This window comes from Pinus tabuliformis, chromosome 1_1 (assembly GCF_031772625.1).
Source record: "Pinus tabuliformis cultivar Carrire ecotype Pingquan chromosome 1_1, CPIR1, whole genome shotgun sequence".
NCBI classification, from domain to species: Eukaryota; Viridiplantae; Streptophyta; class Pinopsida; order Pinales; family Pinaceae; genus Pinus; species Pinus tabuliformis.
The window spans coordinates 134,181,115-134,253,203 of record NC_142297.1 but is presented as its reverse complement, the minus strand read 5'-3'; the positions used below and the strand labels follow the sequence as shown (position 1 = coordinate 134,253,203).

At 36.7% G+C, this 72,089-nt stretch overlaps 1 protein-coding gene and 2 pseudogenes across 1 annotated transcript; 1 reads left to right on the top strand and 2 right to left on the bottom strand.

Annotated features, from left to right (window-relative positions):
- Window positions 1-31,622: 31,622 nt before the first annotated feature.
- On the bottom strand, window positions 31,623-33,335 carry LOC149212005 (bidirectional sugar transporter SWEET1b-like). Its single transcript, XM_089390526.1, has 3 exons — window positions 32,934-33,335; window positions 32,656-32,775; window positions 31,623-32,170 (listed from the first exon to the last, which is right to left on the bottom strand). The coding sequence occupies exons 1-3, from the start codon at window positions 32,934-32,936 to the stop codon at window positions 31,952-31,954; spliced, it is 342 nt and encodes a 113-aa protein (XP_089246652.1). The 5' UTR covers window positions 32,937-33,335; the 3' UTR covers window positions 31,623-31,951.
- Window positions 33,336-36,312: 2,977 nt separating this feature from the next.
- LOC149212004 (UDP-glucuronic acid decarboxylase 4 pseudogene) lies at window positions 36,313-38,188 on the top strand (annotated as a pseudogene).
- Window positions 38,189-38,236: 48 nt separating this feature from the next.
- Window positions 38,237-50,167, bottom strand: LOC149212003 (UDP-glucuronic acid decarboxylase 2 pseudogene; annotated as a pseudogene).
- Between the last annotated feature and the right edge of the window lie 21,922 nt (window positions 50,168-72,089).

The window sequence follows — 72,089 nt, the reverse complement described above, 5'->3', positions numbered from 1 at the left end:
GTAGTCCATAACTAGAATAGGTTAGGAAATTAGGCTTATATATAGCTCATTCTCCTGATTGCAAGTGATTTTGTGTGTGTGTAAACTCTTCCAATATTACTATGTAACTTCTTTTCTCGATTGTGTGTTTGAGGACATTTCTGCCATTAAAACCTCCCAATAGAAGACTGATAGAAAGGGTTGAAAGAACCAAGAATAGGATGTTTCCATTAACTCTTAGAAGTCGAAAACTCTCACAGTGTTTTGCCTATAATGTGCCAAGAATAGATGAGTCTCAACTATGGCATTCTAGGTATTTCCACATTCAATTCAAGAGTCTAAGTCTGCTTCAGAAAAATTCAATGGTCATTGGTATCCTTGTTACGAATGAAAAAAATTGTAATTGTGAAATTTGTGTTCTAGCTAAGCATAGAAGAGCTAGCTTTTGCACATCTTCCTCTAGAGAAAAAGAGCCTTTAGAGCTAATGCATACAGATATATGTGGCCCAATGCAGACACAGTCCATTGGTGGTAGTCTTTATTTTTGGACCTCCATTGGTGATTATAGCAACAAGATATGGGTGTATTTTCTCAAAAATAAATCATATGCATTCTCAGGTTAGATGGAGGAGGACAATACAACTCCAATGACTTTATTTTTGAACCTCCATTGGTGATTATAGAAGCAATATATGGGTGTATTTTCTCAAAAATAGATTAGATGTATTCTTAGGTCAAATGGAGGAGGAGAGTACAACTCCAATGACGTCAAAGATTTTTGTCAACATCAAGGAAACATAATGCATAACACAACAAGATATACTCCACAACATGATGGAGTAGCTGAAAGGAAAAATCAGTCAACCATGAACATGGCCAAATACATGCTTCGTGAAAAAAACGTGTCAAATGCATATTGGCTTGAAGCAGTTTCAACTACATTCTATATTCCCAATAGATCTACAACAATCAATATCCTCGATGCAGTACCTCAAAAATCATGGGATGGTAAAAAGGTAAATGTATCTCACTTTAGAAGTTTTTGATCAGTAACATTTGCACATGTTCCTAAGAAAATAATAAAGAAGCTTGATGATAGGAGTGAAAGATGTATTTTCGTAAGCTATAGTGAGAATTCAAAGGGCTATAGATTTTACAATAGTGTTACCAGAAAGTTTCTTTTAAGCAGAGATGTTAAATTTTTGAAAATAAATCTTCATCTAATCATGTTGATGAAGCTTCAAATTAGCCTTTTTATCCACCACAACTACCAAGATTCTAGGTTCAAGAAGAGCCATACCATTCTGAAAATCGTACATCTTCAAGCAGTGAATTTACGAGTGATTCAATATCTTCATAAGACAATCAGAAAAAAATAAGCATCAAAGAAATATATGAGCATGAAAATGAGTTTGACCAACAGAGTATGTTTGCATTTATTTCATCTCAACCAACCCATTTTCAAGAAGAAGTTAAATAAAAACATTGGGTTGATGCAATGTACCAAGAAATTGATGCCATAGAAAAGAACTAGACTTGGGAATCAACTCATCTCCCAAGAGACAAAACAAAAATTGGTATAAATTGGGTATATAAGACCAAGCTAAATGAAAAAGGAGAATTTGATAAACGAAAGGCAAGCCTTGTTGCTATAGGATTCTCACAATAGTTTGGTGTCGAATATGGTGAAACCTTTGTTCTAGTAGCATGGTTAGACACTGTCAGAACTATTTTGTCCATAACATCTCAAAACAAATGGAAAGTTTAACAACTTGATGTAAATTTATTTTCTTAAATGGTATATTGCAAGAAGAAGTTTATGTAGAGAAACATCATGGTTTTGAAGTTTGAGGACAAGAACATAAGGTATATAGGTTGAAGAACCCATTGTATGTCTTGAAACAAGCTCCAAGATCTCGGTACAATCACATCGACACATATCTCATCAAAAGTGGTTTTTCCAAAAGCAACAATGAGCTAATTTTTTATGCCAAAACTCATGAAGGTAAAATTCTTATTTCATGCATTTACGTAGATGATATTATTTATACAGGAAAAATGATGTTAGATGACTTCAAAGGACAAATGCAAACATAGTTTGATATGACTAATCTAGGAGTCATGAAATACTTTCTAGGCATTCAAATTCAACAATATGCTAAAGGAATTTTTACTGGTCAATAAAAATATGCCACTGAAATCATATAAGAAGTTATAAATGATCAATTGAAAACTAGATGATACATTGTTTTCTTAAGGCACCAAGATGAGAAAAGAAGATGTGGAACACCACCAATTTATCCCACGTTGTATAAAAGTCTAGTTGGTAGTTTATTGTATCTCACTCCAACTAGACCTGCTATCATGTTTGGTTCTAGTTTTCTCTCCAGGTTTATGTGTTGACGTAATATTACTCATTGGAAGGTTGCAAAAAGGATCTTAAGATATATTGCAGGGACCATAGACTATGGTTAGTTCTACACACATTTTGAAAATTATTCACTTTCAGGTTATACAGAAAACGATTATGCAGGCATTCTAGATGATCACGAAAGCACCTAAGGGTATTCTTTTCACCTTGAAACCAATATAATCTCATGGACATCCAAGGAACATTCAATCATTTCAATATCTTCTGCAGAGGAAGGGTATGTAGTTGTAGATTCAACAACTTGTCAATCATTGTGGCTAGGAATATTATTGAAAGATATTTCAAATGTTCAGAAGGAGCCAAATCCTATTTACTATGATAACAATTTTGCAATTTATTTATCAAAAAATCATGTTTTCCATAAAAATAACAAGCACATTGACACGAATTTTCATTTCATTTGTTATCTTGTCAATGACGGGAACATAGTACTTTATTTTTGTGGTTCCAAAGATCAACTTGCAGATATTTTCACAATGCCACTAGGAAAATGTGTATTTGAAATTCAAGGAGATAAATTAGGCATTGTAACTGTTTCTACTATCAATACTTTAGAATAGAAGGGGATGTTGAAATATTAATCTCATTGTCTTCCATGTTTCATCACATTTGATGCCATTTTTTGCTAGGTGTCATAGTCAGTTCAGATTTAGTGCAGTGTCATCAATTTTCACTGCAGTGATTTATTGTTGATGCTTTCTATGTAATATATTTAATTATTTTGAATATTGAGAAGAACAATATTTGCGCCACAATTTCTCTTCATTCTTTGATCATGGTATTAGAGTGTAGTCTGTGTAAGACACCTTGAGAGCAGTAAAGTTCAAGAAACCGATGAAGGCCAAGAAGTTAGGAAAAGATAGATCATATCCCTTAGCTCAAGAGAAGGCTATATCATTTTTTTTTCTAAATTTGCGGTGGCCCAGCACACCCACATTAAAGGACCACATGCGCTGATCTTCATAAACATATGAAATTCACAATTTCTATGTCACAAGACTGCCATAAAGAATCGGGAAGTGAGCTAACGATTGTTTTACAAGGGGGTCGATTTTTAAAGGTGTCGATGTAGAGTCTAAAAAAGGGAGAAATTTTCAAAGGTACCGTGTGATGAGGCTAAGTATTGCAACGAGAATGCTGCAACTCCCAAGTCTACCAACTTAAATTATCAACTCCGGTTTCATACAAACTTAAAATGTTTTGACACTATATGTGTAACAAGTAATATATCATTTTGGTGATATGATGCAATGAAGTGAATGACATTAAATCCAAGCCTAAACTAATTGCAGAAATGGAAATGCTACTATATTTACACAAAGGAAACCTAATTACTTTTGCAGAGAGGAAATCCTAGTTACTTTTGCAAAAAGGAAAGGCGATGCTACTTTGCATGAATTTAAATGTTAATCCTATCTGTAGAAATGTAAACATTAACCTATTTGCAGAGTGTAAATGGTACATCAAAAAGAAACCTAGTGTATGCAATAGAAATAACAATGTTGGAAATGGAAACCATAACTTAAGATGTAGGAAATAAAATGAAGGCATTCTTCAGTAACTATATTCAAGATATATTTTTTTAATATAGCTCACAAGGTGCTTCATGAAAACAATCATTATGCTCTTCAAGTTATGATTTTGTCCACTAATCCCAACTACGGATGTGAACTGCAATGCAGAATTGGTAAGGCTTAATAGGTCTTTTGGTCTGACTCAATCATGATTTTAGAGCTTAGGGGTCATGATTCAGGCATAAGAGACAAAAAAAAAGCTTTTGGAACAAATCTAGTTAGGTTTACATGTGCTACAGGAGGTGCTACAAGAGGCCTTGTTTTTCTGTAGGAGCGAGATAACTTGTCGAATGCCCAATTAAATCAAATGAAAATGGGATGGGAATTGTTTTCGTAGACAGGATTTTGTAGGACTCAGTTCCAAGTGGAATCGCTCCAAAATACCCTTGTTAATATATTCTAAAAAATAACAAAAAATTACTACTCTAAAAACTGGAAATTCAAGAATTAGTGAGCTAATTAATCTACCAAATGCCTAACCTAATCAAGTGATACTGCTATGGGGTAAATTTTTTTATGACCCAATACAAGTGGAATCAACTCAAATTAATCCCACTAACTCATTCTTAAAAATAACATAAAATTACTACTATTTTGCTACGAAGGATTTCCAAAAATTCTAGATTTGTGAACTAGTAGACCAATCCAAGTAGCTTAATGATGAATATGACTTTTCAAAGTTTGCCTCAGGATGCATCATGCTTATGAATCTGTAAATAACCTGCAAAACAACTCACTTCAATCATTTAACCTATGTAATCTACAACAAAAGAAGCACAAATAGTAAATGTAGAAATAAGAGATGCAAGTGAAAAAGACATTCAAAGGACATAAAGAAATTGTACAAGAGGGCTAGGAAGCTCATGGGATGGCCAAGCCCAAGGATACTCAGTTTCCTATGAAGGAAACCAAGATTTAGAAGATAAAAATGGCACCAAACTTCCTTATTTGAATCAATCCAAGTACATCCCTGCTAGAAATCAAAGTGGAGTAGCTATATAACAGGTTTTTTTCACAATAAGACCAAGAATTTGATCCAAAATGGATTCAATTTTGCCTTAGGATTGAAGTCTTCAAATGCAGATCGACAGCCCTCACTCAGCGTACAGGATTGACAGCCCTACAGCTCTGATACCATGATAAAAACTGAATCTATAAATAAATATTAAATGGATCTCCAGGCATCTCATCTGGAGAACCATTTAATATATATTTATAGATTCAATTTTTATCCTTAAAGCCTATATTTCCACTGGAGGAGGCTCTACAGCGTGTGGTTTTAGTAACCCAGAGTCAAATTCTTGTTATTGAAACAAAGTATTGGTCGAAATAAGTGTCTTGTTGCAGATCGAAACTGCAGTTTGTGGTAAGATCGATGAAGGATCATAGAAGTCCCGAAAACCAGAGACGTGTTGGAGAAATTAGTGAATTGTAAGCAAAGATCCGACACAACTATTCTTGGTCAAAGTGTTCTTGCTTGCTTGATGCAAGGGAGAAAATAGAAGGAGAATTGGGTCAACAAAGGAGATTGAAAGAGTCTCGAAGGAAAATAAGGAGAAAGCATCAAGGGATAGCTGCAATATATTCTTTTGCTAAATTTGGTGAAGAGCTTCAAGTTGACGCTGATGGACTTAAAGCTTATCAAGTCATGGATCATGATGTAGATCTAGAATTTGATGAAATCATTAAGATGTTAATGCCTGATCTACCCTTTTTTTCAAGTGTGAATTATGAAATATGGGCAAATGAAATGAAAACAGTGTTATGGAAGGTAAATTTACTGGATTATGTTGAAGATTTTATTAATGATAGTGGATATGCATCAGCATTAAGTATTATAACATCTGCATTAGATGAGAAGATCATACTCAGCATAATATATGAATATGGAGAGATTCTTAACACAAAATTCTTATGGGATGTTTTAGAAATGAAACATTGTTTGAATGAGGGAAATGAAGCTAAAGATATTACTCTTGAAAATGATCCCATATTTGATTGTGAAGCTAAAGATGCAATGATGGGTGATGAATGTGTGTTTGTAACTGAAACTTGTGATGATGAAGACACATCCATTATTGTAGAACCTGAATTTTTTCCAAATGCAGAAATCAAGTTTGATGAGACTTATATACCTCATGATGACTGGATCAATTTGATGATTGAAAAACATCTTATTGATGAATTGTTGTTTGGTGAGAAGGAAGGCCTATCTTCACATACAGATCAAATGCAGAACATGCTTGCAGCAACGGAACTGAGTGAAGACATTGAAGGCATATCTATGTCAGCAGAAAAGGATGGAGTAGGGAGAGATGGAAAAATGAAAGCTCTCCTGAAGGAGCAGGAAGACACAAGAAAATGTGGTCCTCTTTATAAATCTAGCATTGTTTTTTGTGCATATATTTGGAGACAAGAAGAAGAAATTGAAAAATCCCAAGAACCTGCAACATCAAATGCAAAGAATGTTAGTATATACTCGAAGAGGAGGATAAGAGTTCATGCATTCCTCCAGAGGGGAGAAAACGTAAAAAAGAGGTGAAGCTCCATCATTTCCTTATGGCAAAGAAAGTGAGGATGAAGCTTCATCCACAAATGAACAAGTATGGGCTCTGTTGCAAGAAGACTAAAATGAAAACTCTGTTACCAAGTTTTTATGTATTATTGTAAGCCTAGCTAAGACTAGACCAGCAGGCATATGTTATTTTTTTCGTGTCTTTTTGTTTTGTTAAAAAAATCTCTCCAGGTGAGATCCCTGGAGAGTGTACAAACACTCATACATACTGCTGCAATCAGGAGAACAACCTAGTACATATAGGCTTTCACACTAACATGGCGGTTTCAATCACTCCCTATATAATAGGATATGAGGTCTAATCTTAGAGTCTCAATCCTATCCTTTAAACAATTTTCTCCATTAATTATAACAACTTTTAGTTCACTTCTCATAATGAAACATATGAATGTGTACGTTGGATCGACGTAGTGTTTTAAAAACTCAGTAAAAATTAAAACACCATCGCTCTACTCCTTGTAAGTTATGGAGCTCTTGTCATTGGTAACGAGGACACTAGCTCCTACTATATCAGAACTTCCTCCATTCACTGCACACCCATTGGTCCCTTGGGCTCTGCATTTTTGTGGCTACGTTCTCCCTCTATCACATGAATTATATTTAAAATCACATGAATTATTTCTAAAGACTCTTCACTTGGAACTCACAACTTTTATATGCATGGAAGCTCCCCGTGCCTCAGCTTTTCCTATTGCTTCTCATCTTCCACCACCGATCTCTTCACACATCTTTAACAATATATTTCTGAAGCATCACTGATTGCAATAAGAAATGAATCTTTAGCCTCTTCCTTTTAGCTTCACCCTTTCCATGTCCTTCAAATATCGGTGTGTACAGTGACACTACTCTGAATGATTAAAGTCACAGCAACCCTACTTCACTTGAGTTCATTCTCCAGCGCTAATTATTGGAGATATCATCAAGTGATGGAAAAATCATAATCTCACAAAATACTACTATAATAATCAAACTAACAATCTACTCTTCTCAATAGTGTTACCCATACAATCTCATTTCTTTGGGGGCATTTGTAAGGGATTCAATCTCATTTGGTTGTGATACCAAAATTGATGCATCCACACAAATCTAAACTGTAAACTCATTACAATATGTCATGAAATAGCTAAGCAATCTCATTTGGCTGTAATACTTAAATTGATGCAACCACGCAACTCTAAACCATAAACTCATTATGTACGATAAGAAATAGCAAAGCAAGGATACCAATATCTACACATAAACCCATAATCTCATGAGTATAAATAGTCCTTTTGATAATAGTAATCCATCATAATAATTAATATAAAATTAGAAATTTGGTTCAACCATTTCCATAATTATATCTAATAATATATTCTTAAATAATCCATAAATCTTTTAATCAAATATTTATTTGTAACCTCCTTCCTCTCTCTTAATTTCCATTCATTCATAGGCTTTCTAAAATTAGTCTATATAATTACAAATCACTTACTCGGTTTACTCATCAAATATCACAAGTAAAATTATTCCTTCAAATTTCCTTTCATCATGTACTAGTTATGTCAATATGTATTATGGTCCCATCCTCATTCTTCTTTGTTTTCATCCACATTCACTTTCTTCAACTATAAAACATAAAAAAAATAAACATGGTTGAAGTCCTTACATACAACTTTTGTTTGAGGATCCCATTGATGAAACCACTTAAGCTGTTTTCAGATCTTATCATTTCACTAGATTTTTCTTCATCACTAGTCTTTTTTGCAAGGATGGCTTTCTCAACAGTCTAGTTGGAAACCGCCAGGGTATTTATTTTCTGATCATAATTATGTTTTTATGGGAATTAATTAGCCACAATAAGTCATTTTCAACTTGACTCAATGATGAAAATGCTAGCTAGTACGCATTGTCCGGAAGGAGAATTTAGAATCCAATGAAGTGCTTCACTGAAATAATCATACATTGTTTTTAATTATTACCTACTATAATCATGGTTTAAATAGTTGAATATGGGGAATCTCTTACCATATAATATTATAATAATAATAAAAAGTGAGTACAATTTTTTTTTTTTTCTTAATTATTTTATATGGTTAAATAATAAAAATAATGTTAATATTTATTATTATATGTTAGTATAATTTGAATGAGTCTAATATTTAAAAACATATTTTGTTGAGAGATCATAATTTCAAATCTAGAGGAGGGTAGAGTATGTACACCTTTCATGTCTCGTTTGGTCACGATCTTAAAATCAAATTATCATTTATTATTATTAATATGGAATATAGAATAATGTAGAAATGGAAGTGTCTAGTAATGTATAGGTTTGTTGTGTTGTCTCCTTGGATATATATGAATTACGAGGTCTTGTTTTAGAATTAATTGTTTTCCAATGTAAGTGAGTTGTAGTTGAGTCAGAGTGTGTATCTTCCATGTTGTTATGTCCATTTTAGTAATCACACAGTTATATAATGGGATACATTGTGATGTATTTTCATTTAGTAATTGTAAGGAGGCTTTGGGTTGAATTAATGACAGAGTTCCGCTGTGTTAAAATCCGTGTTTTCTAATATTTCATTACCTTTGTCTTAATGATTTTAATTGTATTCATGATATCATATTATCGATTAAATCATCTCTTGTATATTGAAAGAAACTCTAAAATTGGTCTCTCCAAAGTAGTTTTAGCTTCCTGAAAGATATGAAATTCAAGATAAAGTTGATGCAAGTTGATGCTTCCTATGAGTCTCTGCACCTTATAATTAATTAATAAATAAATAATCAAAAGGAATGATTTCTAAATGATTTCTAAAACTGACCTCTCCATGGCATTTGATTGAATTAGTTGGTTGTTTCTAAATATCATCCTCATTCACTTGGGCTTCAACTTACACTTTACAACTAGGTTTATGGCTTACACCAATTTAGTAACTTTCACAATCTCAATTATTGGGTTAGCTTCTACACTCTTCAAATCTGAAAGATACCTATGTTAGGGACCTCATCTTGCGTTGCTCTCTTCCTTGTTGTAGAAGGAATTTATTTAGGGAAATTTGAGATCTAAAATATTCATTGTAAAGAAAATAATAAAATAATAATTAAGTCAATAAAATACAAAGGTAAAAACATGAAGCCATTATAATAATTAAGTGGGCTTAATGTTTATTTTAACCTACTTGCAAGAAATGGTTTCAACTACTGAATCAATGGTTGGTCCAAACACTTTATGGATTCTAAGTCTAATATCATTGGCTAGACATAGACATGGAAATTAGGAAATAAGAGGGTCCCTCAAATTCTTCTTTTCCGAAGTCTCATCTTTAATATTTTGTTTGTATAAGATATTAGCCATCAAAATTTAGAAAATTTATATGAGTATAATCTTAATGAATTTCACAATTGCCTAGCTTTTTCATGACAAATTTCTTACTCTTTTTACTTTGGACTTGGTAGCTTAAAATAGTATTCATAATATTCAATAAATATAATTGTGTAACATTTAATAAAATTACTAAAATTTTTAAACATAAAAAAATTATGTTAAAAATAATTAATATTATAATTGATATATTTATAATTGTATTAATAAAATTTTAATAAATTAAATGTTTATTTTTCTATATTAAAAACAATCTTAATTTTTCTCCATTTGCCAAAATCATTAAAATCGAGATGTCCTTTTTATATGTCAAATATCTAATCCTAAATATCATTTGTCCTCCCGTACCTTTAACATATCTCCTTTAAATTCAAAATTTGAGAATATATATTCCCTTATATTTAAAATTTGAGAATATATATTTCCACAAGATAAAACGCATATCTCTATATATTCAAAATTTGGGAAGATATATTTCCACGAGATAAAACACTATGAATAAGAAAATATACCAATTGTATTGAAATTAAAATTATTTTTAACATATAAAAAATAAAAACTAAAACAAATTCCACATAAAACTGTGTTTTTTTAATTTTTTAGGTTTTGGTTTTATTTTAATATATATTTTTGATATCTTGATTGGGATGCGGGCTGACAGTTGGGATGGCTGGTCATAATAATGATCGTACCTCTATAACTAGTACCACTGTCTCCCACATGCTCAAGGCAATGGGTGCCGCGACCCTTGGCATGAATGCATGTTGTGGAGGTGGGAAAGGTGGAGGGACAAGAGGTGAGGTGAAGTATTTAGGAAGAAGAGGGAGGTAAGCATCCATTGTTGGAGTGTTTTCTTGTGGCAGAAGGTGGTATCGTAGTGGCGCGGGAGGAAGACAAAACCAAAAATTGCAAGCTCGACAATGAACGCCAGTCGAACCCAGGTATGTTATTTGGCCTCACTCCTCCAATATAATTATACTATGGTTGGGGTTTTTTTGGGGTGAGAGAAGGGTAAATAGGAAGAAGGTCTGGGGGGTAGAGAAATATTGGTGGCAATGGGGAAGGAAATTACTGGCAATTGCCTGCTTTTGTATCCATACCCTCTGCCAGTCGGTACTGCCTATGACCGCTAGGGGGATAATTGCATGTTGTTGGGTTTTGATAAACCAGGTTCCTTAAACCATGCTTGGGGCAAGGCTGACTGTAGCAAGCAAAAGAGTGAGGGGCATGAGATGGATGAAGGGGGTAGGGGGAATAAGTTGGTAGGATGCATGGGAAGTAACCATTATAGCTGCATGAAAAGAAAGTGCTGGGTTAACCAGAATTCCTCTTGGGCTGTTGGCAAGGCCAGAGACTCCGATTGGAAATCCAATTGGGTGGAACTGAGGGGCAGCACCATTAATCGTTGGGCTGAGGGGGAAAGGGACCTGAGTTATCCCTGGAAAACCGCAAGGAGAAAGAGGGGACTGCGCGAATGACTTAGGCAAGGGAAGGTTGACCCACATGTGATCAAAAGTAATGGGGAGTGGAAAGGGGAGCGACAGTGGGCTTGGTCTATGGACCTCTCCATTGCTGGGCGCGGTCTAAGGATCACCTCAGATATGAGGCCGAGAGAGCAAGAGGAAAGGAGAAGCAGAGTGTGGTGCATAACGATGGAAAAACAATTCAGAAAAGAGTCAACACTGCAATGTTGTCTTTTGGTTTAACAAACTGTTGCTCTCACCAGGATTCAAGTAAGCTGGTCATGGCTCGTGATGCGAGGGGACGTGGTCCTGGAGGGAGAGGTTTGATGCTTATGAAAGATAAGGAGCCCATCATGTCGAAACCGTGCAGGGGCAAGAAGGAAGTAGAACACCTTATCACTGAAATGACGGAGGCTTACCGTGAGGGGACAGATGCAGGAATTCGGAAATTGTTAGAAGAGTGGGAGGAGTTAATAAAACAAGGCAATGAGACAGAAGAGGAAATGGACAATTGGAGGACCTTAGCCCTGGATCTGGGCAACACCCGAGGAAGAGTTACACAGTTTAAGAAAACTCTTTACCTTTATTGGTTAATGAAGAGTTTATTAGGCAAAGCAATGGAACATATTTATGTGGGAATGGCAGTGACACTCCAAGGCATGCCGAGTTACAAGCATGATTTGTAGTAAATCATTTTCCAGCTTCAAAAACAAGACATCAAACTGGGTATAATTGACCGCCACATCCCTTGCATACTAGAATTGAATGACATGCCTGGGACATCTGCCAAAGATCCGGCATCTGTTGAATTTGCCCTGAGACCCTTACTCATGCATATTTTTGTTTTATGCGAATAACTTTTAGTTTATGTGATGCAAATATCAATTTAGATAGTTATGTAGTGCATGGACATGAAATAGAGACATATCTAGCTTGGCTAGAGAGATTAAGACTTTACTGTTTTTGGATGGCTTACAATGCTGAGAGGTGGCTAAGAGACTTGGGTTCCCTTCGGGACAAGTTGAGGCCATCTAGTCAATCTTTGTGATGTAAACTTGACTTTGGTTAATAAAAAATGGAATAAACTTGCCAAACTTAACAAATATATATATATATATATATATATATATATTAAATTAGAAATTTAAATTATTTAATGCATATAATTTTAATCCCTAATAATTTAATTTTTCAAAATACTAAATCTATTTATATACTCAAAAATACATCTAAACCATTAAAAATCACAATTTTATTTAAAATTACATCTCTCACTACTCAATTAAAAACAACAAAAACACCCACGAGTGTGCCCACACCAATTTCATCCTGAATATTAAATTATATATCCAAATTTAAAATGGATGGTAAATAAAATCGATCCCATCTAATATTCAGTGACATTTTTTTATCCAATACCTCAGGGCATACTCCTGTTGTCAAAATTGTCGGTCGTCATTTTAATTTCATTTTACTTCATTTGGGTGCCGTCATTCTGATTTCGTTTTACTGATTTCGGTGCCGTCATTCTCATTTGGTTTTACTGTTTTTGGTAGTCATACTGTGTGGTCTGAATCCTGTGCAAAATATCGATTTGTCAAACATGTCGGCGTTGTAACGCATGTGATACTGTTGTCGGTACTTCGAATCTTATCGATCGGCTGAGAGTCCGCGTCCCGGTGCTAAGGCAGATAACATTTGCACCGCGGTTTTGGCCGGTATGACTAATGAGTGCCCTTATCCCACGCTCATGAGTGCGCCCCCTTGATCAGAGATATAAAGGCCATGATAAAGGTCACGGGTCACGAGTTCCGAGTTCGGTCAGTAAAGAATGACTCATGTCCACTTGTTTCTCAGTTTTATATAAAATATTAGCGAATCAAAAAATATTATATTGATTTGTTATCGACAGCAGCGGAGAATCTTAAATAATTGCGCACGACTTTTAAGAATTCCGTGTGCAAGAGTCAATCCACCGGCGCCGCGGCACTGTTTTTGTTTTAATCTTCTCAGTGCTGGATTCGATGAACACAACACACTTTTGAACCTCTCGAGGAGCAGTTCTTCTACCTGTGGATTGGGCTGTTATTAGGCGGTTCCTATTTCCACCTCCATAGCAAAGTTAATGCTATGGAGGTACCCCTCTGACAGCGGCAGACGGGGTGGTTGACGTTATGGCGCCCTTTCATCCTCGATCATGCATCATGGCATCCATCCGGCGCATCCATCCCTCTCCGGCTGCCGTGCTCCTGCCCCTCGACGGCGACCCTGCCGGCAGCGACTTTGGCCTCCCTCTGGCGTATTGATGAGCACATTTACCAACCTCCGTCACATTTACCTCAGTCTCAACATGATAGTATGTCGACATTAATACTCATATACCCATTTGATTTGAATTCAAATTTGAATTTTGAAGCGCCCTATTTCCAAAGAGAAGCGAGGAGGACAGTCGGTGTCATATACCCATTTGATTTGAATTCAAATTTGAATTTCGAAGCGCGCTATTTTCAAAGGGAAGCGAGGAGGCCAGTCCAGTGTCAGAGCAGACCATCAGCTGTTTTGAGTTAGCGTTAACGGGTTACGGAAGAATATTGAAGATGGTTAGATCCCCTAGCTGTTCAAAGGGTCTTCGGTCCGCCATGGAGGATATGAATCTCTCTGAATACATTCGAATTCATAGCAGCAATGGATAGAAAAATATCCTTAAAAAAGCAGGTGAGTTTCAGTAAAATTCTAATTGCAATTTTTATTGCAAACAAAATGCGCATTGAGAGGCTAAATGAGCGGGTAGGTTTTGTTTTGCAGGCCATAACTTACATCCCACGAAAGCAGTACCCTATCATCTCAGCATCGTCATTCCACTGAACTGCTTGCAGTCACGTACCTTTGGTTTGCTTCACAGCCAATGCTCCCCGTACAGCCATATATATGTAACGAGCGTTTCAATATTTCTATACAGAAAATATCTATGAGGGTAGAAGCATCATCCACATTGTAGCCTTAAAATGATTAATGTTTCTAATAAAATTTTGTAAATCCATGAATTGCAATGTGAACATTTTATGGTTTGGAATATTTTATATGAGAGTAGCCGGGGATTGTATGGAACTGTTCACTTACAGATAGTAGACACAAAATAAAATTAATTTAATCCGTTTTTCTTAAGCTGGTATTCCTAATAAATGGATCATCTACTCACGTTGGCTCAGGCTCACGAAGGCTGTAAAACATTATCATGCTCAATAACAGTGACCACAACAGCTTGAGTGTTGTATAACTTCCCATTAAATAATATAGCACTTGTAACATGCAGTCAGTAAGCACTCAAGGCATACTTTTCAAGATTGTATTGGAAGATAGAAAGAGGCCACATCATCTATACATGGAAAGTTCAGATCGCTGATAGTTTCAATATTGATTACCTATGACAATGTACCATTTAAAAAAAATGCAGCGGAGATCTTATTCTCATTAATTTTTCTACACATTTTCCTACCTTTGGATCTCTTGCAACCAGGGTATAAATTTGACTGAGCATTCTACCCATCATTTAAAACTTTGTACGATGGTAGCTATGAGTCGATGCTTGTATGTTTTAGTTACGGATTTGAGTAGCCTTGATTTGTGGGTTATCATATTGACTTGGATTTTTTTTGGTTAGACAGTAATGCTATTTGCGCATGGGTAACAAGGATGGTTGTATATTTTAGTTAACAAAACTGAAAAATTCATTTTAAATATTATGGATGCAATATGGATATTCTAAATATTCTGTATTTATATTTAAATATTTAAAAATTGGTAAATAAATCAACCAAAAAAAATGTCAAAAGTATTATAGAATAAAGTGATCACACATCTAAATAAATAAACTACTAATTTTACCATAGAAATTACTAAGAGTCTAATTATGTGAAATACATTTTTATTATTTCTTTAACTCATTTCATAAAATAAAAATGGTCCTCAAAATTTAGCATGAACCTTAAACTTTTACCCTTTCACAAATTGGTTTCTTCGAAAATAAAGTAATTTAATTTGAATATATATATCTATATATATCTATATATATTCAAATTTAGTGAAAGTTTCTCAAATTTAAGCAATTTGGAGATTTAACTCCTACATGTCTTTTACATATTGATTGGTGTTCATTGTCATTAAATGGATTTTTTAATTAGTTGGATTTGAGATATTTAGTCCAACTAAAATAGTTCCTAGATTAGTGTTTGGTTGAGAGATTTGCTCAACTAAATAATTATGTGGTTAGGATAGAATTTCTATGTTCAACCAATGATTTATGTATTTATAATTGTGATTGATCGAATATAAATATGAATTTTGGTGTGCAATCTGTTCTACAACTTGGTATTAGAGCCAATGTCTATGTGGGTAGCTCCTTTAAGGGAGCACCCAGGATATAATCTGTAGATGAAGTGTGTGAAGATGTTTGTTTAGTTATTTGGTAGGAAAAGAGTATCCACTACATAAAGAGGATATGACCCACTGTATCCCTTTGTAAAACAAGGATCAACTTGAAAAGAGAACCCATATACAAAAGCTCTCGCGTTTGACCCAAGCACAATGAAGACAAGGTAGCCAATTTTTTGATTTCCACATCTACTCATTATGAAGGTGTGTCTTCATTTTAGTGGAATATTACAAACACAAGATTTTGTGCTTGAGGCATTCTTGCTCAAGACTTTTTCGTAGTAGAGTTGTTGATGATATCCTCAGTTTCATCATTGATGGTGCTCATGATCGTGGTAGTAGAGGGTGTGAAAAACCATGAAGGACATGTCAATTCATCACATGTCGTTGCGAGGGAGAACACTTTTCATGGGCATTCTATGTGAAAGAGATCCCAAGCGGTTGTTCCTAAACATGTTGTTCGCTGATTTTGATGTGTTATGAATTGAGTTTGAAGGAAAACCACGATTAAAGTTCTCATAGTTTATATCTTCATGATTCATTTTCAATCATATCAATTACCTGGGAAAGGATGGGAACATAGCTTTCATCCCAGTCTTTTTCATAAGTCCAACTACAACAGAAGGTCTAGATGTGGGACATGGGCACAACTTGCTATATTGGCACTTGTTGCAAATTTAGAGAGGTCAAACACTATTGTTCTTTTATTGGGTTGCACCTTCTTCCACTAAAAAACTATTGTAGGAGATATCTCTCTCTCTCAGTATTACAAATGAGCGCAAGGTTTCCGTCATTTCCAATGAATGAGATGTGATTACTAGCAACATGAACTCAACCTTCAGAAAATAATTCAAATTCTTGATCCGCAACATAAACGATGATGGATGAAATTGATATCATGTTAGTACGAGAATAAAGCTACTTGAGTGATGTGTCCGAGAACTTTATGATAATTTTGGGACATGTGTGTTTTTGATTGCTTATAATAGAAGCTTAGATCATGTGTCCTATTGGTATGGTAGTGTTGGTATGGTAGCGTGTAGTACATAAATTATTAGTGATATAATTTGTTTGTAAACTAAGTGATGATGAATTTTCAAAATCAGATCAAGAAATCATGATGTAAGAACTGACTCTAGATGCATTATGTATCTAGATGACTCTTCTATGTAACTAGGGAGTACAATGGTTGAAACCCATGTATCTCGGTAGATGGGTACTCGGCCATAGAATGACTACTAGTTCAATTTTTATTGTAAAGAGGTAATTGATTGTGTCTCAAACTACTATTTAAGAAATCAAGTGGTGTAAAATTGAATATGGATTGTTGTCGAGATAGTTTGGTAGTTGTGGATCTAGGGAAGGATGCCTCACTTTTTGAACATGTGGGGGTGGTATTCTTGTGAGGTTATTCAATAGCTTGTGACATTGTTTAATAATTGAATTCGAGAGGATTTTAATTTGCGAGTTCGAGTGGAACTTGAGAATCCAGTTTACCAACTACACCTTTACGAGGGTTATGAGACAAGTTGATGGAGTTCATTCTATAGGATTTTGAAGATGTTTAAAGAAACTAATGAAGACTTTGCAGACAAGAAGATCAAATACAAGTACTCATTAAGGGAGGGACTTGGAGATTTAACTTCTACTTTTCTTGTGCATATTGATTGATGTTTATCATCATTAAATGTATTTGTTAATTAGTTCGATGTGAGATATTTAGTCCAACTAAAATAGTTCCTAGATTAGTGTTTGGTTGAGATATTTATTCAACTAAGTGATTGTGTGTTTAAGATAAAATTTATATCTTCAACCAATGATTGATGTATTTATAAATGTGATTAGTTTAATGTAAATGTGAGTTTTGGTGTGCAATCCTTTTACAACTAACCGTTGGTTACAATTATCTTACATGTCCACTTCTCTTACATGCTAAGAGTGTGGAATATTATGCCATAATATAGCCGAATCATTCCATTATTCTTGCTAATAATATTGTAGTATAAAGCAAAACCGCGATTAAAGCTCCTAGCATGAAGAAAAACTGCAATTTTAGTTCTATGATTTTGATTTTGTTTAAATATTCAAGCTTGTAGTTTGAGCAAATCCAAAGTAAAATTTCAGCTTGATTAAGACAATTCCAAATAATATCGGGGATTGAATTCCACCATCTCAATCACACATCTTCACTTCGTAATTGATATTTGTACTATTAAAAATTTATATCTATGAACCACCAAATGAAACCCATTTGATCTTTTGAGAATCAATAAAATTATCAATTGTTTCCTATAATAGTTGGGAATAGTCTATGCGTAGTAAGTGAAGCTCTATTAAATCTATCAAGAGCATATATATGAAAACATGTAAAAAAAATGAACAAAAACTATTAAATTCTAGTTCTCAATGCATGAGCTCAACTCTCATTCGAATCTCATATCTTCATGGAAGAAATGCATACATTATTATATATCTAAGATATTTCTAATTTGATTATCAATTATCTGACTAACCTTTTATTCTAATCTACTGCCCCTAATAATTTGCTGAATAATAACTTTGAATATTGATTACATCTATTAATTTGCTGCCCTAATTCTCGTAACTTGCAAACATAAAATATGCTGACTAATTTGTTAGCAATTACATAACGTAATTAAGCATTATCCTCAACACTCCCCCTTAATGCTTAATGAGGTGATTCCAAGAATATCCCTTATGTATTGAAACTTTCCTTTTGGTAGTGTTTTAATGAATATATGTGCAAGTTGATAATTTGTTGTACAAAACTTTATTTGAATTTCTATTTTTGCCACATAGTCTCACTAGGGGAAATTTTAGCCTAAAAATGCCCATGAAATTTGCACATACATAATATGTAAAACAATGACGCAACAGATTCTATTGGTGGCTAGCCTTACATGGAGGTCCCCACTTATTATTTTAAAACTATGGTCCCACGTTAACTTCGCTTTACAAACAACGCTTTGATCCACAACATAGATCTCTTACTATCAGATCCAACGGTCAATATTCACTCCGAAAAATCAAAACAGTTCGTTTATAGAACAAGCACTTTGCTTTTCCACAAAAGCTTTAAATTTTTGAAATATGAAAAATGAATACAGTTTTTTCTTTATGATATATACCCATGTTCTTCTACTAAAATCGTCCACAAAAATAATGAAATACATATTTTTATTGATAGACAATGTTTTCATAGGACCACATATATTTTCATGCCATAGCTCCAATGGTTTACTTTCTCTTCATGATTTTCCTATTGGAAATGAATCTCTATGTTGCTTGCAAAGAATACACCCTTTAGGGACTTTATCAATAGAACTAATAAGGGGTAGCCCTTTGACCATTTCCTTGTTATATAACAATTTCAAGTCTTTCATATTCAAATTTCAATACCTCATGTGTCATATCCGAGAACTATAATCATAAGAAACATTTAATGTTGTAATTGCTTCACAAGGGAGATTGAAAGAAAAAATTCTATTTTGCAGGATATTAGTCTTGGCAATAATTTTACTATAATCATCTTTATCATAGATTATGCATTTATTGTTCTTAAAAACCATTAAATATCCATTTTCAAGGAGTTTCCCCACACTCAAAAAATTATGTGCTAGACTAGGAATGTATAAAATATCATTAATATGCTTTGGTTTTCCTTGTTTTGTCTTCACAATAAATGTTCCCTTACCTTCAGCGTCAACTGTCTTGTCATCTCCCAAGAGTACATCATATTTTGTAGACGTTGGCTTGATAGGCCCTCACCCAGGTTCAACGTTAAGAATCCAAGCAAATACCTACACTACTGGCCCTTTTGGCATCAATCTGTGGAGCGCGGACTGAAGTCTCACCCGAAGTAGTATGGGGGGATGCAGGAACCAGGTTTTCGCACCTTGAGATGGTTGTGATGTCGGTTATTTTCCCCAGACTTGCTCTTTTACCTCTAGCATAGTTGAGGGCTGGTCCCTAAATGCAAGTTCTGTGATATTAAGGTTTAGTTCCAACTGAACATTGGCCAGCTCTGATCTCACTTTGCGCACTCTGATAGCGAGCTTCTGAATTGGTTTGTCCACTAGCGCATCTTCAGGAATATCCATCTCGGTGACAGACCTGCATTCCTCTGCCACTACCTTGGTAGTGTGCTTATTCTTCGTGATCATAGGCTTAAAGAGCTCGATGGCAGAAGTCTTCTTGGTAAACATTTTGGCATTGTTCACCTTTTGCTCACTGATGACGTTTAATGCTTGTTGTTCCCAAGCTCGAAGTTCTGCCATCACACCATCATGTAGGGTGTGAAGGGCTTCTCTTGGAAATGTGGCCAATTTTAGCCTGACCTTTTAGAGGTTGTAGACAGTGGCTCGATCATCTTTTGATTCCGTGGTCAGCGCTCCATCTGGCCGCATGATAAATGGGGGTCCAAGGCATTAATCATTTATGCTAGTTCAATTGTCCCAGGCACCAAGCTGGTTGATGCTGCACTACTACGACCTACACCGGTATGCACTTATGATGCCTGGATCTGCACCTCATGTAGACCCGTTTGAATGGCACCTAAGACCTGCTTCTGCTGCTGCTTGAACTGTTGTGGCAGTTTCAAAGTGGCATCCCTCACCATATCACCAATGTCATTTAGATCACCTTCTATCAAGGTAATCGGGTCGAGGGAAGTCTTGCTGGTCTTGGAATTCTTCCGCGGCCCTACTTTGTCAAGTTCCCTGTTGCACTTAATCCAAAACGGAGTAGTCTTTGGGTCCACTCGTCCCTGCCCTATTTGTTGGTCCTCCTCATCTTTTGTTTCCGAGGGGACTAAACTAATGCATCAAGAATAAGAATAGAAGGGGCCTTGAGCACCTTGGTTGGGCCCTACGGAAGATGTGTGCATATACGGAAGATGTGTGCATATACGGAAATTGGGCATATACGGAAGATGTGTGCATATACGGAAGATGTGTGCATATACGGAAACTGGGCATATACGGAAGATGTGCGCATATACGGAAACTGGGCATATACGGAAGATGTGCGCATATACGGAAACTGGGCATATACGGAAGATGTGGGCATATACGGAAACTGGGCATATACGGAAGATGTGCGCATATACGGAAACTGGGCATATACGGAAACTGGGCATATACGGAAGATGTGTGCATATACGGAAACTGGGCATATACGGAAGATGTGCGCATATACGGAAACTGTGCATATATGGAAGATGTGCGCATATACAGAAACTGGGCATATACGAAAGATGTGTGCATATACGGAAGATGTGTGCATATACAGAAACTGGGCATATACGGAAGATGTGCGCATATACGGAAACTGGGCATATACGGAAGATGTGCGCATATACGGAAACTGGGCATATACGGAAGATGTGCGCATATACAGAAACTAGGCATATACGGAAGATGTGTGCATATACAGAAGATGTGTGCATATACGGAAACTGGGCATATACGGAAGATGTGTGCATATACGGAAGATGTGTGCATATACAGAAGATGTGTGCATATACGGAAACTGGGCATATACGGAAGATGTGTGCATATACGGAAACTGGGCATATACGGAAGATGTTCGCATATACGGAAATTGGGCATATACGGAAGATGTGTGCATATACGGAAACTGGGCATATACGGAAGATGTTCGCATATACGGAAACTGGGCATATACGGAAGATGTGTGCATATACGGAAACTGGGCATATACGGAAGATGTGCGCATATACGGAAGATGTGTGCATATACGGAAACTGGGCATATACGGAAGATGTGCGCATATACGGAAACTGGGCATATACGGAAGATGTGCGCATATACGGAAACTGGGCATATACGGAAGATGTACGCATATACGGAAACTGGGCATATACGGAAGATGTGCGCATATAAGGAAGATGTGTGCATATACGGAAACTGGGCATATACGGAAGATGTGGGCGTATACGGAAACTGGGCATATACGGAAGATGTGCGCATATACGGAAACTGGGCATATACGGAAGATGTGCGCATATACGGAAGATGTGGGAATATACGGAAACTGGGCATATATGGAAGATGTGCGCATATACGGAAACTGGGCATATACGGAAGATGTGTGCATATACGGAAGATGTGTGCATATACGGAAACTGGGCATATACGGAAGATGTGCGCATATACGGAAACTGGGCATATACGAAAGATGTGGGCATATACGGAAACTGGGCATATACGGAAGATGTGCGCATATACGGAAACTGGGCATATATGGAAGATGTGTGCATATACGGAAAATGTGCGCATATACAAAAACTGGGCATATACGGAAGATGTGCGCATATACAGAAACTGGGCATATACGGAAGATGTGCGCATATACGGAAACTGGGCATATACGGAAGATGTGCGCATATACAGAAACTGGGCATATACGGAAGATGTGTGCATATACGGAAACTAGGCATATACGGAAGATGTGCGCATATACGGAAACTGGGCATATACGGAAGATGTGCGCATATACGGAAACTGGGCATATACGGAAGATGTGCGCATATACGGAAGATGTGTGCATATACGGAAACTGGGCATATACGGAAGATGTGTGCATATACGGAAGATGTGCGCATATACGGAAACTGGGCATATACGGAAGATGTGTGCATATACGGAAGATGTGTGCATATACGGAAACTGGGCATATACAGAAGATGTGTGCATATACGAAAACTGGGCATATACGGAAGATGTGTGCATACACGGAAACTGGGCATATACGGGAGATGTGCGCATAACTTGCATTGGACCTAAGGTAGGCCTAAAAACTTATTTGCCTTTGTTTATAAATGCATATTTAGAGAAAGATAGTTTTTGATTGGCTTGCTTGTCAGTAGATATCGTTAGATTCTAGGAAGGTCTATCTTGTCCGCAAGATCGACTCATTCCGTGTGACAAGCAGTGTCGAGACCATAGTTTTGGAAGAAAGGAATCCTCACGCAGTAGCTCCCACAGTTGGGACAGTACATGAGGACCAGGATGAAGGAATTATACAACCGCGCGAGGACGAACATATGCAGATTCAGAAAGCCATTCGACGAGGGAAACTTAAGCTTTGCTAACTCGAAGAAGATCGAGTACGACTAAGGTAGAAAAGAATGTTAATGGACATAGAAATCAACAAATTTGAAATCCAAATCATGTAAGCATGCCGCGTCAATAAACTAAGAATGACAGGACAAGGTATGGCCAGCCATACTACTGCATTAGAAGATTTTTGTTGATAATTTGTGTCTCTGCTACCATGGCTATGACTGCACCTTACCAGACAAAGTAACGAGGGGAGAAGACCGCATAAGGAAGAATGCAAGACACTGACTGTCATGAGGGTAATTGAGGAGTCCCCACGGACTAGGCTGGAAGGTGAATTGAAGCCTCGCATACGTGGTGTGACCACCTGACTATCCATAGGGAGCATAGTCTCAATAATCCAAGCAGTTGAAAGAAAGTACAGGACTATAAAAGAGTTTGTATGGGAGTTGCACGATAAGGAGGTTGTGCGCAGAATCAATATGTCACAGGGGCCGTGCCTGCGCATAGGGGGCTGTGCTGCCGCTCGGGTAGGCTGGGAGGTGACCATTGGTGTCACTGTTCATGAAATATATCCAATTTAAGGCAAAAAGGAGCAGGCGGCGGGAAATTAAGATACGAATTAAGAGCTAGATTTTGGGTGATCTGCCGCCAAGAAGGCATTAATGACTCAAAAGTGGGGGGAATGGTCAAATTAAAATTCAAAAGATGCTATAAAATCCCCAGGGCTAGCCTTGAGGCAACACTTGGTTGTGTGAGAATTGACCAGTTACAAAGAATAAGCATCGCGTACTCTTACCACCTTTGACTATAGACACGATGTCCACTGCTAGAACAAGAGTGCGATTCGTCGAAGATATCGTGGAGCCCCATATGGCCCATGAGGAGCCTAAAGAGGCAGCAGTTTCACTAGAAGTTCCAAAATCACCACGAACGCCACGACCATAGAAAGATAAGAAGATTATGGGTCGAGTCCTTGTATCCCCAAGAAAACCACAGTTTGGCAAATTCTCAATGGTAGAAAAGGGAAAATCCATCACTATTGAATCAGATGAGGAGGAGAAAGACTTGCAAGCTCTAATTGCTCAAATTTAGGTGCAAGACAATGAGGCAAATCATGTCTCACCAATGCCTTTCGAAACAAAGTTACCTACATATGTCCCCCCATGGAAAGGGAAAGCCAAGATAATGAAAGGCCTGGAGGCCACAAGGAGTGCGCTCTAGACCCTACTCCTCCCTAAAAGTATAACGTTTGAAGGTCTACCTTTGGGACGAATACCTACCATGAATTTCGAGGACTAGGACCTCATGGGTAGCGAGAAGTTCCCACACCTGGCCACAGAGAGGTTAATGAAGCAGAAATGGTTGCACGATGTGCAGAAGGTTGGTTTACTCCATCTACGATGGATACCCCACTACCACCACACGCCAATCAACATTTTCGTCATCAGGCAGTTGTCGTTCCTAATGCATGACGGGTATATTTGGCTGGAGGAGCCTATTCCCATCATGGCCAACCTAATTCACATAATTTATTAACTTCCCTTCAAAGGACACACACCGCGACCATAGCGGGAAAAAGTAGTGACTTGGCCCTCGCAGAAGCCATGAAGGTGAAGTATAAACTAGAGAAGAAAAAGAGGGGGTACGCAATAGCAAGAATTAAGGGCAAAGGGGTGTGCATAGCCACCCAACCGCTAGCCAACAAGTTGATGAGGAAATGTCGCACCGACGAAGTACTAATGTATGTGATTGCGTTGGAAGAGCAGTGCACAGAGGGGGTACAGTTCAACTGGGTGCAGTTCCTCTACGAGGAGTTTCTAACAAACTGCAAGGAGGCCTAGGAGTAGGGTAAGACCTTCCACTATGCATGGTTTCTCTTATCCATCTTGTTGGTTGTAGGGGAACTACCCAAGGATAGCCAATTTCCCAATATTGAGGATGATTTTCCTGAAGCCGTGAGGTACACCTTGCTCTGGGCTACGAAGATGCGAAGAGAATTCGCAAGACGAAGGTGTTCTGGGTGTTCATGGAGACGAGCATCCGAATGTGGATCAATCGAAGGCCGTGCCTGTTCCATACAATTTATAACAGCTTGCAGAGCTCGACAGAGTTCAAAGTAGATATGCATAACATGTATATTTGGGCATGCAAGGATCTAGCACAAAAATGGGTGAAGCTTCCGTTCATAACAACAGATGATGCGATCTTCGCAGTAATGGAGTCATGACCTCTGGAGTGGCATACCTTGGAGAAGGCCACATCCCAGAAAAGAAAGAAGGACACCAAGCTATGCATCACACAACTAGCTGAAAAGAGGCACTACGAACAAGAAGTAGCGGCACAGTGGAAGACAACCGATGTAGCAGCAGCAGCGCAGATGGCAGAAATCACAACAACGCCCACAGAAGACCCCAAGGAGGGCTAGGAGATGTCCACAGGGAAATAAACCAGGGAAGTGGACAAGACATAAGAGTGCACAGACCCCGGTTCAGCATCAACCCAACTCAAGCGGCCACGTGGCCCTAAGAAAACAACTCCTAGGAAGAAGGTAAAGGTGCCAAAGACGTCTTTTGACCTAATCATGCTCACAGAAGGTGATCTGTTTAACATCGGCGAAACGACTCGTGAGTTCACAAAGGATGCACTCAAGGAACTGAGGATGGATCAGAACATTGTGTTGGGGGCGCTCAGCGCGCAGCTATAAGGCTTACATGTATAGCCCTCCCAAATAGGTACAATGGCTTTGTACGTCATAGCAGGAATCATAGAAGCCGAACAGACGTTGCGCGCCTATATGGACAACCCTTTCGTTTCGCCTGATGGTGCCCTAGCAGCAGCAAGCGAGGTTGACCGGGCTGCGATGAGTAGCATGAAAGGCGTCGGCTTAAACTTGGTAGCCCTGCCGTATGAAACCTTGTACTAGTTATAGGATGGGGTCATCACAAAGCTCTGCGCTAGGGAAGGCCGCGCGATCCAGGTCTTGAATGAGCAGAAACTAAACATCGATTAGCTCAGCCTCCAGTGTGATGAGTTGATTGCACAGGCTCCTAGACGGGAGCACATTGTAGAGGATGCGTGTAGGAGCGTCCCAAAGTTGGTCGTGCCTACAAAGCTACTAGCAGCAGAGCGGGACCATAGATTGGTGACCAGAGTCCACAAGGCCAGGGAGGAAATGACGAAGGTTTAGTTGGCGCTGAACCTACAGATCGCCGAGCTGCGATTGAAGGCACAGCCCTCCACGCCCCCAAAAGTCAGAGAGCAACATGCCTATGCTATCTAGACGGGGTTGGATCAAATTGGCCAGGCGACACAGGATTGCACTGGTATGTTGGATCAAGCACTAACCATGCTTACATAACTGTAGGAAGATCCAAAACTACAACGCCTAGAGACAGAGGTGAGTGAGTTGCAACAAGAGTACGACAGTATCCGCCAGACCATGCAGAAGGTTGTCCTTACTCAACGACTCGCCAAACTACTGTAGGCAAGGGCACTGAAGGACCAATTAGACGTCGGGCAACAAAAAGAAGCCCTGCTTAAAGCATGCATCCAACCATGGATTGATGAAGCTTTTACAATTACAACTACCATTGAAGACATGCTAGAACAAATGCAGGAACTCTATGCGGTTAGATAGGAATGTGACCCTACTCACAAAGGTTTAGAGATACATGTGAAACAAGTACAACATATAGCAGAATAGTCTACCATGGACACACATGTTGTGCGAGACCTGCTGGATGGACTTCACGGAAAGATTGATGCACCAACAGAGTGACTAGGGATGAGTCACGATGATTGTGTTGGGGCCCTGTTGGGCATGGGATTCCCCACAGTAGGTTTTGGGGCTTAAAGCCTGAGTTTTGGTCAATTATAATATAAGACTCCGTAAAGTGTGGGCGCGAAGTGCAAAAGTCTAGGATGAGTCATAGGGTTGTCCGTCCTAAGAATTGTAAAATAATGTAAAGCTGTGTCGACCTACCCATGGTCCGCGGACCATGGGACCATGGGATTTTATAAATAGAGAGAAGCTCTAAGTGTAAAGATAGTTTTTTGGCAAGCAACTAATAGATAGATGCGAAGGCATGGTTATAGAATGAAGGGAAGTTGAAGCGTATTGGGTCGCAGCAGTAGGAAGAGGCTCTGCAGCTCAGTGCACAGAGGCCTAGTAGAGTCTGCAACTCAGTGCGCAGAGCCCTATAGCTAAGTGCGTAGGGCGTAGTTGGGTCTGTAATTGAATTGAACATGAAAAATATTATTAATAAAGATAAGCTTGATTCAAAGTACATTCCATCTGTTCATGGATCTATATTTTGATGTTATGCATTATTGTTATCTAGTTATTTATATGTCTACACTTGATAAACATTGGTATGAATGCTTATGTATGACAAAATTCTAATTAATTAGAAATTAGAACTTAATTAAGGAAGACTTGCGTAACTAACACGGGTCGTGCTGCGGCTAGAGCTGCATGAAGGTAATAACACAGGAAGCAACATGCTCGTGTCCAATAAGCATGGAGGTTTGATTGCATCCCTATCGCCACCTACCAGACATCCCCACGGTGCCGAAACTTTGTTCTAGCACCCTCCCATACTGCTTCGAGTGAGACCTCAGTCCGCGTTCCATAGACTGTTGCAGAAAGGGCTAGTGGTACAGGGATTTGCTTGGCTAAAATCACATCTGAACCTAGGTCAAGCCCCACATAGCCAACACTATCTTATTTCCATTATGTTTATAAGCATAGTTGAGTATTCTTCTATTAATGAAATGAAGGTTTTTTCTATTGCATCTCTCTGTTTATGATTATATGTGTAAGTTTTTGTGTTCATGTTTAAGTTTAGATCAATTATTCTTAAATTATTCACAGTGTGGAACCACACCATATGGATACCTTAAGAGATTCCTTTTTGACCATGGAAACATTTCTGGTCCTCCCATACTTATGGGAGATAATACCCTTATCAAAGTACGTGGAAAAAGAAGAGTAGATAGGGATAATGGTTTCTTTGATGACCTATTTAATCCATACTCATACTATGAGTCTACCAGACAATGAATTTTTGTAGAGGAAAGCCAGTAGAATTTAAACCTGAGACTGTTAGCATTTGTAAGATGACAAATGGCTCTATAATTATTCTAGGTAAAGTAGACCTTTCCGCAAGGTTTTATTCCTTTTCATTTTGCTTCCGAATCTTCTTAGATTATGTTAGTAACACATGCAAACAAAGAGATTCCATTGGGACACGCAATTTTTCGACACTTGAACTACAAGTACCTACAACAAATTAATAGAGAAGGAATGGTTACAAGGATTCCCAACATTCAATCTTTTGAAGGATTTTTCCATGGCTATATTATGGGAAAACATCTAGAGGATATTTGAAGAAAGGAAATGCAAGAAGGCCATCATCAACCCTTAATCTCATGCAAAATGATATCACTAGATATTTTCCTAAACCATCTATGATAAAAGGTGAGGTAGTCTCTTACGTTCATAGACAACTAGTAACGTTAAATTTGGGTCTATTTTATTAAATCCAAGTTAGAGGTCTTTGAACTTTTCCAGGACATTAAACCACATGTAGAAAAAATAGGAAAGGCATCAAAATGTTGCACATAGAGAATAGGGGGGAGTATGTGAACAAAGGCATGGAAAGGCTTTGTTCAGATGGAGTTATCTAGTTACAACACATAGTGTCATACAATCAATATGATGTGGTATAAAGGAAGAATAGGAGACTAAAAGAAATTACCAACTGCATGATGCATGCAAACTCATTACCTTCAAAGTTATGGTCTAAAATAATCAACTATGTTTCTTACATCTAGAACAAAGTACCACATGAATCCACGAAACACAAAACTCCTTATGAGTCATGCTGCACTAAGAGATCGGAAGTCACCCATCTCCATATCCTTGGATCATGAGAATGGGATTAAATATCATTGGATAGGTGAAACTATTTAGAGCCACAGAGTAAGGAGTGCATGTTCGTTGGATATTCAGAAGGATTCAAACGAGGTAGGTTGTTAGATATGTCCACAAAAAACTATAAAGTTTGAAGAAGATCCTCTACATGCAACTCCATAGGAACCTGCTCCATAACCTCCACCACTTCCATATGCTAGTATTCAAGATTATGATTCTTCTTACACTTGAAATGAAAATTCCAAACCTATTGAGCAAGTAGTAGAAGATTCAGATTCACCACCACCATTGACATAGAACGGGTGCATCACAGTAATTTGTTAGATTATCTTTCCAAAATATATTAAGTGGAAGAAATTCAACATGCACTTATAGCAACGGAACCATGCATGCCCTTGTATTATTATGTCATATTATCTTTTGATCCTCAATTTTATGAAGAGGATAAAAGAAATCCCAACTTGGAAGCAACAATGAATGAGGAATACAATTTGTTCATTTTGAACCACAAATTGGATTTGGTTCTATTTCTAGCAAGTCCAAAGCTTGATCATTGTGAATGGATCTAGGAACGAGAATACTAGAAAATTATTGGGAATTAGGTTATACCAAGGGAGGTGGGGGCATGAATCAATATTTTACAAATTGTACACTCCTTTAACAAATCATTCAATCTAATAAAATTGGCAAATAGCAAGACCTTATTCACATGACAAATGTACATAGTGATTTTACTTGGAAACGAATCCTAGAGAAAAACACAAAGCTTATTTTTATTATGATGTAAATCAGAAGCCCCAGCTTTGATTACATCAATGTTTATAAGGACCTACTCACAAGAGGGACTAACCCCTTTAGATCTACATGCACCACTTGTACCACTTGCTCTCATACCATTTGTACTACGCACCACTTGTACCACTTGCTCTCATACCATTTGTACTACTGGTATAAAAATTTAATTTGGTACCACTTGTATCACTTGTATGATACCCAATAGAAATATTGGGAGTGAGAAAACAATTGTTATCTTGGTGTTCTTCTAAAGTAATTAGTGTAGGGAATACAATGGCCATATGAGCGAGAACAATATGCTTCCATTAATATGGAATCATTGTGCACAACTGCCTCTATGGCTGTACAAAATTTAGTTTAAAATTTATTCCAAAAGATATCTTTTACAATTTTTATATCTCTATATATACCACTTTTATCAATGGGGAAAAACTTTCTAATAAGCCCTCTTCACATTAATTGGACTCATACAACTCCGTAAAACTTATTTAATAATGATGAATTGCATTGCATTACAAGAATGATATTTTATCCACCTTGAAGAGCAAAGGTGTTAGAACCCAAACAAAGATTCACACATATCTTCTATTAGGAAATTTTGCACTCACTAACCTCCAATGGAATAATAATTGAAGGAACATTTAAAAAAGAACAAAGAAGACATAGTTATACACCAAACAAAAGTCACACTATATTTTATTAATTAATCAATAGTTACATATATCAAAATAGATCACTGATCATAATTACTAAAAATAGCTAACCTAAAAGCTCACAACAATTAACAATGTGTAACACACATGTAATACACATGGAACTATTACTTCCAAGCCCTTCCCTTAATGTTTACATGTCAAATATTAAAATCACAAATTACAATAGCAATATTGATCTTTGTTTTGTTGATCTTCATTAACACCTACACCCACAGTGGAGCCTCACATACTACCCTCTCTCTTCGCCAAAACTTCAAGCATATCACTTGACTAATTTAACAGCTTGTGACCATCATTGACATACTTGTACGACCAAAGGCTCTTGACTACAAAGAAAAATAATTTGTTATTGAATCACTGTATGGACTTACTTCTATCTATCAAAATGCATTGAATTGCAATTTTCATAGTTATATAATTAAATAGTTTGGGTAGTGTGTATATTGAGAAGTCAATCATACAACATGACAATTTTTAACATACACAAAAAGATAATTACAATTTTGATAGTTATATAGTTAAATGGTTTTGGTATTTTGTATATTGAGAAGTCAATCATACAACTTGACTATTTTTAACATACACACAAAGATAAATGATAATTGTTAATCTTGAAGCATTTAAAAAACAATTTGACTACCCACATATAATGGAATATAAACATAACCAAATTAGTAATATGTTTTATTGGAACAAAATAACATAACCACTAACTCAAACTATGTTACTTTATTCAATACAAACTATGTTACTTTATTCAATAATAACTTTCAGTTCATCATTACACACTTCAATAATAATAATGACATATTGCAACATAGGAAAACTGGGACCCACACCACAAAGTTGAGGATTTCATACAACTTCATATACATACACGAGATCCCACTCAAAATGTAAGATCTCAACCCTTCAAAATAATAACGATGATGTTCCCTATTTAGCTCTGGATATCACATCTGATCTGGTATGGGTTCAACAATTCCACTAATGGATTCGTCACTAGTGGCAACTTGACTATATCCACATCAAATCACAATAAGGCAATGATTGCTTCTTCAATTAAATAGTAGAACAACACACATGCACACAAAAATATAAACACATGAAAAATACACAATCACCTTCCTGCACTATCTCATATATAATGATTTAAACTTGTAGAATTTGCATAATTATAGCCTCTCATGGTGGAACTAACTCTGATACCAATTTGGAAAAACTACCAAAAACAAACATAGTTACACACCAGAGACCAATCACACTATACTTTATTGGTTTATTGATAAAAGCATAGTTACATAAATAAAAGTAGATGACAGAGTAAATCCAATAAAAACTCTCAACCATTAACAACCAACTCGTAATACACACCTATGTTACACACATCTATAACATAGATGTAAAAATTATTTCACAACAAATTATGTTGTTGAACATCATTTCTTATTACTGCACTTTAATTTCCATTCCATTCTCCTCGTTGCTTAATACTACACTTTAATTTCCATTCCATTCACGTTTAATGTCCATTCCATAGTATAAGCTTTTGCCTGCCCATAAAATCCCTTTTCCACTTCGCTCATTTAAAAACATATCCCTTTTCAACTTGGCTCATTTGATCAACACGGCCTTGTTCCTTTTCCACTTGGCTCATTTGATAAACGTCCTGTAGCTTTGCCTCTTTTTCTGGAGGAGGAGACGATGTAGCACTGTCGTTGTTCGTATTCTTCCAGTCTTTGTAAATAACATACAGAATCAACTGCAATGCTCCGAGGAAACTTCCAGACCCATTTGGTACCTGTGGATCCATAAAACCATTGAAAAATTTAACACCTCCATCTCATAAATACAGCGCTAACATAGAGTTACACTAGAATAGAGTTACCCAAATTCGGGTTTTATAAGGATTTTAGGTTGCAACGGTAAAGATTGCAGGTAAAGGCATATAATAGAGAACTGAACGTGTAATGCTTAAAAATATTTACTTTATTCTTTGTTACTTGTAGATTTTAAAGGATAATACACTGAATTAAAAGTATTATATCTACAGCTTTGATTTCGATCATGCTATGCAGTCATGTTTAATGATGTTCTCGGACAAGTAATTTGAATACTTACCTATTTTATTTTGTTATACAATTTTTACTTCTGTAAAAGATCTTTATGATGAAGGTTATTCAATCATGAAACAGATTTTTTTTTATCTAAGTTACCCAAAAGGTGAATGTTTATAATTGTCGTGCAAATATATTTATCATCTATGGTAAGTATTGTTAAACGTACATAAACGAATGGATCGTTTCCCAAGAGGCCGAATATGAACCAGGAGGTGCCGCATAGGAATACAAAGAGAGACAGGAAGAACGGCATATACTTTACGCTCTTCGTCTTAATCATCAACCTCTGCACATCATCGAAATCGCGCTTCAGGTCACTTCACATATCATAATAAGGCATAAATGTAAATTGTTGAAAAAAACCGCATTCTCTTGACCGTTATGCTGACTTAAACAATGCTCACTGAAAATTGGTTTTGCTAAAGAGGAAGTAGAGAGATTTACCATTACTGACAGAGGAGACCCTTACATGCAGATGGAAAAGATGGCGCAAACGAAGCCGCAAAATAACCTCCTAACTTTTCCGTGCATTGCCAAGAGCGATACCAGGACAACCATTGCAAAAAAACTGAGAACAGCTACCAGAAGGCCAAATATCGTCCCCTGTTTCATCCACCGTCATTCAAATGGGCTCAGAAACAAATTTATTAATCAATACTATACTTACCCTGTATTTCTTGTCGCGAATATAGCAGATGAACACAACTGCGTAGAAGAATTCTATGACGGCCCCAGTTCCGTTAACCGTGCTCACTAGAAGGTTATTGGATGATACAAACGGCATGCCATACCATGCAGAAAGCAAGCAATTCAAAAGCGTGGAAACATACGGAAATCCAGAGAACTGTTCTGTTGATTTTTTTTTAATAATCTTCCAGAAAGTAATTCTGCAAAGTACCAATAGGATCATAAACAATTACGAATTATATATGCATCAATATGTTTCCTCATTAAATGACTACATAAGTTGGGAAAACTCACAAAGGAACTAAGAAGAGTATCAGGGCAGTGATGTTGCCTGTCATGAAAGAACAAATGAAACATTAAGAAACCGGAAACAAGCTTCTTGCATCCAAGAAATTAAAGTGGGTAGAGCGTGTATACGCACCAGAGAACAACGATCATATCATCCTCATCCACCTTATCTTCTCCATGTAACGACGGTAGAACATCAACAAAATCAGATTGATCATTGGTTTCCCTAGCCTGCTCTACATGACGGTGCTCTTCGATGATATTGCTAATGAAAGCTCTCACAAACGGCACCAGGCGGTCACAACGAGCATATTGATTCGAACCTGCATCCAAAGATGCTGCCCATGATATTGTTCAGCGCATCCGCGGTATCAGGGGACGTTTAGATGAAAGAGCATGCATCAAAACAATTATATGATAAAAAGGCGGGACAACTGATTTCAGAACAGGGCGGGACAGCAAATTTAAAATTCAAATGACAGGAAGCGTGACTAATATGCAGGCGTGGATGTGAAGTATGGTACAGTCACCGATCTGTCAGACACCGTAGTAGTCATTTCAATTCAGTTTAGTGGGGAAGCGCGAGGGCGGATCGGGCAGCCGGAGAGGGATGCATGCCATGCCGGAGAGGGATGCGGGCCATGATGCATGGTCGAGGATGAATGACGTCAACCACGCTGTCTGCGGCTGTCAGAGGGGGTACCTCCATAGCAAAGTTAATGCTATGGAGGTGGAAATAGGATCTGCCCTGTTATTAATCCAGGCCCATGGAAGTCGTAAGTTCAATTTTTTCCGTATTGTTGTATAGGGTTTTCCTGCAAAGAACACTTCTTCGAAGTTTTTAACACTTCGAGAGCAGAGGGTTATGGTGTTTCAACATTTCATTCCAATTGTGTGAGTTCTTTGTATTTCTTCCCACATATTTGATTATTTCCGAGAGAAGCAGTGTAGGAGTGATTTAACATTCCATTCCAATTGTGAGATCCTTGTATTTCTTTCCGGATATCTACAACTTGTATAGCATCGTCTTCATTGTTATTCTCCTTCCGTTCATGGGCACTGATTGTACCCAAGTGGGGATAACATATATGCGGTAAGAAATACAAAGATCGCAATTGGAATGGAGTGTTCAACCATTCCAACCCACTGATTCTCTTGGAAACAATCAAATAGATTGAAAGAGGTATAAGGAATCAGCAGTTGGAATGGAATGTCGAGTCACCGTAACCCACTGCTTCTTCAGAAATAACCAAATATGAAGTCTGATGTGAAAATCGGTTCTAAGTTTCATGGGAGCTGCAAATATGATGGTAAAAGCGTTCCGGGTGAGCTGGGGATGGAGAACTGCGGTTATCAAGTTACAAAATACATGCAGGCCATGCCAGTCTTTATGTTCCCGGTTTTATAAAGAATGAGCTGGAGGAATAAGGATCTAACTACGTACGAGGAATGCCTGGTCAATCTCCAGTAGGTCGAATATTCTGAACTTTCTAAGCAGAAATTTCGTCATGCTATTGTCTATCACACGGCACACGACCTATAACATATTTTCTGCTCATTTATCTGCTGTAATGTAAGTTTTGGATTTCTATGCCTTGTGTTGATTATCATCTGTAATATAGGTATTGGATTTCTATGACTTGTGTTGATTATCATCTGTAATATAGGTATTGGATTTCTATGCCTTGTATTATCTGCATATTTGATCACGTAGTCATTTAGGATTTTTCCTGACATACGTAGCGATACTGCTTCAAAGTGAAGAGCCCATCAAATAGAATTCATGGAGTGTATAATAATAGTGATGTATACCAGTTAGTTTGCGTGAGTAGTCAGTTAGGATTTTTCTTGACATACTCACAGATACGAGTTGAATGTGAAGAGCCCATAAAATAGATATCATGGAGACTATAATAGTAGTGATAAACTCACTAGAACATTACACATTACAGTAAGTATGGAGTCAAAATAATACCCTTTCCCTTCCTAAAACACTCATGTATTTGGTGCTTAAGAGCAAAGGAAAAATAGGGTTGGATGTGAAGAGCCTATAAAATAGAAATCTTCGAGACCATAATAGTAGTGATAAAGTCACTAGAACCTTACACATTGCAGTAAGTATGGAGCCAAAATAATACCTTTTCTTTATTTGATGTTTAAGAGAAAAGGAAAAATAGTTGAAAATAATTAATATTATTTTGTATTAATGGAGAAATGGTTACACAAGTTGTAACGTATCTCCTTAGTTTAGGATTTGTTCTAGAGTTTAGGAGTTTGGTTGCAACTACCTGAGGTCTAGTAATGTACTTAATGATGTAATTGCTCATTTGATGTAAGTAGAGTGTACGAAGAGAGTTCTCTTTGTTTAAGTGTAGTCTCCAGGTGCAGTACTCACCTGTGAGCTGTAACTCCTTCTTTTTTCAATTCAAGTCTGATTTTTATCTTGGTATCAGAGCACAGAATAGGGATAGCCTTAATTTTTTTTAGGATGCATCATTCATTACAGAACTGTAGTGGCGTTGGAGTGTACAGAAGCATTCGTAGAATCAGGTGGACTGCAGTAACACCTGAAGACAGGTCTTAGATGACTGCTAATCTCTGAGCGGAAAATAGGGTTGGCGCGGTTTCGTCGCGAACAATCGCGCCATTTTTTAGCGGAACGAAGGGTTGGCATTGTTTATTAAGGAACAGTCGTGCCATTTGGCACGGTTTTGAGAGCGATAGTAGCTCCAGTGCGCCAGAAAGTGCTATTGGCGCGGAAAATCCAGCCTTAATCACGCCAATTTCGGGAGCATCGATTTTGTTTTCGGCCCTAGGTTTGAAGAGAAAGTCCCTGCGAGTTGTCGTGATGGGTGGAACTGGCTTTGTTGGCAGTCACGTGGTTGACAGGCTCATGGCAAGAGGCGACAGTGTTATTGTTGTCGACAATTTCTTCACAGGAAGGAAGGAGAATGTTTTGCATCATTTTGGCAATCCGAGGTTTGAACGGATAAGGCATGATGTTGTGGAACCCTTATTGTTGGAGGTTGATCAGATCTACCATTTGGCTTGCCCCGCTTCCCCTGTGCATTACAAACACAATCCTGTGAAGACTATCAAAACTAATGATGTGGGAATCTTGAACATATCCAGACTTGCCAAGCGTGTTGGGGCAAATGTTGAGGTTCGGATTGCTCGAATTTTCAATACATACGGTCCGCGAATGTGCCGTGATGATGGTCGGGTTGCAAGTAATTTTGTTGCTCAGGCTTTGCGCAAGGAGCCTTTGACAGTCTATGGAAATGGGGAACAGACACGGAGCTTCCAGTTCGTTTCTGATCTGGTTGAAGGCCTTATGCGACTTATGGAGGGCGAACATGTTGGTCCTTTCAATCTTGGGAATCCTGGGGAATTTACAATGTTAGAACTAGAACAGGTTGAAGAAGGAAAGGATGACTCTAACAGTGATTGGGACATTCCATTGCTAATGGAAGAAAACAGTGAGGAAGATGAAGAGCAGGAGCAGAAACAAGAAGAAGAAGTAACATGAAATGTAATCAATAATGCAAGCCCAGAAAAGGCTGAAATAGACAGATTTGAGGTAAGTCCCCTACCAAGGAGATCAAGTAGGAATACTCGATTACCTTCTAAATTGAAAGACTATGCATTAATGTCAAAGTTTTTAAACATTGTAGAACCTACAAATTATGAGGAAGCAAGTAAATATGATGCATGGAGGGCTGCAATGTATGAGGAAATAGAATCAATAAACATAAACCATACTTGGGATTTGGTTGAATTTCCTGAAGGTAAAACCCCCATAGGATGCAAATGGCTGTATAAACCAAAAATAAATGTAGATGAGAGTATAGAGAAACTTAAATCTAGACTGGTAGCAAAGTGTTACTCACAGCAAGAGGGAATAGATTTCGATGACACCTTTGCTCCTGTAGCCAAATTAAACACCATTAGAATGCTAATTTCCTTAGCAACAAAACAAAAATGGCAGCTACACCAGCTAGATGTTAAGTCTGCATTTCTGAATGGTGACTTGAAGGAAGAAATTTATTTAGTACAGCTTGAAGGTTTTGTGAAAAAGGGGTAGGAACATCTTGTGTGTAAATTGAAAAAGGCACTTTATGGTTTAAAACAGGCACCCAGGTCGTGGTATGATAAAATTGACTCATTTTTTGTTCAGCATGGCTTTCATAGGAGCTTGAATGATCCAAATCTCTATAACAAGTTTAATAAACAGAGGAAAATTATTTTGATTTCTTTGTATGTATATGATATGATCACAACAGGGAATGTTAACAATCTGATCAAAGAAATCAGATGTCACAAGTGTATGAGATGGAAAGACTCTGGACAAACCTTTCTTACTCAAGGGAAGTATGCCAGAAGCTTGCTGGAAAGGCTCAGAATAGAGCAGTGCAGATCAACAGCAACACCATTACAACAGAACTTAAAGTTGAGCAGTGACGACGGTACTAAAGAGGTGGATGCAACCATGTACAGACAGCTAGTTGGCAGTTTGATATATCTGACTACAACTAGACCAGATTTGGCATACTCTGTTAGTGTGTTGAGCCAGTTCATGTCAAAACCACTCAAAAGTCACTGGGTTGCAGCAAAAAGTGTGTTGAGGTATATTAGTGGTACTAGTAATTATGGCATTTTGTACACTGACACTTTTGATGTTATTCTAGTAGGTTTTTCAGATTCCGATTGGGCAGGTAACTTGAATGATCGAAGATCTATCATAGGTTACGCATTCAGCATTGGATCCGAGGTCATAGCATGGAGCTGCAAAGAGCAAAGAACTGTAGCTCTGCTTCATCGAGAGAAACTACTGTCAAAAGAGATATGTGTTGAATATTGTTAAACTTGTGATAACATGGCTGATATTTTTACTAAGCCTCTTAGGCGTGTAAAGTTTGAATTGTTTAGAGGGATGCTAGGAGTTCAGGATAATCCTTTTCCATTAAGGGGGGGAGTTGAAAATAATTAATATTATTTTGTATTAATGGAGAAATGGTTACACAAGTTGTAACGTATCTCCTTAGTTTAGGATTTGTTCCTAGAGTTTAGGAGTTTGGTTGCAACTTCCTGAGTTCTAGTAATGTACTTAATGATGCAATTTCTCATTTGATGTAAGTAGAGTGTACGGAGAGAGTTCTCTTTGTTTGAGTGTAGTCTCCAGGTGCAGTAGTCACCTGTGAGTTGTAACTCCTCCTTTTTTCAATTCAAGTCTGATTTTTATCTAAAATAACAATGATTTTATATTCTACCACTTTTTTGTTTTGTAATTTGTGATTTTTTAGAGGAAACACATGCTCTTAATTATTAGGCTTATTCGAGCTTTAGAATGATTATTAGTTTTTAGTATACTAAAAACTTGTAAAATTAAAAATAACAAAATTATGAAAATTTAATTTAAATTATCAATTTTGATACAAAGAGGAATTATAAAGGTTTTAGATCATGGAAATTATGAGTGACAATTATGTTTGGACATGGAATAAAGTTTAGGATTCAATTCATGTTTCGACTTAAAGGAATTATAGGTGTTTTAGATCATGGTACTTATGAGATATAAGCTATAATTATGTTGAATATAGGAAATGTTTATATAAAGTAATATGGATTTCAACATTCTATTATGGGTAGTTGTGGAATTTTATGCAACTTTGTGATTAACATTGATGAATAAGGTGCCAATTTGGGATTTTCTAATACTAACCAAATAAGGACATAGAGTTTGCAATCATTATAGAGAGGATGAGGAAATAATTATGCATTTTTCCTTAAATGTTCTTAAGTACATAATTGTGATGTAAGGTTGACTATGAGTAACAACTAATCAAATAACTTTGGCAAAGAAATGATTCCCATCGTTTCAAATTTCTTATTTAGGTAATAACTATAACCCTCCTGCGTAAAGTTGACTATGACTATGAGTAACAACTAATCAAATAATTTTTGCAAAAAAAAGGTTCCCATCTTTTCAAAGTTCTTACTTAGGTAATAACGATAACCCTCCTACCAAAGATGCTCGTACCATAGAAACGTAAAGGAACAATGATAGATTTAAATATAAACAATGAATAAAGATTATTTTCTTTTTCTGGTCCCAGTGAAAGCTAACATCAAAGCAGTAGTGGTGAAATATCGCATTTAATAAAGATGAATGTAATACTTGGGTATTATTTCAACAATTTCATAAAGTTAATTGTCACTATTTAAAGTTGGAAAGGAGAATTTTATTAAATCCATTCATATATTTTGGAAACTTGAACTTTGTCAACACATGCATAGATGGAAAGGGCTTACTGTTGGACATTCAATGAAAATATATGGATGATCAAGTTAAAGTAATAATAAACAAATTACTTTCAATCATGTATAACATGTCTATATAGGGAGAAATACAAAGATGATAAATTGTTTAGAGAAGATCATAAGGTGTCAGCAAATAAGGTTGTGATTGAGAAAATAAATCAAGGGATATCATAGTTTTCTGAATATTTTTATATATGATATGCACGTTTCTCCTAAAGATAACATTAGCCATAGTCTTTTAGTTTCTAGGTTGTTAAAGATGTTATATATAACATGGATGACACTCACATTACATTGATGATGTTTATATCTCATATTTGTCTCTTGTTTGACAATAATATTATCCATGTTTCTATAGCTGTTACGTGGTTAGGGATTCTCTACATGACATTGATGATGGTGAAACTTCTTGAGATAAAGTATTAAAGCTTAAGTGTATTTGGGGTGCAGCTATGAGGGAGGAAATTATCACCTCACTAACCTTGTTATTCACTTTCGACCATTTCTTCTCTAGCTCAGGGGGCAATCTTGGGGTTAGGATCTCTAGGGCTTTAATTACATGAATTTCATGGTGATATAGAGTGTTAATCAAGAAAAATGGTTTTGAATTTGCTCAAAAAAATAAGGGTGATGGAAGGAGAAGAGACTAGTCCCTTTTCTTTGGGGATATTGGGTCAACTAAGGCTCCTCATTCAAAGTTTTCATAGGTGGAACTAAATTAAGGATCATGGTAGTCCACTACATACCCTAAAATATTACCCAAGTTACTTCATAAATTTCAAGGACCTCAAGGGAAGATTCTCTATTATAATACTTCTAATTCCTTTGAGAAATGAGAAGGGATTCATTCAAGAATGTAGAAGAGGGAGAATAACACCACAAAAGAGGAAACACCATTCAAGAATGAAATTCCACAAAGAAAACAAGAGACTACTTACTCATTAAATCATTCACGACACTATGAAGATGATAAAAAGTCTCAACAAAATTTCAAAAATTTCAAAACTTTCTTATATATTTCTTCCCGAAGTGAACCATGAGAAATAATGAGGAACTACATATCTATTAATAGGGACATGGACAACTTCCTTTGAAATAAATAAATAATACTTTAAATTGAAAGTATCTAATTTAGACTAAGGATAAGTAAATTACAATTATCTTTCATTAACTAAGCTAAAGTGCATAAGATTTAGGTTTTCATGCCACATGTACAACAATGTAATGATAAAAAAATCCTAAAAAGTAAGACATCTCCTCAAATCAAAAGGTATAATGTAGCTCGAAGTTGGACTCTCTAGCTTCCAATGCCCTCCCAACCTTGTGGATGTCCACAAAATATGCACATCTAACACTTAAGTCTACTTTGAGTTTGACAAAACGGCTTTAAAAGTGAATGTTGTGCTTGACAAATGACAAGACCCTTTAAAAGGGCCTTACATTCAATGCTAACACCACAAGTGAATATTTGAAAGTATACTAATAATTATAAAATAAGAGATGCAAATCTCATAGGTTTCTTTAAATAGTCAAATTACTTATTCGAAATCTAATGGATGAGAATCAAACCCTATAAAATCCATTTTTAAATAGACCCAAGGAGATCATGGAACTCTCCAAATGGGAATAAATTCACTCAAATGTAATTTGTGTGGAAAATCTAGAATATGAAATTTTGATGCAATTACAAGTACCTAGCAAGAATCTAGGTCATTACTCTGTTTTAATGAGCTGGTGTTGTGTCCAAATGGGCCTTTCTAAAAGAGAAAAGTGTCAAGTTGAGAAGTTAGTAGTCCCAGGTATTTGAGACAAATGTCTAGAACATGTTTTTTTGTTAGGATATTTTCTGGCCTATATGAAGTATACATGTGTAGGATGTGTAGTAGTAGAAAAGGAAATTTGTAGGGAATAGGGTAGAGTAAAGCCAAGAAAGATAGAGAGTGAGCAAAAGAGGTCAATCAACTTGAGAAACGAAGCTATATAATTCCCCATCAATATATTGTTGTAAGTAAATGAACTAAGTTAGCCTATATGTCTTCAGTGGTTTTTATATTATATTTCAACTATGTGAATGTTTTGTATAACCGACCTATGGATTTGTGTGTGTGTGTGTTACCTATGATCAAGTATGGATGACTCCATGGTTCCCACTTAATCATTATAGTGTATATAAGCTCTTGCAAGAGGGTGTAGAAGACTTTGAAGGTCTAAAAAGAATGTCAAGTGTTATAAGTCAAATTCGTATGTGTTGTGTTTTTAAATCACATCTTGAGGAGGAGGTGGGAACATAATACAAAGCTCACCATCCAAGATGGAAGCAAAAAACATGATGATATCTATTAAGGAACTGAGAAATTGAGATGGCATTAGGCTTATGTGACCACACAAAATGTGGTAATGGTAAAACCTCATCATAATTATTAGAATTTTATACCCAATGGTGGAATTTTTTAGTCCAATGAATTTTCACGTAATTTATGATTAAGAAAAGTTGTTGAGAGCTTGCGAGGGAGCCGAAGTCATGATGAAAAGAAAACTATTTGTGGTTGATAACCTACACATATGGTTGTATGCTAATCCAAATCACCAGTGAAATTATCAAGCCTAAGCGAAATATGTTTTGGTATATTGGTGGTTCTAATGTAGGGAAAAGGTTGATGGCAAAACTCCCCCTTTCTTAGCCAATGTCACAGGGGGAAACCTCCGAGTGATCCATAAGCATCATGGATATTAACCCTAAATTATCGGTTTGTTATATTACTTTGTGGGTGAAAGCCTTGTTATGACCCCTTGGTCGTGTGCTTATGTTGTAGGTGGAACACTTGCAATATACCTATGTTTTGGATTCTTTCCTATTGATAATGGCCATTAAATCAAGGGTCCACACCAATAAGAGCATTGTATGCTTGCAACGCAAGTCTGCTTGGGTTTAACCACGTTCTTTGTAAATCTAGGGTAAATGTGAGGTGTGTGCATTACATGGATATTCATTTATTAGGCATGAGCACTACTACACATTGATCATGAGGGTTCGATAGTGACTCCTCCATGGTAAAACTAGAGATATAATTCCATAGATAACTCAGATTTCATACCCATTTGTGAGACTGGGAGGGGTTGAGAAGCAATTCCAATTTATATTGGTTGTGTCATGTAGTATTAGATCCAAGTGACACTCATTAGGATCAAGAAGCAAAGTGAGGGATTGAACAAATGAGGAGGTGTTCAAAAAGAAAATTACAGGGATCAAAGAAACTGGGAAAGACTCCTCATGTAGGAGAGAGTGAGACAAAGGACAAAAGCTTAGTGGAAAATATTTCTAGCAAAGCAAGAACTGGAAAATGACTATCATAGCACATTAAATAAAGGAATGTGTGAATTTGAAATCTCAATATGATGATACATTATACGTAAACTATTCTTGTGTTTTAATTTTGATCTGAGACAAATAAATTTTTGGTTTCAGGTGTAGCAGGAAAGAAGAGAAATATGGCAAAGAACTCCAGTAGCAAAGAAGTTGTATTCGAGAAGTTTTTCCAACTAAGGTTGGAAAGAAAAGAGGATAAAGGGATCCCTCAAGGGAAGTGAAGTGAATTGGAAAAGTTCTCAAGGAAGGTGACCAAAGTTCAATATCCAAGAGTAGAGGAAGCTCTATAGGTTCCAAAGGAGGAGAACCTATGATACCAAAAGGCCAAGCCCTAAGGAGGGAATCTTGGTGCAGTTTCTTGTGGAGACTTGTTTTCATCTCATAGTGAGCATGGAAAAGCTCATAAACAAGGAGAGGGAGATGGCCATAGTGGTTATGATAGGGGTTTCGGTCAAATCCACAACAAAATGGAGGAATATGATAGACTAGATGGAATTAGGAGAATGATGAACCATGAGGAGTTTTAAGGGAATATGGTTGTGTTAAAGGAAATACTTAGTGTGATGGACATGCTCCTAAAAGAGATCAAGAATGAAGATCAAATATGGGGATGGGATCTAAAGAAAAATATCCAATGGAATATTAGACAACTACATGCAAGGAAGCTAAAAGTGAAGAAGAGGCACCTCTTAAGTGCTAAATTGGATAGGAAGAGTTCATAGTGGCTAGGAATAAGGAGTAATAAGTTCACTATTTTGAATGAGAGCGAGGAGTACTCCGTGGAGAAAATGTTGTGGTAGAGGCACCCAATGGGGATAGAGAGCCTTATGATTTTAAAATTTATGTTTTTCGCATGATTGCAAGCCATAAGAATGATGAAGGTGGACAATAATATATAGATGTCATATGAACAAAGGAGAACAATGGAATACATTTTCAAAACATTGGGGTAGGACAAAATTTAAAATCCATCATACTCGAAAAGGATGCAACACTAGCTCATGAAGGCAATCACAAGGAGATCCATACATAGAAGAAATAATTGGTGATAAAAACATCAAAATAGGTTAGAAGGTCTCGTGTTTTTAAAACTAATAAATTGTGTGTAGATTTGTAGGTCAAGGGCATGGAAATTGTTCATCAGGAAGAGGATAGAGACGAAGAGAAAAGGAATTCAATAAAGGATAGAAAATCCTTAAAAAAATATCACAAAGGAAGAAGGAGGCATAGGAGTTTCTTCTCAAAATCAGGGACAAGAAGAAGTAAGTTTGTTTCCCAACAACATCAAAGGGAGCCTCTCAGGTACCTCCTAAAGCGAGTCATGGAAGCAAATAGAACAATACTAACTTGTGAAGGAAACTATGTGTAAGGTGAGGGAAAACCATTCAAATTTTTTATGAAATAAAGTGTAGACGAGGAGGCCAACCTCATAAAGTAGAAGGAACGACATTCCATTGCAATGCTATTACAATATGTGAAGGAAATGTGATCCATAAAAGACTAGTTGGAAAATTCAAAATTTAAGGGATATTGCACAAAGGGTGTAGTTTGTAAAGACAACCAAGGGAAGGATCAATGAGATAAAATGCAACAGTTAGAGAAAATTCTCATGAACTTAAATAAGGAGGTAAAATTTCTAGAGAAATGGTTGAAGGAACCTATTTTTGAAATAGAGAAATTGTTTTCTCTTTAAAATTATTATGAGGTTGCACATGTCAAGGGAATTGAGACAAGCCGAATAATGTATCATATGGATGAAATTGTATTTCATTCAAAGAAAGAAGATGAGAATCGAGAAGAGACAAAAATTCCTAAACCAATTATTTCTTTTGGTAATTTTTATGAAGCTCGTGATGTAATAACTGTTGGTATTGTAGGAAAAATAAAACAAATGCTATCATGAGAAGGAGAAAAAGGGGAGCATGAGACAAATATGTCTCATCAAATTGAAATTTTACTTCATTCTCGGCCAAGGGATATGGAGCAAGAATGTATTATGATAGAAGTTTCAATGGGAAACAATGGAGGTATGCATGCTAATAACCTGCTCAGTAAAGGTAAAGAAACTAGTTATGCAATAGGTCTATTGCATGTGTAAAGGATGGAATTCTATCTTCCATAGAGTAGTTGTAGGGGAGGTTGTCAAATTTATTTAATCAAGAATAGTAGCTACATGATGAGGTGGAAAGTGAACCCATGGATTAACACACTATTGAAAGTGAATGGTACCAAGAATTTGGTTAAGAAAGGAAATAAGATAAACATTGAACCCAAGGAATTGTGGAGGTTGAAGGTACCTAAGAAATGGTATAGTGAAAAGGAAGAAACAATAAATTGTAGGACTTGGTTGACTATAAGGGACTACATTAGCATAATAAGAAGGTAGTAGCAAAAAAAACATGGGATCTTAGAAGGACAAGGACAATAGCCAAAAAAAAACATGGGGTCATAGAAGGACAAGGACAACAACATGACAACAACGTAAATTCACAAATATGTAGAAAAAACACAAATTACGGGATCCAAAAGAACTTTGACAAATTGAAGACTTGTGAAGAGGTGGTCTTAAAAATTTCTACATGAGGAGCTGCAAGAGCATCAAACCCTAGGAAACCCTAGGAAAGAAATTAGCTAGAATTAAATTTGTGTAGAAAATATAGAATACACAATTGTGATGTAATTACAACTTGCTGGCAAGAATCTACATTGTTATGTTGTTTTAATGAGCCATTGTTTTGGCCAAATGTTCCTTTGTAAAAGGGAAAAGCCTCACGTTGAGGTATTAGTAGTCCCAAGTATTTACAACAAATGTCCAAAGTAGATTTGTTCTTTTAGGATATTCTATGGCCTGTAAAAAGTATATTGGTGTATCATTCGTAGCAGCAGAAAAGGAAGTTAGTAGGGGACATGGTAAAGTAGGGACTAGAAAGCACGATAGGTCAAGAAGGGAAATTGTGTAATCTCTTTTCATTATACTATTCTAAGTAATTAAATGAATTGTTTTAGCATGTGTGCCTTTGTGGGCTTGATCTTCTATTTGAACTTGTGTGAATGCTCTACATAATTGGTATGTGGATTAGTGTGTGCATGTTTCCTAATAATCAAGTATGGATGACTGCAGGAGGATTTATATGCCTTTGAAGGTCTACAAACAATGTGGAATGTTATAATTCAAATGCTTTTGTGTTGCTAGATTGCAGCCTAAGGAGTAGATTGGGACATAATACAGAGTTCACTATCCATGTTGAAAGCCCAATCCTTGGTGATATCTATTAAGGTTTTGAAGCATTGAGATTTCGTTGGACAGAAGTCACCACACAGAATGTGGGAGTGGTAGTAAGTCATCACATTTGTTAGAATTTTATACACAACATTGAAATGCCAAGGCATGTGAATTCTAGCCCGGTTTATCATGAAGAAAAACACTGAGAGCTCGACAAGGAGTCGGACTCAGGATGCCAAGAAAACTCATTGTGGTCAAGGGCATACTGGTTCAGTTGTACGCTAAGCCAAATGGCCAGTGAAAGTGTCAGGCCCAAGCGAAAGTTGGTTTGGTGTGCTGGTGGTATTGGCGTAGGTAAGCGTTCGATTGTAGAACCTCACCTGTGTTGGTGGATATCAGGAGGCTGACGCCACGAACTGAACATAAGAACCATGGATCTCACCCCTTGATTCTCTATCGTTTGATTACTTTGTCGGCCAGAGCTTGGTTGCGGCCCTCCCCGCTGTGTGCCTACGTCATAGGGGGGCCCTTCGTATTCCACCAACACGATGGATTTTATTTCCATGCTAGGGGGAGCGACCCACTTGCAAGGCAAAGCATTTGGTTCTAAGCGTGTTCTTTGGAAACTTGGGGTAAGCACGAGATGTGTGTGTTACATGGAAATTCAGTGATTAGACATAGAGCACTATTGTCCATTGATTGTGAGGGTTGGGTACTGACTCGCACAAGGTAAAACCAGAGATCAAGGTCCATAAAGAATGGTCCATATAGAACTTATATTTCATAGGCATGTGAGAGACTAGAAGCGACTGAGCAGAAGTCCAAATTACGCTGACTATGTCACATTCTACCATTTCAAGAGGAAGATTCTACCACCTTAAGAAATCATTCTCAATAATATAAGATTGATAAATCACTAAAGTGATGTAAAGACTACCATTTTATTTCATGTTCTACAACCTTCATAAACCCATAAAGTGACATAAAGACTACACTTTTGCTTTTTGTTGGCTACAAAAGGATCAGATTCATCATGCTCAGTCTCTGTAGTCCACATGTATGTATTAGAATTGGCTAAGAGATGTCGAAAGAGACTCTCTAATTCAACCATTTTGCAGATAAAAATCAGACTTGAATTGAAAAAGGAGTTACAGCTCACAGGTGAGTACTGCACCTGGAGACTGCACTCAAACAAAGAGAACTCTCTCCATACACTCTACTTACATCAAATGAGCAATTACATCATTAAGTACATTACTAGAGATCAGGAAGTTGCAACCAAACTCCTACACTCTAGGAACAAATCCTAAACTAAGGAGATACGTTACAACTTGTGTAACCATTTCTCCATTAATACAAAATAATATTAATTATTTTCAACTCCCCCCCTTAATGGAGAAAGGATTATCCTGAACTCCTAGCATCCCTCTAAACAATTCAAACTTTACACGCCCAAGAGGCTTAGTAAAAATATCAGCCATGTTATCACAAGTTTTACAATATTCAACACATATCTCTTTTGACAGTAGTTTCTCTCGATGAAGCAGAGCTACAGTGCTCTGCTTTTTGCTGCTCCATGCTATGACCCCGGATCCAATGCTGAATGCGTAACCTATGATAGATCTTCGATCATCCAAGTTACCTGCCCAATCGGAATCTGAAAAACCTGCTAGAATAACATCAGAAGTGTCAGTGTACAAAATGCCATAATTACTAGTACCACTAAGATACCTCAACACACTTTTTGCTGCGACCCAGTGACTTTCGAGTGGTTTTGACATGAACTGGCTCAACACACTAACAGAGTATGCCAAATCTAGTCTAGTTGTAGTCAGATATATCAAACTACCAACTAGCTATCTGTACATGGTTGCATCCACCTCTTTAGTACCGTCGTTGCTCAACTTTAAGTTCTGCAGTAATAGTGTTGCTGTTGATCTGCACTGCTCCATTCTGAACCTTTCCAGCAAGGTTCTGGCATACTTCCCTTGAGTAAGAAAGGTTTGTCCAGAGTCTTTCCATCTCATACACTTGTGACATCTGATTTCTTTGTTCAGATTGTTATCATTCCCTGTTGTGATCATATCATATACATACAAAGAAATCAAAATAATTTGCCTCTGTTTATTAAACTTGGTATAGAGATTTGGATCATTCAAGCTCCTATGAAAGCCATGCTGAACAAAAAATGAGTCAATTTTCTCATACCAAGACCTGGGTGTCTATTTTAAACCATAAAGTGCCTTTTTCAATTTACACACAAGATGTTCCTGCCCCTTTTTCACAAAACCTTCAGGCTGTACTAAATAAATTTCTTCCTTCAAGTCACCATTCAGAAATGCAGACTTAACATCTAGCTGGTGTAGCTGCCATTTGTGTTTTGTTGCTAAGGAAATTAGCATTCTAATGGTGTTTAATTTGGCTACAGGAGCAAAAGTGTTATCGAAATCTATTCCCTCTTGCTGTGAGTAACCCTTTGCTACCAGTCTAGCTTTAAGTTTCTCTATACTCCCATCTACATTTATTTTTGGTTTATACAGCCATTTGCATCCTATGGGGGTTTTACCTTCAGGCAATTCAACCAAATCCCAAGTATGGTTTCTGTTTATTGATTCTATTTCCTCATACATTGCAGCCCTCCATGCATCAGATTTACTTGCTTCCTCATAATTTGCAGGTTCTACAATGTTTAAAAACTTTGACATTAATGCATAGTCTTTCAATTTAGAAGGTAATAGAGTATTCCCACTTAATCTCCTTAGTACGGGACTTACCTCAAATCTGTCTATTTCAGCCTTTTCTGGGCTTGCATTATTGATAACATTTCATGTTACTTCTTCTTCTTGTTTCTCCTCCTGCTCTTCATCTTCCTCACTGTTTTCTTTCATTAGCAATGGAATGTCCCAATCATTGTTAGAGTCATCCTTTCCTTCTTCAACCTGTTCTAGTTCTAACATTGTAAATTCCCCAGGATTCCCAAGATTGAAAGGACCAGCATGTTCGACTTCCATAAGTCGCATAAGGCCTTCAACCAGATCAGAAACAAACTGGAAGCTCCGTGTTTATTTCCCATTTCCAAAGACTGTCAAAGACTCCTTGCGCAAAGCCTGAGCAACAAAATTACTTGCAACACGACCATCATCAGGGCACATTCGTGGACCGTATGTATTGAGAATTCGAGCAATCCGAACCTCAACATTTTCTCTCCTGTGATAATCCATAGTCAGAGTTTCGGTTGTTCTCTTACCCTCATCATAGAAATTGCGGACTCCGATGGGATTAACATTGCCCCAGTAAGCTTCAGTTTGAGGATGTTCAAGAGGATCTCCATAAACCTCACTAGTACTTGTAAGAAAAAAAACGTGCCCCAACACGCTTGGCAAGTCTGAGTATGTTCAAGGTTCCCACATCACTGTCGCCTCTTGCCATGAGCCTGTCAAGTAGATGACTGCCAACAAAGCTAGCTCCACCTGTCACGACAACTCGCAGGGACTTTCTCTTCAAACCTAGGGGCACTTTAGCCCCCGAATTCACCATCGAACCTGAATGATATTGAGCACACCGAGAAACAGGCGTCTCATAAACAACCCGATGAGGTTTGTCGAGCACAAACCTTCGATTTTCATTAACATTAGAAGCAAAAAAACTAGGCTGAAGGACAAGGAAAGTCGATGCGATGGCGATTCCTATCAAAATAAACAACAGCCGCTGCTCCCTGAGCAAATAATCTACTGGCCTGATAATAGACCATGTCTTTTCTGGCTTAAGAGAGTACTCATCACTGTTATTCATATTGGACTGATAAAATTTCTGATCCTCTGATGAATAAGTCTTCAATGAGCCACCACCGGGCAAGTCCGATCTGCTGCCACCAAACAGATCAGGAACTCCAATGCGCCACCACCGGGCAAGTCCGATCTGCTGCCACCGAACAAATCAAGAACTCCAATGCGCCACCACTGGGCAAGTCCGATCTACTGCCACCGAACAGATCAGGAACTTTCAAAGCGCCACCACCAGGCAAATCCGGTATGCTGCCACCGAACAGATCAGGAACTCTAATGCGCCACCACCGGGCAACTCCGATCTGCTGCCACCGAACAGATCCGGAACTCCAATGCGCCACCACCGGGCAAGTCTGATCTACTACCACCGAGTAGATCATGAACTCCAATGCGCCACCACCGGGCAAATCTGATCTGCTGCCACCGAGTAGATCAGAGATTTCAAAGTGCCACCATCGGGCAAGGCCGATCTGCAAAAAATTGCAGATTTTCCACAGAGAAAGAGGCTGGCGCTTCTCGACAGTGAAATACTAAGGTTTGATTTTCCGCGCCAATAGCGCCAACCCTTTGTTCCGCTAAAAAATGGCGCGACAGTTTGCGACGAAACCGCGCCAACCCTATTTTCCGCTCAGAGATGATCAGTCATCTAGGACCTGTCTTTAGGTGTTACAGCAGTCCACCTGATTCTACGAATGCTTCTGTACACTCCACTGCCACTACAGTTCTATAATCAATGATGCATCCTAAAAAAAAAAAATTAAGGCTATCCCTACTCTGTGCTCTAATACCAAGATAAAAATCAGACTTGAATTGAAAAAGGAGTTACAGCTCACAGGTGAGTACTGCACCTGGAGACTGCACTCAAACAAAGAGAACTCTCTCTGTACACTCTACTTACATCAAATGAGCAATTACATCATTAAGTACATTACTAGTGCTCAGGAAGTTGCAACCAGACTCCTACACTCTAGGAACAAATTGATATTTAGTAGGAGAGAAAAAATATTCATCCATATCGACTCCACTTTTTACATCCCTTGTCTTTAAACCATAGCCTAAACAAATTGTTGATCCCAAGTAAATAAAATATCATTTAGCCATCCAGCTCAGCCACAAAGTAAATCCTCATAACATACTGGGGTCGAACATTAGGCTCCTATTTGGGTACATGTTATGGAACCTCAAAATCTTAACATCTCATCAACATTTACCTCCTTTATTCATAGTCATTAAGAAGAATAGGGAAACATCAAGCTATGAGTGCTTGTAAGCTAAAGGCTCTATCGTTGCTATTGTGTACATGAATTTGGTTACCTCGAATCCAATGATATCATTAAACACAAACAAATATGGATTATTGTTTACATGAATTTGGTTACCTGGAACCCAATGATATCATTAAACACAAACAAATATGGATTTAAGATACTTCATGTCAATGCCATGGAAAATCATGGTTGTAGATCTTGTTAGGCCCCTAGAAATATGTTCCGCATGTCTCCAACAATGGTAATTTCTTTTTGTTACCAATTCAAGATGTTAAATATTGTTCAAGTTTTTGCTGTTGAATATTTCACTGAAACCTTATCATAAGATATTATAATTTGAATATACTCTCCACAAGGATGTAATTGTCCCAAATCTACCCTAATCATCATTAGGCCTCAATAGATGACTAAAACTTTTGAGCCACCTTGCACATAAAGATGTAACTAACAAGCCTATACATAATTCTGAAATCCAATTCACTATCTCAGTTTCCAGGTTTCTTTGGATATAGAAAGTTGTAACTAGCAAGCCGATAAATAATTAGAAAATCTAATTCACTATCTTATTTTCTAGGTTTCTTTGGATATATCTTATTCATGCTCTAGATTACTTTTGCACCCAAAAGCACTCATTCACTCACTATGGTAGAGATGTTGTAATGTATTGTACTGTTAAACATTTTGAATAATTACATAAAAATAAAAACATACAATAAAATAAAATAATTAATAATCATAATTATCAATAAAACATTTTTCAATCTATCAAATTATATATAAAAATAAGAAAACATAAAATTAATAGTTATATTTCAAACTATAAGTTTGAAATATAAGTATAGTTGATAATTAAATCAGCTAGATTTATCTTAATTTGGGCTGCAAAGAAGAATCAAATCTTTTAAGATACAAAACTTTTTTAAGAATAAAAAGAAATTTGATATTTTCAAACACTTGGTAAATCAAAATTTAAGATGAGTGTAGAATAATCATTTTGAAATACAAACATAAACATTTATCTACATTTCTGATCAAAAGTACCAACTTGCATGGGCTTAGAGAATCGTTTTCTAGAAACAAAGTGCAGCTTAACAATGTTAATCTCGAGTTTCCTCTGTATTCTTATAGCAATAATTAACACACTAAACTGACGAGTACTTAATATGTTTCCAAGCGAGGACTGCTTCTTCTGAATGACTCCTAGAGTGCTCTGTTTCTTGTAAAAGTAGTTATGGATTGCAGGCCCTCTGCTTCTGCCTATCAAACTGTTCTGAGAAAGTGCCCGCTTTCTAGAAACAGAGTGCAGCTTAACAATGTTAATCTCGTGTTTCCTCTGTATTCTTATAGCAATAATTAACACACTAAACTGACGAGTACTTAATATGTTTCCAAGCGAAGACTGCTTCTTCTGAATGACTTCTACAGTGTTCTGTTTCTTGTAAAAGTAGTTATGGATTGCAGGCCCTCTGCTTCTGCCTATCAAACTGTTCTGAGGAAGTGCCCGCATAAAAATCGACTGATTGGTCATCCTTCCGTTTTGAGGCAAGAGAGTCAACATTGAATGTTCTAACCTTAGATATCCTTCCAAGTTCCACTCTTATACTGTAGCGATGCATCCAAGTCATCCACGGGTTTTGTGCACTATCCTTCTCCTTGATATAGAAAATAAAACAGGTACTCTTTTACTGTGAGTGATGTATTCCAAGTCATCCCAGGGTTGTGCGTACTCTCTTTCCCGTGGATATCCTTTGTAAATTGGCATCATATCACTAACATTGTTTCTAGAATCTTGTACATTACCAGTCAAATGATCACTTGCATATAGAGACTAAAGTGCCCAGTCAAATGATCACTTGCATATAGAGAATAAAGTGCTCAAATTACAAGATGCATAGCAATCACATCAAAGTTTTCATGCTCATAATGCTTTTATCGACGACTTTAAGTTTTGCATATTTTCTTCGTTGATATGTCTGAAATAGATTTATAACAGTGAGGAATTATGGTGGATTTTGTTTGGGTGATTTCCAAAGAAACATAGTCGAAAATATTTTCTCATATAACACAAGCCATGCCACCAGATTTAGGAGTTCCAAAGGTGCATGTTATATTATATGGGACTTTCTTAATGAAATTGCAGGGAATGATAGGGCTCGTACTTTCATCATATCCTCGCTGTTCATTGATTCAATTTCTTGGTTCAAGATAAATACATAAAGACATAACATAAAGACATAACATACTAGAAAGGGATATCTACCCATAAAGTACATCTACCCATAAAGTACCATATAGGTCAGAATAATTTTTAGGTTAGAAGTAACTTTTTGTTATCTAATTTCTAATTAGGATGATCACTAAGAAGAATGCTATTTAGGTCAGAAGTAGCTTTTTGCTATCTAATTTCTAATTATAATGATTATTAAACAAAAGTAATAACAAAATTGACATTTAGCCAGAAAGCAAGAATTTCCATCCATATCAACTCTACTTTTTAACTTCCCTAGCCCTTGAAAGTTAGCCTAGACGAATTGTCGATCTCCAACAAATAAATGTCATTTAACCATGTAGCTCAGCCATAAAGTAACTCTTCACAACATTTTGAGGTGTAGCATTAGGCTCACTTGGGGACATGTTTTCTCTTCCAAACTGCATGGGAACCTCAAAATCTTACCATCTCGTCAACAAAATACCTCTTTTATGCTTAGTCATCATTGCTATTGAGTACATGAATTTGGGTACCTTATCATTAAACATAGACAAATGTGGACTTAAGATACTACATGTCAATAGCATGGATTTCTTAAAAAGAAGGATGTAGAACTTGTTAGGCCCTTAAAAGCATGCCATGCATGTCACATGCCATGGTAATTTATTTTTATTACCAATTGAAGATGTTAAATATTGTTCATTCTTCTCAAACCTCACTATAATTTGATATACTCTCTACAAGGATGTAATTATTCAATAATCTATCCAATCATTATTAGGCATCAACAGATTAAAACTTTCGAGTGGTCTTACACATAAGTTGTAATTATCAAGTCTATAAATAATTGAGAATATACATTATTCATATTGCTACATTCTTTTTTTTAAGAAAAACACTCTTCAACTTGGTCTGCTAGAGATGTTTGATATATTATCATGTAAAACATTCATATTATCAAATTACATAAAAGTAAAATAATATAAAATTTAAAAACATAAATTAAAATAAAATCATTAATAGTAATAATTATTAGTAAGATATTTTTCACTTTATCAAATTATATAAAAAATAATAAAAATAAACGTATAAAATTAATAATTATATTTATAATTAATAATTATATTAGATAAAATTTATTTTAATTCTATAACTATTAAGTGTCAAGAAAGATTAAATATCTTGAAAAGACATTTGATACTTTGATTTTTGGTTTTTTCAAGATGAAAAAAACATTTGATACCTTAATTTGGTTTGGTCCAAATTTGCTACTCATTTTCAAAAGCAAGTCTAAAACATTCATTGTTACTGTGCTCAACATTTACCAACATTTCTCAAAGTAGGATCTAGGCTAGTCATTTTCAAATGCAAGCATAAAGCATTCATCGTTACCGTGCCGAGAATTTATCGACATTTCTGAGAGTACCAATTTGCATGGACTTAGAGAGTCGTTTTCTAGAAACAGAGTGCAGCTTAACAATGTTTATCTCGTGTTTCGTCTGGATTCTAGCAGCATTTAACAGACTAAATTGACCAGTACTTAATATGTTTCTAAGCTAGGACTTCTTCCTTTGAATGACTTCTAGACTGCAAATGTCATTGCTCGGTTTCTTGTCAAAGTAATTATGGATTACAGGCACTCTGCTTCTACCTATCAAACTATTTTGAGGAAGTGTCTGCATCAAAATCGACTGACTGGTTATCCTTCCATGTTAAGGGAAGAGCGTCAACATTAAGTCTTCTATCCTTCTCCTCTTTTACTATGAGTGATGTATTCCCAAGACATCCAAGGGTTTTGCATACTCTCTTTCCCCTGGATATATAACCTCAAATAGGTCTACTACTCTTCATGTAGCGTAAGGAATACGCGTCACGATTCATGTTGCTAATTTTTATTCTATCAACATTGGTTCCGTATAGTATAGCATGCAAAAGGATAAAGATGTTCTCATACATCATTTTTACATCTTGGGATGTTTTTTGATAAAAATTGAAGAGAACAAAATGAGGGATGAGAAAATTTGCTCTTTTCAGTATTACAAATCATTTAAATAAGATTACATGAGTTAAATTCAACTTAAACTCAATTAACTTAAACTGAACTCAGACACTTGGAAGGACAATTTTGACACCTAACAGGTGGTTCGGATTAGATTCTCCAACACTCCCCCTTAATTAAAACCACATAAAATTCAATTAAGATACATGCTGGTCTATGTCTCAACTAGGTTTACAATTTAAAATTTGGCTTCAACTTTTATTCTTCTCTTTTTCCAAATCTTATAACCTCTAAATTGTTTCAGCCTTTTCTCTTTGTTGTATTCTTCAAGCCTTAGTTTCTTCATTTGTTGGTGCGAATCTTCCATTTTTCCAGGCTGTCTAAGAATATCTTGTACTTCTTCAAAAAATGAGTTGTATGTTGCCTCCTGCCACATATTATCTTCTGTAGTGCGCCTTTCGTCATCAATATACTGCAACATCAGTCCATAATACAATTTCATCTCTTGAGGACTCCAATACCTGCAAATTTCATTAATTTCTTCATCATGCATGTTTTCTTCAACATTCATTTCTGTAGCTTCTATGAAGACTTCATCTAGACATGGTGTTGCAAGCCATGCTTCAAGAAAATTTAATTGTTCTTCAAAATCATTCTGTGTACTTGCACATTTGAAATCAATGTTAGAATTAAAAATATTTGTAGAACCACATTGGTTCTGTTCCTTCTGCTCTATAATGAGAGTTTCCTTCTGTTGCAAATCCAACTCTACTGCTGCTTTTGTCTCTGTTTTCTCTTTGTGGGCTTCCTTCATTGTCTCTACCTTTTTTTTTTCTTTTTCTCTATCGCTTCCACTTTTGTACTAACCTGTGCTGCTGCAGACAAGTTCTTTTCCACTTGGTTTTCAGATTGAAGTGGGTTTGCTTCAACGAATAACATCATGTTGATATGATGTTTTTTTTGCATCACCTGCAACCATTCATCATTAGTCAATAATTAGTCAGAGGAGAAAGCACGTTAATTGAGTTTCCTTGCATCGTTTTTCAATTGACACAGGTTAGATGTGATGGACAGTACGTTAGAGCACTAAGGATTCTCTTCAAGGTCGAGAAATGAGTTAGCACGCGACCTCTGTTCATTACACAGAGCATTAAGGTACTAAAATTTTGCAACTAAAGTCCTTCGCAAAAGTCCGCAACCACCATTCTATCTGAAAAGTCAAACTTCACGAAAGGTAGTCGTTTGTATGTTACTTCATGATTTTGTATGTTATGAATATTGAGTAATGATGAATAACTAATGACTTCACAACAACCTTCATCTCACAGTTGCTTCACTTTGCTACAATCTCTGTAGCAAATCTCTGCTCTTTTCTTGTGCATACACACACGTATGAAATGTTTTTCTCAACAAGTCTTATGTTGTCTTCACTCACGTTGCTACTCTCTGAGGGAGTCTTATGCAAACTCATCTCTCTCTGTTTCTCTCAAGGAGTTTTACATAGGCTAAGCTCTGATACCATGACAAAAATTGAAGAGAACAAAATGATGGAGCAGAGGACTTGTTCTTCTCAGTATTACAAATCACTTAAATAAGATTACATTGTAAACATTAATAATAAATTATTGGAGTTAAACTCAATTTATACTCGACTAACATAAACTAAATTGGGTTTTGATACACAACAGGTGGTTGGGATTAAATTCTCCAACTTTTTCATACATCATTTTTACATTATACCCATTACTCATTGTCACTTTGAAAATGTGATTCAGCTTAACTAGGGAGCTAAGATACTTATGAAAAGTTTTGGATGTAAGTCATGTGCAAAAATCTAGAGATACATGCATCGGTAGGTTGATCCCTTATTACCCCATACAAAGTTCTTGGGATGTAAAAACGATGTATGAAAAAATCTTTATCCTGTATGGTGTCATTTATATGGATATACCTTTTGAGAGATCTACCACTTATTGCCATCAAAAAATGTGATGTCATTTAACGTGGTCAAAGATCTACCATCTATTGCCATCAAGTCATGATCCTTTACATCTCCAACACATGTTATGACAAAGGTTCAAAAGTTCCAGTGGAAAGTCATAAAGTGCAAGCCATGTAACATTTTCTTTTTAGCATCATTGTCCTTATCAGCTTATATGAATTCTGATTGATCTGGTACAAAATGTAGTATCATGTTGTAATCACATCTTTAATAATGAAGGTTGGTCGCAACACTGAAGTTTTATTTACATGGCTTGAAAGTGCTTAGGTTGTCATGTGGAAAACAACGAAAGCTTTGCCAAGAGTATCTACTTCACTCTGGGATGCTCTCCTATTCTTATTTTTTTCGTGAGTACAAATATGTCATTTTCCCTATCATGTGGGGGATTGTCTAGGTCAAACAATGGGATGATCTACCCCACATAACATTGTTCAAAAGAAATTTTACTGTTCAGCCTTGAGTTCCCATCCTAACCTTTTCCAGTACTTGGATCTCGCATACCTTCATACGCAGGATATATTGAGTTGGAAAACCTTTGACATTTCTTTTCTTTTTCTTTTTCATGGAAAAAAAACATATTTCTATTGAATAAAATACAAGTAGTTACATTGATCATAAATTATATGCATGCCATATTATATGTTGCCTCAATACCTAGATTCAAAAAGCCTCCTGTGCAGGAAACATGAAATCCATAAAAACTTTGATTCTCGATGTAAGCCTACGTTTTCTCATTAGTCAGATACAAAAGGCCTTCTTGTGTAGGAAACAAGAAATAGAGAAAAATTTTGATTCTCAATGTAAGCTTTTGAATTAGTGTTTTCAACTATCTTAATATTTGTTGAGATATTGATCTTACTGTATGGTGTGTTATTATATTGGATTTCATTGTATGCTTGGTGTCATAGTCACTTCAGATTTAATGAGGTTTAGTTTAGTTCACCCTAGTCATTTATTGTTGATGTTTTCTATATAATCTCTTTAACTATTTTAAACACTGAGAAAAACAATTTATGTTCTACAATTTCTCTTCATTCTTTGATCATGATATCAATGCTTTATCTTAATAGAACTCCTTAAAAACAACAAAATTCAAGAAACCAATGAAATCCAAGAGGCTAGGACAAGACTGATCGTCTCCCTTAGCTCAAGAGAAAGTCGTATTATTTTTTTTTTTTTAATTTGCAACGACCTAGTCAACCCTTAACTCAAGAGAAAGTCGTCTTATCTTTCTTCTAATTTGCAACGACCCAACGAACCCTATTGACAATTTTTAAAGCCTAAAAGTGAGAATGCACTTTTGTGGAAGTATAAAATTAATGTTTTAGATAAAAAATTAAAAAGTAATAAAAATAATATATAGTTTTATGTATGCAATTAAAACTAAATATTGTTCAAGAGTATATAATCTTATTACTATATTATATTGAATTTTAGACAATACCAACTTAATTAAAATACTATTTGAATGTTGAAATAATACCTCAAATTAAATTAAGATCTAAAACTATTTTTAATTTTTTTAAAGAACACATTAAAAATATGTGAATAAAATCTCTTACTAGACTCATATGGAGCAAGGGAAATTTTTTCCCATTATTAACTATTATCTACTTATTTCATAGAACATAGTTTTGCTTGAATAATTATAATTGGTAAATCATGCCACATTCCCCAATAATATATAATAATACTTTTCTTTATTCTTAATTGAAAATTCATTTGCTCACCATTGAAATGCTTTAACTACCCATAAGAAAATTTTCACTTATATTTGTTTTATATAATAATAATAGTAATTTAATACTAAGTCATATATTGGTGTATGAGACTTTCTAGTTTGCTGGACAAGGGATCTGTTTCTAAGCAATAATTTAATCCGTAATGTCTACAAAAGTATGTTAGTTTTTGGTGGTCAAAAGTTTTGTTTCTAAGCTAAACTATGAATTTTGGATATATGTGATTTGCGGGCTATAATTTGCATATATATCGGAAAGTTGCTAGTTCTCCATCAAAATTTAAATCCTTTAGAAAAAACATTTACAAATATATGCATGCTATATCTTAATATGTGAGATCCGTATGATGCAGTACCTTTTTTGAAAAAAGAATTGATATTCAAATATTTTATATAAATAAGACATTGAAATACTTTTTGTTATTCTTTTAAAAAAAATTATGTATTAAATTCCTGGTTAAACACTCATATTAAAATATAAAAAACTCTTTAGCTCAGTGAACTCCTTTAAAACAAGAAACCAATGAAAACCAAGAGGCTAGGACAAGACTGATCGTCTCACTCAGCTCAAGAGAAAGCCGTATTATTCCTTTTTAATTTGCAACGGCCCAGCGAACCCCATTGAAGGACCACGTGCGTTGATCTTCATAAACTTCTGAAATTCACGATTTCTGCATCGCAACGCTGCCATAAATAATCGGGAAACGCACTGATGATCGATTTTAACTTGGGATCCATTTTCAAAGGTGCCGACGTAACGTTTAACAAAGGGAACGATTTTCAAAGCGAAGTCGTTTTTTAATTCGCTTCACTAAGAGACAAACGATACGTGTGTAATTTGAAAGTCAAATTCAAAGTACTTCGTTTTTCATTATTTGTTATTCGTTGAAGTTCAAAAGTTGGGCAGCGACCAGTCTACATAGGGCATTAAATGTTTGGGGAAATGTAGATTGGATAGCCCGATAACATCTGAGTGGGAAGACTTAACATTAAATAAGAAATAGGAATTTGCGTATTATCGGACTTAAAAATTCACGTATTATCGGGCTATCCAGCCTGCATTTCCCCAGACATTTAATGCCCTACGACAGACTGGTTAACCACTACCCAAAAAATGAACCCAATACTCACGATTTCTGCATCAGAACGCTACCCTAAAGAATCGGGAAACGAACTGATGATTGTTTAACATGGGGATCGATTTTCAAAGGTTCCGACGTGAGTTTAAGGGAGCAATTTTCAAAGCTAAGTCGTTTTTTAATTCGCTTCACTAAGAGACAAACGATACGTCTGTGATTTGAAAGTCAAATTCAAAGTACCGCCTTATTCATTATTTGTTATTCGTTGAAGTTCAAAACGTCAATCCAATACTTTAAAGTAAAAGAAGGATTTATTACTAAGCAAAAATGGTTTTTAGGTAAGTTTTATTTTTTTAAATAGAAACTTGAATTTGTTAGAAGGTAAAAAGTTTTTCCTTTTAGAAAAGGGTAGTGTTTGATTAAAAAAAAAAAAGGAGGGGCACTATATTTTCTAGCGATTTTTTTTAGTTTTGGGAAAAACATTATAAAATGTGTGTATATTGGTATTAAAAAAATAGTTTTGTTTAATTTTTTGTCACAAATTTGATTTTGTTTGGCAAAAATTATGATTTCTGGTCTTTAAGAATGAAGACATTTTTGTAAGTCCAACAGTGTTGGAATACACTTTAGAATGCCTATGTAGAGCCGACCGAAGCAACATGGGCGGTCATGACCAATAATCGGAGGAATGTAGCTCTTGAATTCAAAGAGAAATAGCACAAAGCCAAATGTTGGATACAGAACTCAGTCGATGACTCTATCTTCGATAAGATAACCGACGCATCAACAACAAAAGAAGCTTGTGATATTTTGAAAGTGGCGTGTCAAGGTAATGATATAGTGAAAACTATTAAATTTCAGACATTGAGAGCTCAGTTCAAAACCCTGAAGATGGTTGACACAGAGAATGTAGTCCAGTTCATGACTAGAGTCACTGAAATAGTCAATCATATCAAACTCATTGGTGAAACGATTACAAATTAGAATATTGTTGCAAAGTTCCTTCGCAGTCCGCCGAAGATATATCACATGGCCATAGCAACTATTCTAGAATCCAAAGATTTTACAACTTTTTCAGTAGAACAATTGACTAAATCAATTATGGCACACGAAACAAGACTTAACTTGGCATAATGTTCCATGGAACAAGCTTTCAAAGCACAACCCTCTCTTGGCAGAGCCAGAGGCATAAGATATAGAGGCAACCTCAAACGAGACAGAGGCGGATCATAACATCATCATCCAACAGAGAAATGTAGATCTTCACAAAACCAAACACAGAGAAGCACAACATGGAGCAAATTGAATGTACAATGTTATTATTACAATAAATTTTGACATTATGAACATGAATGCAAAAGGAAACAATTAGATCAACAAAGAGGTAGTGTCCATCTCTCCAACAATGAAGGAGAATCCTCCAAAACAATGTTTCTTTCCTGCCATATTTCTGAATACATTCACAACGAGGACCTTTGGTTGCTGGAAAGTGGTCGTAACAATCATATGATAGGTAAGTAAAGTCTATTTTCTTGTGTTGATGCTTCCATAACATCTAAAATTACCGTTCGAGATCGTTCCTGTATTAAAGTTGAAGGGAAAGGTGTTGTCGTTGTTCTTACCAAAAAAAAAAAGTAGAAACGCATATCTGATGTTTATTGTGTTCCACATCTGAACCATAACCTCATTAGTGTAGGCCAATTGATGGAATGTGTTTATGATATAATATTTCAAGGGAACACATGTTATATCTATGAAAAACCTGTTAGATGATCCAAAATACAAAATTCATAGTTCACAAAGTTAGGATAGAATATTTATTTATTTAGAATATTTAATTAAGTATTGGAGACACTTAGAAATAGAATATTGTTGTAAAATATATGACATCTAGAATAAAGTCATATCTTAGGCTCCAATTTAGGAGTAGAGTTAGTAGATTGGTTAGAATTGCATTTATTGTAAATGGACACTTGTTAATTTAATAAGTAGTCCATAACTAGAATAGGTTAGGAAATTAGGCTTATATATAGCTCATTCTCCTGATTGCAAGTGAATTGGTGTGTGTGTAAACTTTTGCAATATTATTATGTAATTTCTTTTCTCGATTAATAAAATTGTGTCTAAGGACACTTTTGCCATTATTGTGGTATCAGAGCTCCAGTAATGCAGTTGATGTGAGGAGGATATTCCAGCTCAACAAAGTCTTGGAGAACTCCATTCAATCGACTAGCAAATGATTGGTATGCAAATTGTCCAGTTGTTTTTTAAAAGGAAAATAAATTTGATTATTATTATTGATTTTAGAATGTCTAAGGCTTGAGTGAATATGAGAAGAGCGACTGCGGGGGAAACGTGCAGAACTAACATTTGCAGCAGGGTGCCAATGTTGGGCACCTTCGAGGGGTGAGAGGGGGGGAGTTCCACTCCCTCCTATAGTCATGTAGTCTCAAGCCACTTCAAGAAGCCAATGGAAGCAAAAACTAGGAGTATCAACATGGAAATCAGAAAAACATGAGATCACAGGGGCAGGAAGAAAATCAGGGGGAAGTCATAAGAGAGAAGAGAATAAGAGGAGGCAGTTAGAAAGCTAAGAATAAGAATCTGACAGGACTCTGTAAACCTAGGTCAACCATCACAGCACGGGTGGTGTTAAGTGATTTGGCGCTATAGGTGCATAGGGATCACATGGCGGCTTATGTAGTAATATGCAAACTTGTGGGGATATGGCCAACGGAGAAGGCTTTGCATGCATGGATAAAGAACCATTGGCAACCTAAGGGAGAAATAAATCTTCACCTTGGGTCCAAGGGTTTCTTCACAATAGTGTTCACAAACTTAGAGGCTAAAGACAGAGTGTTCGAAGGAGGACCATATTTCTATGCTGCTTTAGGCCTCCATATGCGACCATGGGTGATCAATTTTATCTCGGAATGTGAGACATTCACATCAGTGCCAGTATGGATAGGACTCTACTCCCTACCTTCAGATTATTGGCTGCCTGAATCCTTAAAAGCCATAGGCAATAAACTAGGTCATTTTTTAAAAATATTATATGCGACATTGCGTGGAAAATACACCTCATTTGCCCGAATATGCGTAGAAATGGACCTTTCTAGAGCACGTCCAGACAAAATCATTCTAGAAGTATATGATGAAGAATGGGTGCAGGTGGTGGACTATGAACATGTCCCATTTAGATGTCGCGAATGTCATGAACACGAACACCTCTTCAGAGACTACCCTTTAAAAAAATGGAGAGCAGTATTAAAGCCACCTCAGGCAAAGATGTTGAAGGCTTTACCAAGGTGGGAGGGAGAGGGAAAGGAGGGAAAAAGAACCAGAAGAAAATCAATGAGGAGAAGCAACCAAGTCATAACAGATTCAAGATATTAGAAGAAGAAGATGGGAACAATGGAACGAACCAGGTACTGGAGGATAGTCCTACAGAGAATGAAAAAGATGACAACATGGAGGATAGACATGAAAATAGTAAACAAAAGGAGGATCTACCAAGCACTATGGAACTTGACAAGTACCATGAGATAACCCCAAGCGAAGTTCGAATGGAGGACCATGATCTGCAGGAAATTCTTGAAAGGGAGAATCTCGATCTAGAAAAGTTCCAGGTGCAGGGAACCGCCAAAGGGGTTGATTCGCTACCACAAGAGGAGTTTAATAGAGTACAAAAACTCTTCCTTTGGAGATCTCAAGAAAAGGGTTCTGGGGTCAAAAGAAACCATGATAGTCAGGAAAACGGAGGGGTAAAAACGATGGAGGCAACATTGGGACACGCTCCCAAGAACCCAGGCAGGAAAAGAGGAAGAAAAATACAGAATGAACTACTGATAAAGTGTGGGAAACTCATGATCAACTCAAGTAAGATGAAAGACCTTACTAGTTACTCATTTACAAACCTTTCTTAATGAGGCTTACCACATGGAATATTAGGGGTCTAGGAAGTAAAAGGAAACAAAGAAATCTTAGCAATAGAATAAAAGAAGAAAAACCAGATATGGTGTTTATCCAAGAAACCAAATGTTCAATAGATAAAATAAGAGAGATACATAGCAAATGGCTTATCAAGTATGAATATCTAGAAGTTAAAGCAGATAACACAGAAGGAGGGATTCTCACACTTTGGAACCCACAGAAACTTGGAATCCTAGATGTTGAAGCATCTAGGAACTAGTTATCGATGGTGATCCAACCTTTGGGTGATAAGGAAGTATATTTGATCACAAATGTCTATGGTCCACAAAAACTTGAAGACAAACTCAGACTTCTTACGTCACTGGAGGAGCTAAGAGAAAGATTTCTGGTTATCCCCTAGATTCTGGGAGGGGACTTTAATATGATCAGATCTCTTTCAGAAAAAAAATGTGGGACCAGAACACTAGGTAGAGACTCCATAGCCTTTCAGAACTTCATAAACAACATGAGGCTAGTGGATACAGAGACAAGAAATGGTACCTTCACCTGGAATAATAAGAGGGGAGGGGCTTCTCAAGTTGCCTCTAAACTACATAGATTCCTAATATCTGAGGACCTCATCCTCACAGGCCTTGACTTGTCGACTTTAATCCTCCCTTTTGGAGGCTTCAATCACTGGCCTATCCAAATGGAAGCTTCCTTTATTGGCACTCCGAGAAACAAAAGGTTTGAAAACATTTGGCTCACCCATCCTGACTTCATCAGCGATATTGAAAAATGGTGGATAGAAGATATGCACGTTCAAGGAACTAATATGTTCCTTCTGCATCAGAGATTGAAACACGTAAAACTCAGGCTTAAAGAATGGAACAAAAATGAGTTTGGCAATATCTTCAAGCCAAAAAGTTAGTTGAACAGAAACTACAAGGAATTAACGAGGTCCTCATCACAAATGGATTTACCAAGGAAAGTAGAATACAAGATGACTCTATTCAACAGGAATGGGAAGACATATGCAAGCAAGAGGAGATCTTTTGCAGATCGAAATTGAGGGTACAATGGATAAAAGAAGGAGCAAGATACACAAAGTTTTTTCACAAGTCTACCATGGATCACAGGTCCCATAGTAGGATTTCAAAACTCAGAGATACTCAAGGAAAACAACTCAGCATTGATAGAGAAATAGAATCTTCTCTGGTACAACATTTCCAAAGCATATCAGAGGAGCCTCTTATAGACAGATTACAATTCATCAATGAATTCACAAAGAACATTCCTAAGCTTGTGACAAAAGAAGATAGTTACAATCTTAATAGGCCAGTGACTGAAGAGGAGGTCAACAAAGTCATCAAATAGATGCAAAATGGGAAAGATCCAGGCCCAAATGGATTCAATGTAGACTTCTTCAAAGCATGTTGGGAAATAGTCAAACAAGATATCCTTGATGTGGTGGAGGACTCGAGGAAAAACAAAACTATTTTGAGGGTGCTTAATGCCTCCTTCATAACTTTGATTCCAAAGTAGGAAAAAGCTATGACACCATATAGATTTAGACCCATAGCATTATGCAATGTGGTGTATAAAATTATTTCCAAAATAATTGCAAACAGGCTTAAGCCCCTTCTCCCAACTCTTGTGTCTGAGGAGCAAACTCGATATGTGGAAGGAAGGAAAATTCTAAATAACATCATTCAAGCTCACGAGGTGGTACACTCTCTCAAGAGCAATAAGTAGGCAGGTATGATCATACAACTTGACCTAGCAAAGGCTTATGATAAGCTAAGCTGGGAATACATTAGGGAAGTACTAATAGTGTATGACTTTGACCACAACTGGATAAGATGGGTATTGACCCTTGTCACCACCTCTAGTTTTTCAATCCTGCTTAATGGCTCACCATCTAGAACCTTTAAGCCTTCGAGAGGCCTCAAACATGGATATCCGCTCTCCCCTTTCCTCTTCATTCTCATGATGGAAGGTTTAGGCAATGCGATCAAATCTGCCAAAGTACAAGGAAAAATCTAGGGTCTTAAACTCACCCTGAATGGGAATGCCTAGACTCGTCAATAATTCGTGGATGACACCATGCTGCAGGGTACACCCATGGTCAAGGAAGCTAAAGCCTTCAAGAAAATCCTGAACAACTTTGTTATGGCTGCAGGTACAGAGGTAAGCCTTACCAAATCAAAGATTTTCTTTTTTAATACTGACATTTCTATTCAGAGAAACCTCAATAGAATTCTCGGCTTTCAAAGAGAATAGCTACCCTCCAAATATTTGGGAATACCTCTAATGGACAAACCTCTAAGCAAGGCAGTTTGGGAGCCAATCACTAATAAACTCCAGGACAAAATCCGGAAATGGACAAACATGTCTTTGAATATAGCAGGACAGTTAGTGCTAACAAAATCTGTCCTACAAACTATTCCCATCTTCATGTTTTCAGCCCTTCCTGCTCCTAAAGGAGTTGTGCACCACATCAAAAATATCCAAAGAAATTTTCTTTGGGGCAAAGGGGAAGAGAAAAAGAAATGGGCTTTGGTAGCTTGGGATAAGATTTGTAAACCTAAGACACATGGAGGTTTGGGACTTGATGACCCTGAAACTCTAAGAAAAGTTTTGGGGGAAAAACTATGGTGGAGATGGCTAAAGGAATTGGTAACCCCTTGGGCCAAGGTCTGGAAATAGAAGTATACAAATAATTGGCAAGAAAGGGATCACATTCGAATGTCTAGGCTTATCAAAGGTTCCCACATTTGGAACAAAGCTTGGGAGAATAGAGCCATTGTTCAGAAACACAGTTTCTGGGAGATCATAGATGGAAACCTAGCTTGGTTTTGGGAGGACAACTAGCAACAAGAACCTAACCTGTTAAGAGAAGAACTAGCCAATCTCAAGAATGACACTGACAACAAAGGTTTACTTAGGGTAAATGACTTCTGGGATCAGGATAGGAGCAAAGGAAAATGGAGAATATGGAAGAACCTGGTATGTAGTGAAGAAACCACTTTGAAGGCCTAGGAAAAAGCTCTTGCAGTTATCTCGGAGCAAAGAAATATTTTGCATCAACATCATTAGACCAACTCAGATGGGGAAAAAACAAAGAAGGTAACTTCAACCTCAAAGAAGCCAAGAGGATGGCCCTTGGGCTTGACTTTCCAAACCATGATAAGGTATGGAAGGACCTATGGCAGAACCAAAACTGGATGAAAATCATTTTTTTCATGTGGTTGGTGCAACATAAATTTTTTTTGACTTGGGAAAACCTTAGGAAAAGAGGTGTAGCCGGTCCATCTAGATGCCAGTTATGTGAATTACAAGAAGAAACAATGGAACACCTACTCAACCTCTGCCCATTCACCTCCACCTTGTGGAATTGGGTGGCTTCAATCTTCAAACAAACAGACAGGGACAATTGCAGCATTACTAGCACTTTGAAGAATTGGAGAAGAAACTTCTCTGAAAATGAAATAATCAACAAAGCTTGGGCTCCGGTTCCAGGCTTTCTAATTTGGGATTTCTGGAAAGAATGCAACAATAGGATCTTCAAGAATAGAATTAACTCATCCCAGAGCATCATAACTTAGATCATTAGACAGATCAAAGAGACTGTAGGAACCCTTCTAAAGAAACCCCCTGAGAACCAACCTCAAGACCAGGATGCGCAAATACTTTTACATTTGGGCCTACAGGTGCCTTTCACCCAGGGCATAAGTAAGACTATAAGTCATATAACAGCAGACAAGGACTTCTGGCAACCTCCTCCTCATTGTTTTATGAAATTCAATATAGATGGAGCCTCTAAAGGAATCCCTGGGATGGCTAGTTATGGCGGAGTAATAAGAGATGAGAAGGGATACATAAAAGTCATATTTCATAGTCATTTGGGGAAGGCCACTAATAATATGGCAGAACTCATGGCCCTAGAGCAATGCCTATCAATCTTGATTGATTCAAATTTACATAATATCATCATTGAAGCTGACTCTGAATTGATAATTAATTCGGTCAAGAAAATATACAATGGCTCAGCACCAGAAAAAGTGTCGAAAAATTGGCGGTTATTGCAGGTCTATCAACGTATTCAATCCCACCTGAGAGCCCTAAGAACCCTCAGTTTTGTTCATGTATGCCGAACATCCAACAGGTTAGCGGATATTTTGGCAAATGAAGGAGTACTATGTTCCAAAAGTTATAAAAGATATGACTGGATGTCAACTCCCCCAGGAAGATTGTGGGAAGAATGTCATAGACAGGCTACCATAGACAAGGAGTACTTTCAAAGCATGAGAAATAAGTAGAGAGAAGACTGATGGAAACAAAAGAGAATGGGTCAAGCATGGGGAAGTAGCGAATGGTAAATAGCGAGCAGGATGACAGGCACTCGACTAAAGTTTGCCCTGAACTCCATAATCCTATGGTTTTCAGGTTGGAAAGTGCATATAGGTTAATTCTATGTTCGGACCAGAAATACATAAAATGGTGGCCTATTAACTCTTTGGGTCCGTTTGCATAGTTAATGTGTGGGAAAGTTGCCGAGATCACATTCATCCTATGGATTTTGGGTTGTTAATTGCATGACCATTAATTCTCCAAACCGACCCAAAATTCATTAAAGCGATGAATTATTTATGATTTGGGTCCACAAGGGAAGTTAAGATGCGGGCTTGTTGCCGAGACCTATGTGGATCTCTTTCATCCTGTGGATTTCGGGCAGATAAACTTCTTGTTTGTTATCTCTTCATTTGGACCCGAAATTGTTTAGAGAGATGGACTATGTTTCTTTTCGGGTCCGTTTGAAGGGATAAAGTGAAAGCATGGTGGAGACCCAAAATCACCTCTTGACTGTTGGATCTTTGAAGGTTGGATTGCACGGTCTTCAGGTTAACAAGTTTTTCGGAGGTTAAGGTTGGTCACTTGGTGTAGTTTTGTGGGCCTTCGGAATGGTGGGCCCCGTCAACAAAGGCAAACAATTTTTTTTGATGCACGACAGTCTTTTGATGCACGATAGGTTTTTTGATGCTCGGCAGTTCAGATAGAAAGTTTCTAGTTCACTAGTTGTCCAGAGTGACGACTTAAGTGCGGACTATTCTGCAGTGTTCCTTAGTTTCTCTTTACGCTTGGATAAGTGGGTGTGTTGGCTACACCTCCTTTGTAGTCGAGTTCGGTTTTTTGCCAGGCCAGCTGCGTGTTGAATTTTCATAGAGCTGGTGCTGCTTTATGTAAATTATGTACTTTTTCTAGACTAATAGATGGTCCCAGTCTCACTTGATCATAAAAAAAATGTCAAAGGCTTGATGAAATAGTTTTTTATTTATGAAAATCAAGATATTACGGTACCTGGATCAAGATATTTTTGACCTTCCAGGGAATTTTTTTATTCCTTTTCCTCCCTCCTGCTCCCTTTTCTCTTACATTTTTTGTGATGTACAACAACACTCACTATCAATATGAAAGCGACCATTGCAAGACTTTTAGCTAAAGTCTTTGCAAGGAAAATCCTCAGTTTATCCTTTTTCGAATTTGACGGGAGATATAGGTAGAGATTCCCAGTGTATCCGCCACAGATCAAACGAATTTCTAATATCTCTCATACTGGCCTAAAACTCTCAGAACCTACGTCTAAAGATAATTCTACGTATGAAGAACCGCTGTACGCATTTTCGGTGTGCCAACTTTAAACTGCCACTGCAGGCACATGGCCTCTCCATGTTCTTCTCCTCGTCTTCCTCTTGGTAGATGTTGCATTCACCCAATTCAAACGCGTCAACAACATCTTCTCTGAAAGTTGAAGAGAAACAGGCGAAGACCTTCTTTGATCCAAAGCTTGAAAGCTATGATGCAGCTTCCAAGATTAATATTATCAAGGAAGAAGGTCGGCGCACATTGACATTGAAGGTTCTATAGACCTGTTTTGTAGATGTCTCTAAAAGATTACATACAGGCTTCTAGAGGCGTGAGGGATGGTTCCACATAATTCACTAAAATATCTTACCCCTGGTTTGAAGGCACCGGCCTTATTTAAATACTATTGCTCCCTCTTCATGTGATACATCAGAGCTACAGATATTTAGAATTTAAAGCAGTTTGATTTATTAAGCATTTTTTACTCCAAAATAAGGAAAGATTTTATGATACCAGAGATTCTTGCAAGGAAGGCATTAGGACATTTACTGGTTTGTCATGGAGTAGAATTTTCCTGTGTAGTTTGCGTAGGCTGACAGGAATAAGTCCCTTCAATTCTCTTTCAAAAGACATGTTCACTTAGAATCAAAATAAAAATCAAAACAGAAATTTATTTGCAACTTCTTTGGTGACATGAATCTTAATCCTCTTTGCCTTCAGTTACTTCTACATTTTGGATTGGTGTCATTTGTGATCAAAGTTGAGAAAGTAAAGTTTTTTAAATCACTCTTATAAAGTGATTTTAATTTTGTAATTAAATGGAGAGATAAGGTATATATTATTCTGTAATGTTTTATTGTTATTGGACTAATAAGGATTTTGTAATACTTGTGGAGTAATAAGGAGATTCTATTTGTAATTTTTTTATTTTGGAGAGATAAGAGTGACATTGTAACTCAAAGTAATTTTTTACTTTGAGGGGGGGTTAGAGTACATTTTGCATAAAACATTACAAGGATTGTAAATCAGTCAAATTTTGAAAGATTTCGTTGTAAATTTTTAAGAGAAATTGGCTGGAGCCAAGTGAAAAGCTCAGTCAATTTTCTCCTCTAGAGACTATACGAGGATCAAGGCCAAGCCCCAATAGATCGTTATTCAAAGTTATTGTAGAGAGAATGAGATCAAAAGACATCTTACAAATGTCTATAATCCACAACAAAATAGAGTAGTAAAAAGAATGAACCTCACTTTGTTAGGAATGGTGAGCTTTATGTTAACTTTTAAAAAGTTAAGTCCTATTTATTGGGCAGAAGAAATCCATATAGTTGTTTATTTAAGGAACAATCCTCCCACTATTTCTTTGGATGGCATCACACCTTATGATGCATGGTTTGGTTTCACACCTAAAGTTAAACACCTTAGAGTTTTTGGTTCCGTGTGTTATTCCTTAGTTCCAAAAGAAAAATGAACTAAGCTTGACTCACGAAGTTTGAAATGCACAATGATATGATATTTGGATGAGAAGAAAGGGTACAAGCTTCTATCGAATGGGAAATTTATTGTCAGCGGAGATGTAATTTTTGATGAAATAGAGAGTAAGAGTGCTGAAGAAATAGAACATCTTCTTCAAAAATTGGAAACAAAAGGAGATAAAAGGAAAGGAAACAATCCAAGTCAACCAAATTCACAAAATTGGTATGAACTTGATTTTCCTTCCTCTGAAGATGATTCATTCAGTCCATCTACTTCACCAACATAGTCTGGGTCTTCTGGAAGTTCCTCAGAATCTCCTAGTAGCAGTAGTTCTTCTAACAATGATTCTTCGCCCCGAGAATCTGCAGTTGATCAACGTACCTCGGTTTACATCAATCCTCTTTATAATGATGGTGACTTTTCAGAATCTCAAGTGAGTGAACATCAATTTCCAAAATGGGTTGTTCAACTTTTGAAATATCTAACGCTCGATGAGAAAAATAAAAGAGGAACAAGGGGGTCCACCAGGAATGAAGGAAATTTTGCCTTAATCATGAATGCTTTTACTGAACCCTCCGCGCACAAAGAGGCAGTAAAATATAA

Coding starts and splice junctions, on each gene's coding strand:
- LOC149212005 (XM_089390526.1), bottom strand. Junction 32,171..32,655: donor GAAACGATCCATTCGTTTAT/GTACGTTTAACA, acceptor ATGGATCCACAG/GTACCAAATGGGTCTGGAAG.